This window comes from Schistocerca gregaria, unplaced genomic scaffold (genome assembly GCF_023897955.1).
Source record: "Schistocerca gregaria isolate iqSchGreg1 unplaced genomic scaffold, iqSchGreg1.2 ptg000553l, whole genome shotgun sequence".
Lineage (NCBI taxonomy): Eukaryota > Metazoa > Arthropoda > Insecta > Orthoptera > Acrididae > Schistocerca > Schistocerca gregaria.
The window spans coordinates 3,176,424-3,248,512 of record NW_026061947.1 but is presented as its reverse complement, the minus strand read 5'-3'; positions in this window follow the sequence as shown (position 1 = coordinate 3,248,512).

The window sequence follows — 72,089 nt, the reverse complement described above, 5'->3', positions numbered from 1 at the left end:
TGAATTGTACTACTTCTTACTGGCTATTACTTCAACTTAGAAGCTGATTCTGTGTTCTACTATGGTGCTTTTAGTGTCCCCACATACCGCAGCACGCGACATAGCTTTGCAGACGATAAATGTAACCGTCTCAGAGAGAAAAGCGGCCAATGTGACGATCTGGCTTTAAATCGATTCGATAACAAATGACGAAAACGGACGGGTTTCTCAGGTTTTTACTCCATATGAACACTTTTCACATTCTCCCGTGCAACGCGGCTGCTAGTCCTCCTTTCATGCAAAATCTTAAGGTCCTAGGTCATGTCCAAGCCACCAAAGCCGGCTAAAAGGTGAATAATCAATAACTAAAACTTGAATTGTACTACTTCTTACTGGCTATTACTTCAACTTAGAATCTTCTTCTGTGTTCTACTATGGTGCTTTTAGTGTTCCGCATACCGCAGCACGCGACATAGCTTTGCAGACGATAAATGTAACCGTCTCAGAGAGAAAAGCGGCCTATACAACGATCTGGCTTTAAGTCGATTCGATAACAAATGACGACAATGGACAGATTTCTCAGGTTTTTACTACATATGAACACTTTTCACATTCTCCCATGCAACGCGGCTGCTAGTCTTCCTTTCATGCAAAATCGTAAGGTCCTTGGTCATGTCCAAGCCACCAAAGCCGGCTAAAAGGTGAATAATCGATAACTAAAACTTGAATTGTACTACTTCTTACTGGCTATTACTTCAACTGAGAAGCTTCTTCTGTGTTCTACTATGGTGCTTTTAGTGTTCCCGCATACCGCAGCACGCGACATAGCTTTGCAGACGATAAATGTAACCGTCTCAGAGAGAAAAGCGGCCAATGTGACGATCTGGCTTTAAGTCGATTCGATAACAAATGACGAAAACGGACGGATTTCTCAGGTTTTCACTACATATGAACACTTTTCACATTCTCCCGTGCAACGCGGCTGCTAGTCCTCCTTTCATGCAAAATCTTAAGGTCCTAGGTCATGTCCAAGCCACCAAAGCCGGCTAAAATGTGAATAATCGACAACTAAAACTTGAATTGTACTACTCCTTACTGGCTATTACTTCAACTTAGAAGCTTCTTCTGTGTTCTACTATGGTGCTTTTAGTGTCTCCACATACCGCAGCAAGTGCCATAGCTTTGCAGACGATAAATGTAACCGTCTCAGAGAGAAAAGCGGCCAATGTGACGATCTGCCTTTAAGTCGAATCAATAACAAATGACGAAAATGGACAGATTTCTCAGGTTTTTACTACATATGAACACTTTTCACATTCTCCCGTGCAACGCGGCTGCTGGTCCTCCTTTCATGCAAAATCGTAAGGTCCTAGGTCATGTCCAAGCCACCAAAGCCGGCTAAAAAGTGAATAATCGACAACTAAAACTTGAATTGTACTACTTCTTACTGGCTATTACTTCAACTTAGAAGCTCCTTCTGTGTTCTACTGTGGTGCTTTTAGTGTCGCCACATACCGCAGCACGCGACATAGCTTTGCAGACGATAAATGTAACCGTCTCAGAGAGAAAAGCGGCCAATGTGACGATCTGGCTTTAAGTCGATTCGATAACAAATGACGATAACGGACGGATTTTTCAGGTTTTTACTCCATATGAACACTTTTCACATTCTCCCGCGCAACGCGGCTGCTAGTCCTCCTTTTCATGCAAAATCTTAAGGTCCTAGGTCTTATCCAAGCCACCAAAGCCGGCTAAAAAGTGAATAATCGATAATTAAAACTTGAATTGTACTACTTCTTACTGGCTATTACTTCAACTTAGAAGCTTCTTCTGTGTTCTACTATGGTGCTTTTAGTGTTCCCGCATACCGCAGCACGCGACATAGCTTTGCAGACGATAAATGTAACCGTTTCAGAGAGAAGAGCGGCCAATGTGACGATCTGGTTTTAAATCGATTCGATAACAAATGACGAAAACGGCCGGGTTTCTCAGGTTTTTACTACATATGAACACTTTTCACATTCTCCCGTGCAACGCGGCTGCTAGTCCTCCTATCATGCAAAATCTTAAGGTTCCACCTCATGACCAAGCCACCAAATCCGGCTAAAAAGTGAATAATCAATAACTAAAACTTGAATTGTACTACTTCTTACTGGCTATTACTTCAACTTAGAATCTTCTTCTGTGTTCTACTATGGTGCTTTTAGTGTTCCGCATACCGCAGCACGCGACATAGCTTTGCAGACGATAAATGTAACCGTCTCAGAGAGAAAAGCGGCCAATGTGACGATCTGGCTTCAAGTCGATTCGATAACAAATGACGAAAATGGACAGATTTCTCAGGTTTTTACTACATATGAACACTTTTCACATTCTCCCATGCAACGCGGCTGCTAGTCCTCCTTTCATGCAAAATCGTAAGATCCTTGGTCTAGTCCAAGCCACCAAAGCCGGCTAAAAAGTGAATAATCGATAACTAAAACTTGAATTGTACTACTTCTTACTGCCTATTACTTCAACTTAGAAGCTTCTTCTGTGTTCTACTATGGTGCTTTTAGTGTCTCCGCATACCGCAGCACGCGACATAGCTTCGCAGACGATAAATGTAACCGTTTCAGAGAGAAGAGCGGCCAATGTGATAATCTGGCTTTAAATCGATTCGATAACAAATGACGAAAACGGCCGGGTTTCTCAGTTTTTTACTACATACGAACACTTTTCACATTCTCCCGTGCAACGCGGCTGCTAGTCCTCCTATAATGCAAGATCTTAAGGTTCCACCTCATGTCCAAGCTACCAAATCCGGCTAAAAAGTGAATAATCATTAACTAAAACTTGAATTGTACTACATCTTACTGGCTATTACTTCAACTTAGAATCTTCTTCTGTGTTCTACTATGGTGCTTTTAGTATTCCGCATACCGCAGCACGCGACTTAGCTTTGCAGACGATAAATGTAACCGTTTCAGAGAGAAGAGCGGCCAATATAACGATCTGGCTTTAAGTCGATTCGATAACAAAAAACGAAAACGGACGGATTTCCCAGGTTTTCACTACATATGAACACTTTTCACAGTCTCCCGTGCAACGCGGCTGCTAGTCCTCCTTTCATGCAAAATCTTAAGGTCCTAGGTCATGTCCAAGCCACCAAAGCCGGCTAAAAAGTGAACAATCGACAACTAAAACTTGAATTATACTAGTTCTTACTGGCTATTACTTCAACTTAGAAGCTTCTTCTGTGTTCTACTATGGTGCTTTTAGTGTCTCCACATACCGCATCACGCGACATAGCTTTGCAGACGATAAATGTAACCGTCTCAGACAGAAAAGCGGCCAATGTGACGACCTGGCTTTAAGTCGATTCGATAACAAATGACGAAAATGGACAGATTTCTCAGGTTTTTACTACATATGAACACTTTTCACATTCTCCCATGCCACGCGGCTGCTAATCCTAATTTCATGCAAAATCTAAAGGTCCTAGGTCATGTCCAAGCCACCAAAGCCGGCTAAAAGGTGAATAATCGATAACTAAAACTTTAATTGTACTACTTCTTACTGGCTATTACTTCAACTTAGAAGTTTCTTCTGTGTTCTAATATGGTGCTTTTAGTGTCTCCGCATACCGCAGCACGCGACATAGCTTTGCAGACGATAAATGTAACAGTCTCAGAGAGAAAAGCGGCCAATGTGACGATCTGGCTTTAAGTCGATTCGATAACAAATGACGATAACGGACGGATTTTTCAGGTTTTTACTCCATATGAACACTTTTCACATTCTCCCGCGCAACGCGGCTGCTAGTCCTCCTTTTCATGCAAAATCTTAAGGTCCTAGGTCTTATCCAAGCCACCAAAGCCGGCTAAAAAGTGAATAATCGATAATTAAAACTTGAATTGTACTACTTCTTACTGGCTATTACTTCAACTTAGAAGCTGATTCTGTGTTCTACTATGGTGCTTTTAGTGTCCCCACATACCGCAGCACGCGACATAGCTTTGCAGACGATAAATGTAACCGTCTCAGAGAGAAAAGCGGCCAATGTGACGATCTGGCTTTAAATCGATTCGATAACAAATGACGAAAACGGACGGGTTTCTCAGGTTTTTACTCCATATGAACACTTTTCACATTCTCCCGTGCAACGCGGCTGCTAGTCCTCCTTTCATGCAAAATCTTAAGGTCCTAGGTCATGTCCAAGCCACCAAAGCCGGCTAAAAGGTGAGTAATCAATAACTAAAACTTGAATTGTACTACTTCTTACTGGCTATTACTTCAACTTAGAATCTTCTTCTGTGTTCTACTATGGTGCTTTTAGTGTTCCGCATACCGCAGCACGCGACATAGCTTTGCAGACGATAAATGTAACCGTCTCAGAGAGAAAAGCGGCCAATATAACGATCTGGCTTTAAGTCGATTCGATAACAAATGACGACAATGGACAGATTTCTCAGGTTTTTACTACATATGAACACTTTTCACATTCTCCCATGCAACGCGGCTGCTAGTCTTCCTTTCATGCAAAATCGTAAGGTCCTTGGTCATGTCCAAGCCACCAAAGCCGGCTAAAAGGTGAATAATCGATAACTAAAACTTGAATTGTACTACTTCTTACTGGCTATTACTTCAACTGAGAAGCTTCTTCTGTGTTCTACTATGGTGCTTTTAGTGTTCCCGCATACCGCAGCACGCGACATAGCTTTGCAGACGATAAATGTAACCGTCTCAGAGAGAAAAGCGGCCAATGTGACGATCTGGCTTTAAGTCGATTCGATAACAAATGACGAAAACGGACGGATTTCTCAGGTTTTCACTACATATGAACACTTTTCACATTCTCCCGTGCAACGCGGCTGCTAGTCCTCCTTTCATGCAAAATCTTAAGGTCCTAGGTCATGTCCAAGCCACCAAAGCCGGCTAAAATGTGAATAATCGACAACTAAAACTTGAATTGTACTACTCCTTACTGGCTATTACTTCAACTTAGAAGCTTCTTCTGTGTTCTACTATGGTGCTTTTAGTGTCTCCACATACCGCAGCAAGTGCCATAGCTTTGCAGACGATAAATGTAACCGTCTCAGAGAGAAAAGCGGCCAATGTGTCGATCTGCCTTTAAGTCGAATCAATAACAGATGACGAAAATGGACAGATTTCTCAGGTTTTTACTACATATGAACACTTTTCACATTCTCCCGTGCAACGCGGCTGCTGGTCCTCCTTTCATGCAAAATCGTAAGGTCCTAGGTCATGTCCAAGCCACCAAAGCCGGCTAAAAAGTGAATAATCGACAACTAAAACTTGAATTGTACTACTTCTTACTGGCTATTACTTCAACTTAGAAGCTCCTTCTGTGTTCTACTGTGGTGCTTTTAGTGTCGCCACATACCGCAGCACGCGACATAGCTTTGCAGACGATAAATGTAACCGTCTCAGAGAGAAAAGCGGCCAATGTGACGATCTGGTTTTAAGTCGATTCGATAACAAATGACGAAAATGGACAGATTTCTCAGGTTTTTACTACATATGAACACTTTTCACATTCTCCCATGCCACGCGGCTGCTAATCCTAATTTCATGCAAAATCTAAAGGTCCTAGGTCATGTCCAAGCCACCAAAGCCGGCTAAAAGGTGAATAATCGATAACTAAAACTTTAATTGTACTACTTCTTACTGGCTATTACTTCAACTTAGAAGTTTCTTCTGTGTTCTAATATGGTGCTTTTAGTGTCTCCGCATACCGCAGCACGCGACATAGCTTTGCAGACGATAAATGTAACAGTCTCAGAGAGAAAAGCGGCCAATGTGACGATCTGGCTTTAAGTCGATTCGATAACAAATGACGATAACGGACGGATTTTTCAGGTTTTTACTCCATATGAACACTTTTCACATTCTCCCGCGCAACGCGGCTGCTAGTCCTCCTTTTCATGCAAAATCTTAAGGTCCTAGGTCTTATCCAAGCCACCAAAGCCGGCTAAAAAGTGAATAATCGATAATTAAAACTTGAATTGTACTACTTCTTACTGGCTATTACTTCAACTTAGAAGCTTCTTCTGTGTTCTACTATGGTGCTTTTAGTGTTCCCGCATACCGCAGCACGCGACATAGCTTTGCAGACGATAAATGTAACCGTTTCAGAGAGAAGAGCGGCCAATGTGACGATCTGGTTTTAAATCGATTCGATAACAAATGACGAAAACGGCCGGGTTTCTCAGGTTTTTACTACATATGAACACTTTTCACATTCTCCCGTGCAACGCGGCTGCTAGTCCTCCTATCATGCAAAATCTTAAGGTTCCACCTCATGACCAAGCCACCAAATCCGGCTAAAAAGTGAATAATCAATAACTAAAACTTGAATTGTACTACTTCTTACTGGCTATTACTTCAACTTAGAATCTTCTTCTGTGTTCTACTATGGTGCTTTTAGTGTTCCGCATACCGCAGCACGCGACATAGCTTTGCAGACGATAAATGTAACCGTCTCAGAGAGAAAAGCGGCCAATGTGACGATCTGGCTTCAAGTCGATTCGATAACAAATGACGAAAATGGACAGATTTCTCAGGTTTTTACTACATATGAACACTTTTCACATTCTCCCATGCAACGCGGCTGCTAGTCCTCCTTTCATGCAAAATCGTAAGATCCTTGGTCTAGTCCAAGCCACCAAAGCCGGCTAAAAAGTGAATAATCGATAACTAAAACTTGAATTGTACTACTTCTTACTGCCTATTACTTCAACTTAGAAGCTTCTTCTGTGTTCTACTATGGTGCTTTTAGTGTCTCCGCATACCGCAGCACGCGACATAGCTTCGCAGACGATAAATGTAACCGTTTCAGAGAGAAGAGCGGCCAATGTGATAATCTGGCTTTAAATCGATTCGATAACAAATGACGAAAACGGCCGGGTTTCTCAGTTTTTTACTACATACGAACACTTTTCACATTCTCCCGTGCAACGCGGCTGCTAGTCCTCCTATAATGCAAGATCTTAAGGTTCCACCTCATGTCCAAGCTACCAAATCCGGCTAAAAAGTGAATAATCATTAACTAAAACTTGAATTGTACTACATCTTACTGGCTATTACTTCAACTTAGAATCTTCTTCTGTGTTCTACTATGGTGCTTTTAGTATTCCGCATACCGCAGCACGCGACTTAGCTTTGCAGACGATAAATGTAACCGTTTCAGAGAGAAGAGCGGCCAATATAACGATCTGGCTTTAAGTCGATTCGATAACAAAAAACGAAAACGGACGGATTTCCCAGGTTTTCACTACATATGAACACTTTTCACAGTCTCCCGTGCAACGCGGCTGCTAGTCCTCCTTTCATGCAAAATCTTAAGGTCCTAGGTCATGTCCAAGCCACCAAAGCCGGCTAAAAAGTGAACAATCGACAACTAAAACTTGAATTATACTAGTTCATACTGGCTATTACTTCAACTTAGAAGCTTCTTCTGTGTTCTACTATGGTGCTTTTAGTGTCTCCACATACCGCATCACGCGACATAGCTTTGCAGACGATAAATGTAACCGTCTCAGACAGAAAAGCGGCCAATGTGACGACCTGGCTTTAAGTCGATTCGATAACAAATGACGAAAATCGACAGATTTCTCAGGTTTTTACTACATATGAACACTTTTCACATTCTCCCGTGCAACGCGGCTGCTAGTCCTCCTTTCATGCAAAATCTTAAGGTCCTAGGTCATGTCCAAGCCACCAAAGCCGGCTAAAAAGTGAATAATCGACAACTAAAACTTGAATAGTACTACTTCTTACTGGCTATTACTTCAACTTAGAAGCTGATTCTGTGTTCTACTATGGTGCTTTTAGTGTCCCCACATACCGCAGCACGCGACATAGCTTTGCAGACGATAAATGTAACCGTCTCAGAGAGAAAAGCGGCCAATGTGACGATCTGGCTTTAAATCGATTCGATAACAAATGACGAAAACGGACGGGTTTCTCAGGTTTTTACTCCATATGAACACTTTTCACATTCTCCCGTGCAACGCGGCTGCTAGTCCTCCTTTCATGCAAAATCTTAAGGTCCTAGGTCATGTCCAAGCCACCAAAGCCGGCTAAAAGGTGAGTAATCAATAACTAAAACTTGAATTGTACTACTTCTTACTGGCTATTACTTCAACTTAGAATCTTCTTCTGTGTTCTACTATGGTGCTTTTAGTGTTCCGCATACCGCAGCACGCGACATAGCTTTGCAGACGATAAATGTAACCGTCTCAGAGAGAAAAGCGGCCAATATAACGATCTGGCTTTAAGTCGATTCGATAACAAATGACGACAATGGACAGATTTCTCAGGTTTTTACTACATATGAACACTTTTCACATTCTCCCATGCAACGCGGCTGCTAGTCTTCCTTTCATGCAAAATCGTAAGGTCCTTGGTCATGTCCAAGCCACCAAAGCCGGCTAAAAGGTGAATAATCGATAACTAAAACTTGAATTGTACTACTTCTTACTGGCTATTACTTCAACTGAGAAGCTTCTTCTGTGTTCTACTATGGTGCTTTTAGTGTTCCCGCATACCGCAGCACGCGACATAGCTTTGCAGACGATAAATGTAACCGTCTCAGAGAGAAAAGCGGCCAATGTGACGATCTGGCTTTAAGTCGATTCGATAACAAATGACGAAAACGGACGGATTTCTCAGGTTTTCACTACATATGAACACTTTTCACATTCTCCCGTGCAACGCGGCTGCTAGTCCTCCTTTCATGCAAAATCTTAAGGTCCTAGGTCATGTCCAAGCCACCAAAGCCGGCTAAAATGTGAATAATCGACAACTAAAACTTGAATTGTACTACTCCTTACTGGCTATTACTTCAACTTAGAAGCTTCTTCTGTGTTCTACTATGGTGCTTTTAGTGTCTCCACATACCGCAGCAAGTGCCATAGCTTTGCAGACGATAAATGTAACCGTCTCAGAGAGAAAAGCGGCCAATGTGTCGATCTGCCTTTAAGTCGAATCAATAACAGATGACGAAAATGGACAGATTTCTCAGGTTTTTACTACATATGAACACTTTTCACATTCTCCCGTGCAACGCGGCTGCTGGTCCTCCTTTCATGCAAAATCGTAAGGTCCTAGGTCATGTCCAAGCCACCAAAGCCGGCTAAAAAGTGAATAATCGACAACTAAAACTTGAATTGTACTACTTCTTACTGGCTATTACTTCAACTTAGAAGCTCCTTCTGTGTTCTACTGTGGTGCTTTTAGTGTCGCCACATACCGCAGCACGCGACATAGCTTTGCAGACGATAAATGTAACCGTCTCAGAGAGAAAAGCGGCCAATGTGACGATCTGGTTTTAAGTCGATTCGATAACAAATGACGAAAATGGACAGATTTCTCAGGTTTTTACTACATATGAACACTTTTCACATTCTCCCATGCCACGCGGCTGCTAATCCTAATTTCATGCAAAATCTAAAGGTCCTAGGTCATGTCCAAGCCACCAAAGCCGGCTAAAAGGTGAATAATCGATAACTAAAACTTTAATTGTACTACTTCTTACTGGCTATTACTTCAACTTAGAAGTTTCTTCTGTGTTCTAATATGGTGCTTTTAGTGTCTCCGCATACCGCAGCACGCGACATAGCTTTGCAGACGATAAATGTAACAGTCTCAGAGAGAAAAGCGGCCAATGTGACGATCTGGCTTTAAGTCGATTCGATAACAAATGACGATAACGGACGGATTTTTCAGGTTTCTACTCCATATGAACACTTTTCACATTCTCCCGCGCAACGCGGCTGCTAGTCCTCCTTTTCATGCAAAATCTTAAGGTCCTAGGTCTTATCCAAGCCACCAAAGCCGGCTAAAAAGTGAATAATCGATAATTAAAACTTGAATTGTACTACTTCTTACTGGCTATTACTTCAACTTAGAAGCTTCTTCTGTGTTCTACTATGGTGCTTTTAGTGTTCCCGCATACCGCAGCACGCGACATAGCTTTGCAGACGATAAATGTAACCGTTTCAGAGAGAAGAGCGGCCAATGTGACGATCTGGTTTTAAATCGATTCGATAACAAATGACGAAAACGGCCGGGTTTCTCAGGTTTTTACTACATATGAACACTTTTCACATTCTCCCGTGCAACGCGGCTGCTAGTCCTCCTATCATGCAAAATCTTAAGGTTCCACCTCATGACCAAGCCACCAAATCCGGCTAAAAAGTGAATAATCAATAACTAAAACTTGAATTGTACTACTTCTTACTGGCTATTACTTCAACTTAGAATCTTCTTCTGTGTTCTACTATGGTGCTTTTAGTGTTCCGCATACCGCAGCACGCGACATAGCTTTGCAGACGATAAATGTAACCGTCTCAGAGAGAAAAGCGGCCAATATAACGATCTGGCTTTAAGTCGATTCGATAACAAATGACGACAATGGACAGATTTCTCAGGTTTTTACTACATATGAACACTTTTCACATTCTCCCATGCAACGCGGCTGCTAGTCTTCCTTTCATGCAAAATCTTAAGGTCCTAGGTCTTATTCAAGCCACCAAAGCCGGCTAAAAAGTGAATAATCGATAATTAAAACTTGAATTGTACTACTTCTTACTGGCTATTACTTCAACTTAGAAGCTTCTTCTGTGTTCCACTATGGTGCTTTTAGTGTTCCCGCATACCGCAGCACGCGACATAGCTTTGCAGACGATAAATGTAACCGTTTCAGAGAGAAGAGCGGCCAATGTGACGATCTGGCTTTAAATCGATTCGATAACAAATGACGAAAACGGCCGGGTTTCTCAGGTTTTTACTACATATGAACACTTTTCACATTCTCCCGTGCAACGCGGCTGCTAGTCCTTCTTTCATGCAAAATCTTAAGGTCCTAGGTCATGTCCAAGCCACCAAAGCCGGCTAAAAAGTGAATAATCGACAACTAAAACTTGAATTGTACTACTTCTTACTGGCTATTACTTCGACTTAGAAGCTTCTTCTGTGTTCTACTATGGTGCTTTTAGTGTTCCCGCATACCGCAGCAAGCGACATAGCTTTGCAGACGATAAATGTAACCGTTTCAGAGAGAAGAGCGGCCAACGTGACGATCTGGCTTTGAGTCGATTCGATAACAAATGACGAAAACGGACTGATTTCTCAGGTTTTTATTACATATGAACACTTTTCACAATCTCCCGTGTAACGCGGCTGCTAGTCCTCCTTTCATGCTAAATCTTAAGGTCCTAGGTCATGTCCAAGCCACCAAAGCCGGCTAAAAAGTGAATAATCGGCAACTAAAACTTGAATTGTACTACTTCTTACTGGCTATTACTTCAACTTAGAAGCTCCTTCTGTGTTCTACTATGGTGCTTTTAGTGTCTCCACATACCGCAGCACGCGACATAGCTTTGCAGACGATAAATGTAACCGTCTCAGAGAGAAAAGCGGCCAATGTGACGATCTGGCTTTAAGTCGATTCGATTACAAATGACGAAAATGGACAGATTTCTCAGGTTTTTACTACATATGAACACTTTTCACATTCTCCCATGCAACGCGGCTGCTAGTCCTCCTTTCATCAAAATCTAATGTCCTAGGTCATGTCCAAGCCACCAAAGCCGGCTAAAAAGTGAATGATCGACAACTAAAACTTGAATTGTACTACTTCTTACTGGCTATTACTTCAACTTAGAAGCTTCTTCTGTGTTCTACTATGGTGCTTTTAGTGTCTACGCATACGGCAGCACGCGACATAGCTTTGCAGACGATTAATGTAACCGTTTCAGAGAGAAGAGAGGCCAATGTGACGATCTGGCTTTAAATCGATTCGATAACAAATGACGAAAACGGACGGATTTCTCAGGTTTTTACTCCATATGAACACTTTTCACATTCTCCCGTGCAACGCGGCTGCTAGTCCTCCTATAATGCAAAATCTTAAGGTTCCACCTCATGTCCAAGCCACCAAATCCGGCTAAAAAGTGAATAATCAATAACTAAAACTTAAATTGTACTACTTCTTACTGGCTATTACTTCAACTTAGAATCTTCTTCTGTGTTCTACTATGGTGCTTTTAGTGTTCCGCATACCGCAGCACGCGACATAGCTTTGCAGACGATAAATGTAACCGTCTCAGAGAGAAAAGTGGCCAATATAACGATCTGGCTTTAAGTCGATTCGATAACAAATGACGAAAACGGACGGATTTCTCAGGTTTTCACTACATATGAACACTTTTCACATTCTCCCCGTGCAACGCGGCTGCTAGTCCTCCTTTCATGCAAAATCTTAAGGTCCTAGGTCATGTCCAAGCCACCAAAGCCGGCTAAAAAGTGAATAATCGACAACTAAAACTTGAATTGTACTACTTCTTACTGGCTATTACTTCAACTTAGAAGCTTCTTCTGTGTTCTACTATGGTGCTTTTAGTGTCTCCACATACCGCAGCACGCGACATAGCTTTGCAGACGATAAATGTAACCGTCTCAGAGAGGAAAGCAGCCAATGTTACGATCTGGCTTTAAGTCGATTCAATAACAAATGACGAAAATGGACAGATTTCTCAGGTTTTTACTACATATGAACACTTTTCACATTCTCCCGTGCAACGCGGCTGCTGGTCCTCCTTTCATGCAAAATCTTAAGATCCTAGGTCATGTCCAAGCCACCAAAGCCGGCTAAAAAGTGAATAATCGACAACTAAAACTTGAATTGTACTACTTCTTACTGGCTATTACTTCAACTTAGAAGCTCCTTCTGTGTTCTACTATGGTGCTTTTAGTGTCTCCACATACGGCAGCACGCGACATAGCTTTGCAGACGATAAATGTAACCGTCTCAGAGAGAAAAGCGGCCAATGTGGCGATCTGGCTTCAAGTCGATTCGATAACAAATGACGAAAATGGACAGATTTCTCAGGTTTTTACTACATATGAACACTTTTCACATTCTCCCATGCAACGCGGCTGCTAGTCCTCCTTTCATGCAAAATCGTAAGATCCTTGGTCATGTCGAAGCCACCAAAGCCGGCTAAAAAGTGAATAATCGATAACTAAAACTTGAATTGTACTACTTCTTACTGGCTATTACTTCAACTTAGAATCTTCTTCTGTGTTCTACTATGGTGCTTTTAGTGTTCCGCATACCGCAGCACGCGACATAGCTTTGCAGACGATAAATGTAACCGTCTCAGAGAGAAAAGCGGCCAATATAACGATCTGGCTTTAAGTCGATTCGATAACAAATGACGACAATGGACAGATTTCTCAGGTTTTTACTACATATGAACACTTTTCACATTCTCCCATGCAACGCGGCTGCTAGTCTTCCTTTCATGCAAAATCGTAAGGTTCTTGGTCATGTCCAAGCCACCAAAGCCGGCTAAAAGGTGAATAATCGATAACTAAAACTTGAATTGTACTACTTCTTACTGGCTATTACTTCAACTGAGAAGCTTCTTCTGTGTTCTACTATGGTGCTTTTAGTGTTCCCGCATACCGCAGCACGCGACATAGCTTTGCAGACGATAAATGTAACCGTCTCAGAGAGAAAAGCGGCCAATGTGACGATCTGGCTTTAAGTCGATTCGATAACAAATGACGAAAACGGACGGATTTCTCAGGTTTTCACTACATATGAACACTTTTCACATTCTCCCGTGCAACGCGGCTGCTATTCCTCCTTTCATGCAAAATCTTAAGGTCCTTGGTCATGTCCAAGCCACCAAAGCCGGCTAAAAAGTGAATAATCGACAACTAAAACTTGAATTGTACTACTCCTTACTGGCTATTACTTCAACTTAGAAGCTTCTTTTGTGTTCTACTATGGTGCTTTTAGTGTCTCCACATACCGCAGCAAGTGCCATAGCTTTGCAGACGATAAATGTAACCGTCTCAGAGAGAAAAGCGGCCAATGTGACGATCTGCCTTTAAGTCGAATCAATAACAAATGACGAAAACGGACAGATTTCTCAGGTTTTTACTACATATGAACACTTTTCACATTCTCCCGTGCAACGCGGCTGCTGGTCCTCCTTTCATGCAAAATCGTAAGGTCCTAGGTCATGTCCAAGCCACCAAAGCCGGCTAAAAAGTGAATAATCGACAACTAAAACTTGAATTGTACTACTTCTTACTGGCTATTACTTCAACTTAGAAGCTCCTTCTGTGTTCTACTGTGGTGCTTTTAGTGTCGCCACATACCGCAGCACGCGACATAGCTTTGCAGACGATAAATGTAACCGTCTCAGAGAGAAAAGCGGCCAATGTGGCGATCTGGTTTTAAGTCGATTCGATAACAAATGTCGAAAATGGACAGATTTCTCAGGTTTTTACTACATATGAACACTTTTCACATTCTCCCATGCCACGCGGCTGCTAATCCTCCTTTCATGCAAAATCTAAAGGTCCTAGGTCATGTCCAAGCCACCAAAGCCGGCTAAAAGGTCAATAATCGATAACTAAAACTTTAATTGTACTACTTCTTACTGGCTATTACTTCAACTTAGAAGTTTCTTCTGTGTTCTAATATGGTGCTTTTAGTGTCTCCGCATACCGCAGCACGCGACATAGCTTTGCAGACGATAAATGTAACAGTCTCAGAGAGAAAAGCGGCCAATGTGACGATCTGGCTTTAAGTCGATTCGATAACAAATGACGATAACGGACGGATTTTTCAGGTTTTTACTCCATATGAACACTTTTCACATTCTCCCGCGCAACGCGGCTGCTAGTCCTCCTTTTCATGCAAAATCTTAAGGTCCTAGGTCTTATCCAAGCCACCAAAGCCGGCTAAAAAGTGAATAATCGATAATTAAAACTTGAATTGTACTACTTCTTACTGGCTATTACTTCAACTTAGAAGCTTCTTCTGTGTTCTACTATGGTGCTTTTAGTGTTCCCGCATACCGCAGCACGCGACATAGCTTTGCAGACGATAAATGTAACCGTTTCAGAGAGAAGAGCGGCCAATGTGACGATCTGGTTTTAAATCGATTCGATAACAAATGACGAAAACGGCCGGGTTTCTCAGGTTTTTACTACATATGAACACTTTTCACATTCTCCCGTGCAACGCGGCTGCTAGTCCTCCTATCATGCAAAATCTTAAGGTTCCACCTCATGACCAAGCCACCAAATCCGGCTAAAAAGTGAATAATCAATATCTAAAACTTGAATTGTACTACTTCTTACTGGCTATTACTTCAACTTAGAATCTTCTTCTGTGTTCTACTATGGTGCTTTTAGTGTTCCGCATACCGCAGCACGCGACATAGCTTTGCAGACGATAAATGTAACCGTCTCAGAGAGAAAAGCGGCCAATATATCGATCTGGCTTTAAGTCGATTCGATAACAAATGACGACAATGGACAGATTTCTCAGGTTTTTACTACATATGAACACTTTTCACATTCTCCCATGCAACGCGGCTGCTAGTCTTCCTTTCATGCAAAATCGTAAGGTCCTTGGTGATGTCCAAGCCACCAAAGCCGGCTAAAAGGTGAATAATCGATAACTAAAACTTGAATTGTACTACTTCTTACTGGCTATTACTTCAACTGAGAAGCTTCTTCTGTGTTCTACTATGGTGCTTTTAGTGTTCCCGCATACCGCAGCACGCGACATAGCTTTGCAGACGATAAATGTAACCGTCTCAGAGAGAAAAGCGGCCAATGTGACGATCTGGCTTTAAGTCGATTCGATAACAAATGACGATAACGGACGGATTTCTCAGGTTTTTACTCCATATGAACACTTTTCACATTCTCCCGCGCAACGCGGCTGCTAGTCCTCCTTTCATGCAAAATCTTAAGGTCCTAGGTCTTATTCAAGCCACCAAAGCCGGCTAAAAAGTGAATAATCGATAATTAAAACTTGAATTGTACTACTTCTTACTGGCTATTACTTCAACTTAGAAGCTTCTTCTGTGTTCCACTATGGTGCTTTTAGTGTTCCCGCATACCGCAGCACGCGACATAGCTTTGCAGACGATAAATGTAACCGTTTCAGAGAGAAGAGCGGCCAATGTGACGATCTGGCTTTAAATCGATTCGATAACAAATGACGAAAACGGCCGGGTTTCTCAGGTTTTTACTACATATGAACACTTTTCACATTCTCCCGTGCAACGCGGCTGCTGGTCCTCCTTTCATGCAAAATCTTAAGGTCCTAGGTCATGTCCAAGCCACCAAAGCCGGCTAAAAGGTGAGTAATCAATAACTAAAACTTGAATTGTACTACTTCTTACTGGCTATTACTTCAACTTAGAAGCTTCTTCTGTGTTCTACTATGGTGCTTTTAGTGTTCCCGCATACCGCAGCACGCGACATAGCTTTGCAGACGATAAATGTAACCGTCTCAGAGAGAAAAGCGGCCAATGTGACGATCTGGCTTTAAGTCGATTCGATAACAAATGACGAAAACGGACGGATTTCTCAGGTTTTCACTACATATGAACACTTTTCACATTCTCCCGTGCAACGCGGCTGCTAGTCCTCCTTTCATGCAAAATCTTAAGGTCCTAGGTCATGTCCAAGCCACCAAAGCCGGCTAAAATGTGAATAATCGACAACTAAAACTTGAATTGTACTACTCCTTACTGGCTATTACTTCAACTTAGAAGCTTCTTCTGTGTTCTACTATGGTGCTTTTAGTGTCTCCACATACCGCAGCAAGTGCCATAGCTTTGCAGACGATAAATGTAACCGTCTCAGAGAGAAAAGCGGCCAATGTGACGATCTGCCTTTAAGTCGAAAAAATAACAAATGACGAAAATGGACAGATTTCTCAGGTTTTTACTACATATGAACACTTTTCACATTCTCCCGTGCAACGCGGCTGCTGGTCCTCCTTTCATGCAAAATCGTAAGGTCCTAGGTCATGTCCAAGCCACCAAAGCCGGCTAAAAAGTGAATAATCGACAACTAAAACTTGAATTGTACTACTTCTTACTGGCTATTACTTCAACTTAGAAGCTCCTTCTGTGTTCTACTGTGGTGCTTTTAGTGTCGCCACATACCGCAGCACGCGACATAGCTTTGCAGACGATAAATGTAACCGTCTCAGAGAGAAAAGCGGCCAATGTGACGATCTGGTTTTAAGTCGATTCGATAACAAATGACGAAAATGGACAGATTTCTCAGGTTTTTACTACATATGAACACTTTTCACATTCTCCCATGCCACGCGGCTGCTAATCCTCCTTTCATGCAAAATCTAAAGGTCCTAGGTCATGTCCAAGCCACCAAAGCCGGCTAAAAGGTGAATAATCGATAACTAAAACTTTAATTGTACTACTTCTTACTGGCTATTACTTCAACTTAGAATCTTCTTCTGTGTTCTACTATGGTGCTTTTAGTGTTCCGCATACCGCAGCACGCGACATAGCTTTGCAGACGATAAATGTAACCGTCTCAGAGAGAAAAGCGGCCAATATAACGATCTGGCTTTAAGTCGATTCGATAACAAATGACGACAATGGACAGATTTCTCAGGTTTTTACTACATATGAACACTTTTCACATTCTCCCATGCAACGCGGCTGCTAGTCTTCCTTTCATGCAAAATCTTAAGGTCCTAGGTCTTATTCAAGCCACCAAAGCCGGCTAAAAAGTGAATAATCGATAATTAAAACTTGAATTGTACTACTTCTTACTGGCTATTACTTCAACTTAGAAGCTTCTTCTGTGTTCCACTATGGTGCTTTTAGTGTTCCCGCATACCGCAGCACGCGACATAGCTTTGCAGACGATAAATGTAACCGTTTCAGAGAGAAGAGCGGCCAATGTGACGAACTGGCTTTAAATCGATTCGATAACAAATGACGAAAACGGCCGGGTTTCTCAGGTTTTTACTACATATGAACACTTTTCACATTCTCCCGTGCAACGCGGCTGCTAGTCCTTCTTTCATGCAAAATCTTAAGGTCCTAGGTCATGTCCAAGCCACCAAAGCCGGCTAAAAAGTGAATAATCGACAACTAAAACTTGAATTGTACTACTTCTTACTGGCTATTACTTCGACTTAGAAGCTTCTTCTGTGTTCTACTATGGTGCTTTTAGTGTTCCCGCATACCGCAGCAAGCGACATAGCTTTGCAGACGATAAATGTAACCGTTTCAGAGAGAAGAGCGGCCAACGTGACGATCTGGCTTTGAGTCGATTCGATAACAAATGACGAAAACGGACTGATTTCTCAGGTTTTTATTACATATGAACACTTTTCACAATCTCCCGTGTAACGCGGCTGCTAGTCCTCCTTTCATGCTAAATCTTAAGGTCCTAGGTCATGTCCAAGCCACCAAAGCCGGCTAAAAAGTGAATAATCGGCAACTAAAACTTGAATTGTACTACTTCTTACTGGCTATTACTTCAACTTAGAAGCTCCTTCTGTGTTCTACTATGGTGCTTTTAGTGTCTCCACATACCGCAGCACGCGACATAGCTTTGCAGACGATAAATGTAACCGTCTCAGAGAGAAAAGCGGCCAATGTGACGATCTGGCTTTAAGTCGATTCGATTACAAATGACGAAAATGGACAGATTTCTCAGGTTTTTACTACATATGAACACTTTTCACATTCTCCCATGCAACGCGGCTGCTAGTCCTCCTTTCATCAAAATCTAATGTCCTAGGTCATGTCCAAGCCACCAAAGCCGGCTAAAAAGTGAATGATCGACAACTAAAACTTGAATTGTACTACTTCTTACTGGCTATTACTTCAACTTAGAATCTTCTTCTGTGTTCTACTATGGTGCTTTTAGTGTTCCGCATACCGCAGCACGCGACATAGCTTTGCAGACGATAAATGTAACCGTCTCAGAGAGAAAAGTGGCCAATATAACGATCTGGCTTTAAGTCGATTCGATAACAAATGACGAAAACGGACGGATTTCTCAGGTTTTCACTACATATGAACACTTTTCACATTCTCCCGTGCAACGCGGCTGCTAGTCCTCCTTTCATGCAAAATCTTAAGGTCCTAGGTCATGTCAGAGCCACCAAAGCCGGCTAAAAAGTGAATAATCGACAACTAAAACTTGAATTGTACTACTTCTTACTGGCTATTACTTCAACTTAGAAGCTTCTTCTGTGTTCTACTATGGTGCTTTTAGTGTCTCCACATACCGCAGCACGCGACATAGCTTTGCAGACGATAAATGTAACCGTCTCAGAGAGGAAAGCAGCCAATGTTACGATCTGGCTTTAAGTCGATTCAATAACAAATGACGAAAATGGACAGATTTCTCAGGTTTTTACTACATATGAACACTTTTCACATTCTCCCGTGCAACGCGGCTGCTGGTCCTCCTTTCATGCAAAATCTTAAGATCCTAGGTCATGTCCAAGCCACCAAAGCCGGCTAAAAAGTGAATAATCGACAACTAAAACTTGAATTGTACTACTTCTTACTGGCTATTACTTCAACTTAGAAGCTCCTTCTGTGTTCTACTATGGTGCTTTTAGTGTCTCCACATACGGCAGCACGCGACATAGCTTTGCAGACGATAAATGTAACCGTCTCAGAGAGAAAAGCGGCCAATGTGACGATCTGGCTTCAAGTCGATTCGATAACAAATGACGAAAATGGACAGATTTCTCAGGTTTTTACTACATATGAACACTTTTCACATTCTCCCATGCAACGCGGCTGCTAGTCCTCCTTTCATGCAAAATCGTAAGATCCTTGGTCATGTCGAAGCCACCAAAGCCGGCTAAAAAGTGAATAATCGATAACTAAAACTTGAATTGTACTACTTCTTACTGGCTATTACTTCAACTTAGAATCTTCTTCTGTGTTCTACTATGGTGCTTTTAGTGTTCCGCATACCGCAGCACGCGACATAGCTTTGCAGACGATAAATGTAACCGTCTCAGAGAGAAAAGCGGCCAATATAACGATCTGGCTTTAAGTCGATTCGATAACAAATGACGACAATGGACAGATTTCTCAGGTTTTTACTACATATGAACACTTTTCACATTCTCCCATGCAACGCGGCTGCTAGTCTTCCTTTCATGCAAAATCGTAAGGTCCTTGGTCATGTCCAAGCCACCAAAGCCGGCTAAAAGGTGAATAATCGATAAATAAAACTTGAATTGTACTACTTCTTACTGGCTATTACTTCAACTGAGAAGCTTCTTCTGTGTTCTACTATGGTGCTTTTAGTGTTCCCGCATACCGCAGCACGCGACATAGCTTTGCAGACGATAAATGTAACCGTCTCAGAGAGAAAAGCGGCCAATGTGACGATCTGGCTTTAAGTCGATTCGATAACAAATGACGAAAACGGACGGATTTCTCAGGTTTTCACTACATATGAACACTTTTCACATTCTCCCGTGCAACGCGGCTGCTAGTCCTCCTTTCATGCAAAATCTTAAGGTCCTTGGTCATGTCCAAGCCACCAAAGCCGGCTAAAAAGTGAATAATCGACAACTAAAACTTGAATTGTACTACTCCTTACTGGCTATTACTTCAACTTAGAAGCTTCTTCTGTGTTCTACTGTGGTGCTTTTAGTGTCTCCACATACCGCAGCAAGTGCCATAGCTTTGCAGACGATAAATGTAACCGTCTCAGAGAGAAAAGCGGCCAATGTGACGATCTGCCTTTAAGTCGAATCAATAACAAATGACGAAAACGGACAGATTTCTCAGGTTTTTACTACATATGAACACTTTTCACATTCTCCCGTGCAACGCGGCTGCTGGTCCTCCTTTCATGCAAAATCGTAAGGTCCTGGGTCATGTCCAAGCCACCAAAGCCGGCTAAAAAGTGAATAATCGACAACTAAAACTTGAATTGTACTACTTCTTACTGGCTATTACTTCAACTTAGAAGCTCCTTCTGTGTTCTACTGTGGTGCTTTTAGTGTCGCCACATACCGCAGCACGCGACATAGCTTTGCAGACGATAAATGTAACCGTCTCAGAGAGAAAAGCGGCCAATGTGACGATCTGGTTTTAAGTCGATTCGATAACAAATGACGAAAATGGACAGATTTCTCAGGTTTTTACTACATATGAACACTTTTCACATTCTCCCATGCCACGCGGCTGCTAATCCTCCTTTCATGCAAAATCTAAAGGTCCTAGGTCATGTCCAAGCCACCAAAGCCGGCTAAAAGGTGAATAATCGATAACTAAAACTTTAATTGTACTACTTCTTACTGGCTATTACTTCAACTTAGAAGTTTCTTCTGTGTTCTAATATGGTGCTTTTAGTGTCTCCGCATACCGCAGCACGCGACATAGCTTTGCAGACGATAAATGTAACAGTCTCAGAGAGAAAAGCGGCCAATGTGACGATCTGGCTTTAAGTCGATTCGATAACAAATGACGATAACGGACGGATTTTTCAGGTTTTTACTCCATATGAACACTTTTCACATTCTCCCGAGCAACGCGGCTGCTAGTCCTCCTTTTCATGCAAAATCTTAAGGTCCTAGGTCTTATCCAAGCCACCAAAGCCGGCTAAAAAGTGAATAATCGATAATTAAAACTTGAATTGTACTACTTCTTACTGGCTATTACTTCAACTTAGAAGCTTCTTCTGTGTTCTACTATGGTGCTTTTAGTGTTCCCGCATACCGCAGCACGCGACATAGCTTTGCAGACGATAAATGTAACCGTTTCAGAGAGAAGAGCGGCCAATGTGACGATCTGGTTTTAAATCGATTCGATAACAAATGACGAAAACGGCCGGGTTTCTCAGGTTTTTACTACATATGAACACTTTTCACATTCTCCCGTGCAACGCGGCTGCTAGTCCTCCTATCATGCAAAATCTTAAGGTTCCACCTCATGACCAAGCCACCAAATCCGGCTAAAAAGTGAATAATCAATATCTAAAACTTGAATTGTACTACTTCTTACTGGCTATTACTTCAACTTAGAATCTTCTTCTGTGTTCTACTATGGTGCTTTTAGTGTTCCGCATACCGCAGCACGCGACATAGCTTTGCAGACGATAAATGTAACCGTCTCAGAGAGAAATGCGGCCAATATATCGATCTGGCTTTAAGTCGATTCGATAACAAATGACGACAATGGACAGATTTCTCAGGTTTTTACTACATATGAACACTTTTCACATTCTCCCATGCAACGCGGCTGCTAGTCTTCCTTTCATGCAAAATCGTAAGGTCCTTGGTGATGTCCAAGCCACCAAAGCCGGCTAAAAGGTGAATAATCGATAACTAAAACTTGAATTGTACTACTTCTTACTGGCTATTACTTCAACTGAGAAGCTTCTTCTGTGTTCTACTATGGTGCTTTTAGTGTTCCCGCATACCGCAGCACGCGACATAGCTTTGCAGACGATAAATGTAACCGTCTCAGAGAGAAAAGCGGCCAATGTGACGATCTGGCTTTAAGTCGATTAGATAACAAATGACGATAACGGACGGATTTCTCAGGTTTTTACTCCATATGAACACTTTTCACATTCTCCCGCGCAACGCGGCTGCTAGTCCTCCTTTCATGCAAAATCTTAAGGTCCTAGGTCTTATTCAAGCCACCAAAGCCGGCTAAAAAGTGAATAATCGATAATTAAAACTTGAATTGTACTACTTCTTACTGGCTATTACTTCAACTTAGAAGCTTCTTCTGTGTTCCACTATGGTGCTTTTAGTGTTCCCGCATACCGCAGCACGCGACATAGCTTTGCAGACGATAAATGTAACCGTTTCAGAGAGAAGAGCGGCCAATGTGACGATCTGGCTTTAAATCGATTCGGTAACAAATGACGAAAACGGCCGGGTTTCTCAGGTTTTTACTACATATGAACACTTTTCACATTCTCCCGTGCAACGCGGCTGCTAGTCCTTCTTTCATGCAAAATCTTAAGGTCCTAGGTCATGTCCAAGCCACCAAAGCCGGCTAAAAAGTGAATAATCGACAACTAAAACTTGAATTGTACTACTTCTTACTGGCTATTACTTCGACTTAGAAGCTTCTTCCGTGTTCTACTATGGTGCTTTTAGTGTTCCCGCATACCGCAGCAAGCGACATAGCTTTGCAGACGATAAATGTAACCGTTTCAGAGAGAAGAGCGGCCAACGTGACGATCTGGCTTTGAGTCGATTCGATAACAAATGACGAAAACGAACTGATTTCTCGGGTTTTTATTACATATGAACACTTTTCACAATCTCCCGTGTAACGCGGCTGCTAGTCCTCCTTTCATGCTAAATCTTAAGGTCCTAGGTCATGTCCAAGCCACCAAAGCCGGCTAAAAAGTGAATAATCGGCAACTAAAACTTGAATTGTACTACTTCTTACTGGCTATTACTTCAACTTAGAAGCTCCTTCTGTGTTCTACTATGGTGCTTTTAGTGTCTCCACATACCGCAGCACGCGACATAGCTTTGCAGACGATAAATGTAACCGTCTCAGAGAGAAAAGCGGCCAATGTTACGATCTGGCTTTAAGTCGATTCGATTACAAATGACGAAAATGGACAGATTTCTCAGGTTTTTACTACATATGAACACTTTTCACATTCTCCCATGCAACGCGGCTGCTAGTCCTCCTTTCATCAAAATCTAATGTCCTAGGTCATGTCCAAGCCACCAAAGCCGGCTAAAAAGTGAATAATCGACAACTAAAACTTGAATTGTACTACTTCTTACTGGCTATTACTTCAACTTAGAAGCTTCTTCTGTGTTCTACTATGGTGCTTTTAGTGTTTCCGCATACCCCAGCACGCGACATATCTTTGCAGACGATAAATGTAACCGTCTCAGAGAGAAAAGCGGCCAATGTGACGATCTGGCTTAAAATCGATTCGATAACAAATGACGAAAACGGACGGATTTCTCGGGTTTTTACTCCATATGAACACTTTTCACATTCTCCCGTGCAACGCGGCTGCTACTCCTCCTTTCATGCAAAATCTTAACGTCCTAGGTCATATCCAAGGCACCAAAGCCGGCTAAAAAGTGAATAATCGATAATTAAAAATTGAATTGTACTATTTCTTACTGGCTATTACTTCAACTTAGAAGCTTCTTCTGTGTTCTACTATGGTGCTCTTAGTGTCTACGCATACGGCAGCACGCGACATAGCTTTGCAGACGATTAATGTAACCGTTTCAGAGAGAAGAGAGGCCAATGTGACGATCTGGCTTTAAATCGATTCGATAACAAATGACGAAAACGGACGGATTTCTCAGGTTTTTACTCCATATGAACACTTTTCACATTCTCCCGTGCAACGCGGCTGCTAGACCTCCTATAATGCAAAATCTTAAGGTTCCACCTCATGTCCAAGCCACCAAATCCGGCTAAAAAGTGAATAATCAATAACTAAAACTTAAATTGTACTACTTCTTACTGGCTATTACTTCAACTTAGAATCTTCTTCTGTGTTCTACTATGGTGCTTTTAGTGTTCCGCATACCGCAGCACGCGACATAGCTTTGCAGACGATAAATGTAACCGTCTCAGAGAGAAAAGTGGCCAATATAACGATCTGGCTTTAAGTCGATTCGATAACAAATGACGAAAACGGACGGATTTCTCAGGTTTTCACTACATATGAACACTTTTCACATTCTCCCGTGCAACGCGGCTGCTAGTCCTCCTTTCATGCAAAATCTTAAGGTCCTAGGTCATGTCCAAGCCACCAAAGCCGGCTAAAAAGTGAATAATCGACAACTGAAACTTGAATTGTACTACTTCTTACTGGCTATTACTTCAACTTAGAAGCTTCTTCTGTGTTCTACTATGGTGCTTTTAGTGTCTCCACATACCGCAGCACGCGACATAGCTTTGCAGACGATAAATGTAACCGTCTCAGAGAGAAAAGCAGCCAATGTGACGATCTGGCTTTAAGTCGATTCAATAACAAATGACGAAAATGGACAGATTTCTCAGGTTTTTACTACATATGAACACTTTTCACATTCTCCCGTGCAACGCGGCTGCTGGTCCTCCTTTCATGCAAAATCTTAAGATCCTAGGTCATGTCCAAGCCACCGAAGCCGGCTAAAAAGTGAATAATCGACAACTAAAACTTGAATTGTACTACTTCTTACTGGCTATTACTTCAACTTAGAAGCTCCTTCTGTGTTCTACTATGGTGCTTTTAGTGTCTCCACATACGGCAGCACGCGACATAGCTTTGCAGACGATAAATGTAACCGTCTCAGAGAGAAAAGCGGCCAATGTGACGATCTGGCTTCAAGTCGATTCGATAACAAATGACGACAATGGACAGATTTCTCAGGTTTTTACTACATATGAACACTTTTCACATTCTCCCATGCAACGCGGCTGCTAGTCCTCCTTTCATGCAAAATCGTAAGATCCTTGGTCATGTCGAAGCCACCAAAGCCGGCTAAAAAGTGAATAATCGATAACTAAAACTTGAATTGTACTACTTCTTACTGCCTATTACTTCAACTTAGAAGCTTCTTCTGTGTTCTACTATGGTGCTTTTAGTGTCTCCGCATACCGCAGCACGCGACATAGCTTCGCAGACGATAAATGTAACCGTTTCAGAGAGAAGAGCGGCCAATGTGACAATCTGGCTTTAAATCGATTCGATAACAAATGACGAAAACGGCCGGGTTTCTCAGTTTTTTACTACATACGAACACTTTTCACATTCTCCCGTGCAACGCGGCTGCTAGTCCTCCTATAATGCAAGATCTTAAGGTTCCACCTCATGTCCAAGCCACCAAATCCGGCTAAAAAGTGAATAATCATTAACTAAAACTTGAATTGTACTACTTCTTACTGGCTATTACTTCAACTTAGAATCTTCTTCTGTGTTCTACTATGGTGCTTTTAGTATTCCGCATACCGCAGCACGCGACTTAGCTTTGCAGACGATAAATGTAACCGTTTCAGAGAGAAGAGCGGCCAATATAACGATCTGGCTTTAAGTCGATTCGATAACAAAAAACGAAAACGGACGGATTTCCCAGGTTTTCACTACATATGAACACTTTTCACAGTCTCCCGTGCAACGCGGCTGCTAGTCCTCCTTTCATGCAAAATCTTAACGTCCTAGGTCATGTCCAAGCCACCAAAGCCGGCTAAAAAGTGAACAATCGACAATTAAAACTTGAATTATACTACTTCTTACTGGCTATTACTTCAACTTAGAAGCTTCTTCTGTGTTCTACTATGGTGCTTTTAGTGTCTCCACATACCGCATCACGCGACATAGCTTTGCAGACGATAAATGTAACCGTCTCAGAGAGAAAAGCGGCTAATGTGACGATCTGGCTTTAAGTCGATTCGATAACAAATGACGAAAATGGACAGATTTCTCAGGTTTTTACTACATATGAACACTTTTCACATTCTCCCGTGCAACGCGGCTGCTAGTCCTCCTTTCATGCAAAATCTTAAGGTCCTAGGTCATGTCCAAGCCACAAAAGCCGGCTAAAAAGTGAATAATCGACAACTAAAACTTGAATTGTACTACTTCTTACTGGCTATTACTTCAACTTAGAAGCTGATTCTGTGTTCTAGTATGGTGCTTTTAGTGTCCCCACATACCGCAGCACGCGACATAGCTTTGCAGACGATAAATGTAACCGTCTCAGAGAGAAAAGCGGCCAATGTGACGATCTGGCTTTAAATCGATTCGATAACAAATGACGAAAACGGACGGGTTTCTCAGGTTTTTACTCCATATGAACACTTTTCACATTCTCCCGTGCAACGCGGCTGCTAGTCCTCCTTTCATGCAAAATCTTAAGGTCCTAGGTCATGTCCAAGCCACCAAAGCCGGCTAAAAGGTGAATAATCGATAATTAAAAATTGAATTGTACTACTTCTTACTGGCTATTACTTCAATTTAGAAGCTTCTTCTGTGTTCTACTATGGTGCTTTTAGTGTCAACGCATACGGCAGCACGCGACATAGCTCTGCAGACGATAAATGTAACCGTTTCAGAGTGAAGAGAGGCCAATGTGACGATCTGGCTTTAAATCGATTCGATAACAAATGACGAAAACGGACGGATTTCTCAGGTTTTTACTCCATATGAACACTTTTCACATTCTCCCGTGCAACGCGGCTGCTAGTCCTCCTTTCATCAAAATCTTAAGGTTCCACCTCATGTCCAAGCCACCAAATCCGGCTATAAAGTGAATAATCAATAACTAAAACTTGAATTGTACTACTTCTTACTGGCTATTACTTCAACTTAGAATCTTCTTCTGTGTTCTACTATGGTGCTTTTAGTGTTCCGCATTCCGCAGCACGCGACATAGCTTTGCAGACGATAAATGTAACCATCTCAGAGAGAAAAGCGGCCAATATAACGATCTGTCTTTAAGTCGATTCGATAACAAATGACGAAAACGGACGGATTTCTCAGGTTTTCACTACATATGAACACTTTTCACATTCTCCCGTGCAACGCGGCTGCTAGTCCTCCTTTCATGCAAAATCTTAAGGTCCTAGGTCATGTCCAAGCCACCAAAGCCGGCTAAAAAGTGAATAATCGACAACTAAAACTTGAATTGTACTACTTCTTACTGGCTATTACTTCAACTTAGAAGCTTCTTCTGTGTTCTACTATGGTGCTTTTAGTGTCTCCACATACCGCAGCAAGTGCCATGGCTTTGCAGACGATAAATGTAACCGTCTCAGAGAGAAAAGCGGCTAATGTGACGATCTGCCTTTAAGTCGAATCAATAACAAATGACGAAAATGGACAGATTTCTCAGGTTTTTACTACATATGAACACTTCTCACATTCTCCCGTGCAACGCGGCTGCTAGTCCTCCTTTCATGCAAAATCGTAAGGTCCAAGGTCTTATCCAAGCCACCAAAGCCGGCTAAAAAGTGAATAATCTATAATTAAAACTTGAATTGAACTACTTCTTACTGGCTATTGCTTCAACTTAGAAGCTTCTTCTGTGTTCTACTATGGTGCTTTAAGTGTCTCCGTATACGGCAGCACGCGACATAGCTTTGCAGACGATAAATGTAACCGTCTCAGAGAGGAAAGCGGCCAATGTGACGATCTGGCTTTAAATGGATTCGATAACAAATACGAAACCGGACGGATATTTCAGGGTTTTACTACATATGAATACCTTTCACATTCTCCCGTGCAACGCAGCTGCTAGTCCTCCTTTCATGCAAAATCTTAAGGTCCTAGGTCATGTCCAAGCCACCAAAGCCGGCTAAAAAGTGAATAATCGACAACTAAAACTTGAATTGTACTACTTCTTACTGGCTATTACTTCAACTTAGAAGTTTCTTCTGTGTTCTAATATGGTGATTTTTGTGTCTCCGCATACCGCAGCACGCGACATAGCATTGCAGACGATAAATGTAATCGTCTCAGAGAGAAAAGCGGCCAATGTGACGATCTCGCTTTAAGTCGATTCGATAACAAATGACGAAAACGGACGGATTTCTCAGGTTTTTACTACATATGAACACTTTTCACATTCTCCCGTGCAACGCGGCTGCTAGTCTTCCTTTCATGCAAAATCTTAAGGTCCTAAGTCATGTCCAAGCGACCAAAGCCGGCATAAAAGTGATTAGTCGACAACTAAAACATAAATAGTACTACTTCTTACTGGCTATTACTTCAATTTAGAAGCTTCTTCTGTGTTCTAATATGGTGCTTTTAGTGTCTCCGCATACCGCAGCACGCGACATAGCTTTGCAGGCGATAAATGTAACCGTCTCAGAGAGAAAAGCGGCCAATGTGACGATCTGGCTTTAAGTCGATTCGATAACTAATGACGATAACGGACGGATTTCTCAGGTTTTTACTTCATATGAACACTTTTCACATTCTCCCGTGCAACGCGGCTGTTAGTCCTCCTTTCATGCAAAATCTTAAGGTCCTAGGTCTTATCCAAGCCACCAAAGCCGGCTAAAAAGTGAATAATCGATAATATAAACTTGAATTGTACTACTTCTTACTGGCTATTACTTCAACTTAGAAGCTTCTTCTGTGTTCTACTATGGTGCTTTTAGTGTGCCCGCATACCGCAACACGCGACATAGCTTTGCAGACGATAAATGTAACCGTTTCAGAGAGAAGAGCGGCCAATGTGACGATCTGGCTTTAAATCGATTCGATAACAAATGACGAAAACGGACGGATTTCTCTGGTTTTTACTACATATGAACACTTTTCACATTCTCCCGTGCAACGCGGCTGCTAGTCTTCCTTTCATGCAAAATCTTAAGGTCCTAAGTCATGTCCAAGCGACCAAAGCCGGCATAAAAGTGATTAGTCGACAACTAAAACATAAATAGTACTACTTCTTACTGGCTATTACTTCAATTTAGAAGCTTCTTCTGTGTTCTAATATGGTGCTTTTAGTGTCTCCGCATACCGCAGCACGCGACATAGCTTTGCAGGCGATAAATGTAACCGTCTCAGAGAGAAAAGCGGCCAATGTGACGATCTGGCTTTAAGTCGATTCGATAACAAATGACGATAACGGACGGATTTCTCAGGTTTTTACTTCATATGAACACTTTTCACATTCTCCCGTGCAACGCGGCTGTTAGTCCTCCTTTCATGCAAAATCTTAAGGTCCTAGGTCTTACCCAAGCCACCAAAGCCGGCTAAAAAGTGAATAATCGATAATTAAAACTTGAATTGTACTACTTCTTACTGGCTATTACTTCAACTTAGAAGCTTCTTCTGTGTTCTACTATGGTGCTTTTAGTGTTCCCGCATACCGCTGCACGCGACATAGCTTTGCAGACGATAAATGTAACCGTTTTAGAGAGAAGAGCGGCCAATGTGACGATCTGGCTTTAAATCGATTCGATAACAAATGACGAAAACGGACGGATTTCTCAGGTTTTTACTACATATGAACACTTTTCACATTCTCCCATGCAACGCGGCTGCTAGTCCTCAGTTTCATGCAGAATCTTAAGGTCCTAGGTCATGTTCAAGCCACCAAAGACGGAAAAAAAGTGAATAATCGACAACTAAAACTTGAATTGTACTACTTCTTACTGGCTATTACATCAATTTAATAGCTTCTTCTGTACTCTACTATGGTGCTTTTAGTGTTTCCGCATACCGCAGCATGCGACATAGCTTTGCAGACGATAAATGTAACCGTCTATGAGAGAAAAGCGGCCAATGTGACGATCTATCTTTAAGTCGATTCGATTACAAATGACGAAAAGGGACGGATTTCTCAGGTTTTTACTACATATGAACACTTTTCACATTCTCCCGTGCAACGCGGCTACCAGTCCTCCTTTCATGCAAAATCTTATGGTCCTAGGTCATGTACAAGCCACCAAAGCCGGCTAAAAGGTGAATAATCGATAACTTAAACTTCAATTGTACTACTTCTTACTGGCTATTGCTTCATCTTAGAAGCTTCTTCTGTGTTCTACTATGGTGCTTTTAGTGTTTCCGCATACCGCAGCACGCGACATAGCTTTGCAGACGATAAATGTAACCGTCTCAGAGAGAAAAGCGGCCAATGTGACGATCTGGCTTTAAGTCGATTCGATAACAAATGACGAAAACGGACGGATTTCTCAGGTTTTTACTACAAATGAACACTTTTCACATTCTCCCGTGCAACGCGGCTGCTAGTCCTCCTTTCATGCAAAATCTTAAGGTCCTAGGTCATGTCCAAGCGACCAAAGCCGGCATAAAAGTGATTAGTCGACAACTAAAACATAAATAGTACTACTTCTTACTGGCTATTACTTCAATTTAGAAGCTTCTTCTGTGTTCTAATATGGTGCTTTTAGTGTCTCCGCATACCGCAGCACGCGATATAGCTTTGCAGGCGATAAATGTAACCGTCTCAGAGAGAAAAGCGGCCAATGTGACGATCTGGCTTTAGGTCGATTCGATAACAAATGACGATAACGGACGGATTTATCAGGTTTTTACTTCATATGAACACTTTTCACATTCTCCCGTGCAACGCGGCTGCTAGTCTTCCTTTCATGCAAAATCTTAAGGTCCTAGGTCTTATCCAAGCTACCAAAGCCGGCTAAAAAGTGAATAATCGATAATTAAAACTTGAATTGTACTACTTCTTACTGGCTATTACTTCAACTTAGAAACTTCTTCTGTGTTCTACTATGGTGCTTTTAGTGTTCCCGCATACCGCAGCACGCGACATAGCTTTTCAGACGATAAATGTAACCGTCTCAGAGAGAAAAGCGGCCAATGTGACGATCTCGCTTTAAGTCGATTCGATAACAAATGACGATAACGGACGGATTTCTGAGGTTTTTACTCCGTATGAACACTTTTCACATTCTCCCGTGCAACGCGGCTGCTAGTCCTCCTTTCATGCAAAATCTTAAGGTCCTAGGTCTTATCCAAGCCACCAAAGCCGGCTAAAAAGTGAATAATCGATAATATAAACTTGAATTGTACTACTTCTTACTGGCTATTACTTCAACTTAGAAGCTTCTTCTGTGTTCTACTATGGTGCTTTTAGTGTGCCCGCATACCGCAGCACGCGACATAGCTTTGCAGGCGATAAATGTAACCGTTTCAGAGAGAAGAGCGGCCAATGTGACGATCTGGCTTTAAATCGATTCGATAACAAATGACGAAAACGGACGGATTTCTCAGGTTTTTACTACATATGAACACTTTTCACATTCTCCCGTGCAACGCGGCTGCTAGTCTTCCTTTCATGCAAAATCTTAAGGTCCTAAGTCATGTCCAAGCCACCAAAGCCGGCTAAAAAGTGATTAATCGACAACTAAAACTAAAATAGTACTACTTCTTACTGGCTATTACTTCAATTTAGAAGCTTCTTCTGTGTTCTAATATGGTGCTTCTAGTGTCTCCGCATACCGCAGCACGCGACATAGCTTTGCTGACGATAAATGTAACCGTCTCAGAGAGAAAAGCGGCCAATGTGACGATCTGGCTTTTAGTCGTTTCGATAACAAATGACGAAAACGGACGGATTTCTCAGGTTTTTACTACATATGAACACTTTTCACATTCTCCCATGCAACGCGGCTGCTAGTCCTCCATTCATGCAGAATCTTAAGGTCCTAGGTCATGTTCAAGCCACCAAAGACGGAAAAAAAGTGAATAATCGACAACTAAAACTTGAATTGTACTACTTCTTACTGGCTATTACATCAACTTAATAGCTTCTTCTGTACTCTACTATGGTGCTTTTAGTGTTTCCGCATACCGCAGCATGCGACATAGCTTTGCAGACGATAAATGTAACCGTCTATGAGAGAAAAGCGGCCAATGTGACGATCTATCTTTAAGTCGATTCGATTACAAATGACGAAAAGGGACGGATTTCTCAGGTTTTTACTACATATGAACACTTTTCACATTCTCCCGTGCAACGCGGCTGCTAGTCCTCCTTTCATGCAAAATCTTATGGTCCTAGGTCATGTCCAAGCCACCAAAGCCGGCTAAAAAGTGAATAATCGACAACTAAAACTTGAATTGTACTACTTCTTACTGGCTATTACTTCAACTTAGAAGATCCTTCTGTGTTCTAATATGGTGCTTTTAGTGTCTCCACATACCGCAGCACGCGACATAGCTTTGCAGACGATAAATGTAACCGTCTCAGGGAGAAAAGCGGCCAATGTGACGATCTGGCTTTAAGTCGATTCCATAACAAATGTCGAAAATGGTCAGATTTCTCAGGTTTTTACTACATATGAACACTTTTCACATTCTCCCGTGCAACGCGGCTGCTAGTCTTCCTTTCATGCAAAATCTTAAGGTCCTAAGTCATGTCCAAGCGACCAAAGCCGGCATAAAAGTGATTAGTCGACAACTAAAACATAAATAGTACTACTTCTTACTGGCTATTACTTCAATTTAGAAGCTTCTTCTGTGTTCTAATATGGTGCTTTTAGTGTCTCCGCATACCGCAGCACGCGGCATAGCTTTGCAGGCGATAAATGTAACCGTCTCAGAGAGAAAAGCGGCCAATGTGACGATCTGGCTTTAAGTCGATTCGATAACAAATGACGATAACGGACGGATTTCTCAGGTTTTTACTTCATATGAACACTTTTCACATTCTCCCGTGCAACGCGGCTGTTAGTCCTCCTTTCATGCAAAATCTTAAGGTCCTAGGTCTTACCCAAGCCACCAAAGCCGGCTAAAAAGTGAATAATCGATAATTAAAACTTGAATTGTACTACTTCTTACTGGCTATTACTTCAACTTAGAAGCTTCTTCTGTGTTCTACTATGGTGCTTTTAGTGTTCCCGCATACCGCAGCACGCGACATAGCTTTGCAGACGATAAATGTAACCGTTTTAGAGAGAAGAGCGGCCAATGTGACGATCTGGCTTTAAATCGATTCGATAACAAATGACGAAAACGGACGGATTTCTCAGGTTTTTACTACATATGAACACTTTTCACATTCTCCCGTGCAACGCGGCTGCTAGTCTTCCTTTCATGCAAAATCTTAAGGTCCTAAGTCATGTCCAAGCCACCAAAGCCGGCTAAAAAGTGATTAATCGACAACTAAAACTAAAATAGTACTACTTCTTACTGGCTATTACTTCAATTTAGAAGCTTCTTCTGTGTTCTAATATGGTGCTTCTAGTGTCTCCGCATACCGCAGCACGCGACATAGCTTTGCTGACGATAAATGTAACCGTCTCAGAGAGAAAAGCTGCCAATGTGACGATCTGGCTTTAAGTCGTTTCGATAACAAATGACGAAAACGGACGGATTTCTCAGGTTTTTACTACATATGAACACTTTTCACATTCTCCCATGCAACGCGGCTGCTAGTCCTCAGTTTCATGCAGAATCTTAAGGTCCTAGGTCATGTTCAAGCCACCAAAGACGGAAAAAAAGTGAATAATCGACAACTAAAACTTGAATTGTACTACTTCTTACTGGCTATTACATCAACTTAATAGCTTCTTCTGTACTCTACTATTGTGCTTTTAGTGTTTCCGCATACCGCAGCATGCGACATAGCTTTGCAGACGATAAATGTAACCGTCTATGAGAGAAAAGCGGCCAATGTGACGATCTATCTTTAAGTCGATTCGATTACAAATGACGAAAACGGACGGATTTCTCAGGTTTTTACTACATATGAACACTTTTCACATTCTCCCGTGCAACGCGGCTGCTAGTCCTCCTTTCATGCAAAATCTTATGGTCCTAGGTCATGTCCAAGCCACCAAAGCCGGCTAAAAAGTGAATAATCGACAACTAAAACTTGAATTGTACTACTTCTTACTGGCTATTACTTCAACTTAGAAGATCCTTCTGTGTTCTAATATGGTGCTTTTAGTGTCTCCACATACCGCAGCACGCGACATAGCTTTGCAGACGATAAATGTAACCGTCTCAGGGAGAAAAGCGGCCAATGTGACGATCTGGCTTTAAGTCGATTCCATAACAAATGTCGAAAATGGTCAGATTTCTCAGGTTTTTACTACATATGAACACTTTCACATTCTCACATGCAACGCGGCTGCTAGTCCTCCTTTCATGCAAAATCTTAAGGTCCTAGGTCATGTACAAGCCACCAAAGCCGGCTAAAAGGTGAATAATCGATAACTTAAACTTCAATTGTACTACTTCTTACTGGCTATTGCTTCATCTTAGAAGCTTCTTCTGTGTTCTACTATGGTGCTTTTAGTGTTTCCGCATACCGCAGCACGCGACATAGCTTTGCAGACGATAAATGTAACCGTCTCAGAGAGAAAAGCGGCCAATGTGACGATCTGCCTTTAAGTCGATTCGATAACAAATGACGAAAACGGACGGATTTCTCAGGTTTTTACTACAAATGAACACTTTTCACATTCTCCCGTGCAACGCGGCTGCTAGTCCTCCTTTCATGCAAAATCTTAAGGTCCTAGTCATGTCCAAGCGACCAAAGCCGGCATAAAAGTGATTAGTCGACAACTAAAACATAAATAGTACTACTTCTTACTGGCTATTACTTCAATTTAGAAGCTTCTTCTGTGTTCTAATATGGTGCTTTTAGTGTCTCCGCATACCGCAGCACGCGACATAGCTTTGCAGGCGATAAATGTAACCGTCTCAGAGAGAAAAGCGGCCAATGTGACGATCTGGCTTTAGGTCGATTCGATAACAAATGACGATAACGGACGGATTTATCAGGTTTTTACTTCATATGAACACTTTTCACATTCTCCCGTGCAACGCGGCTGCTAGTCTTCCTTTCATGCAAAATCTTAAGGTCCTAGGTCTTATCCAAGCTACCAAAGCCGGCTAAAAAGTGAATAATCGATAATTAAAACTTGAATTGTACTACTTCTTACTGGCTATTACTTCAACTTAGAAACTTCTTCTGTGTTCTACTATGGTGCTTTTAGTGTTCCCGCATACCGCAGCACGCGACATAGCTTTTCAGACGATAAATGTAACCGTCTCAGAGAGAAAAGCGGCCAATGTGACGATCTCGCTTTAAGTCGATTCGATAACAAATGACGATAACGGACGGATTTCTGAGGTTTTTACTCCGTATGAACACTTTTCACATTCTCCCGTGCAACGCGGCTGCTAGTCCTCCTTTCATGCAAAATCTTAAGGTCCTAGGTCTTATCGAAGCCACCAAAGCCGGCTAAAAAGTGAATAATCGATAATATAAACTTGAATTGTACTACTTCTTACTGGCTATTACTTCAACTTAGAAGCTTCTTCTGTGTTCTACTATGGTGCTTTTAGTGTGCCCGCATACCGCAGCACGCGACATAGCTTTGCAGGCGATAAATGTAACCGTTTCAGAGAGAAGAGCGGCCAATGTGACGATCTGGCTTTAAATCGATTCGATAACAAATGACGAAAACGGACGGATTTCTCAGGTTTTTACTACATATGAACACTTTTCACATTCTCCCGTGCAACGCGGCTGCTAGTCTTCCTTTCATGCAAAATCTTAAGGTCCTAAGTCATGTCCAAGCCACCAAAGCCGGCTAAAAAGTGATTAATCGACAACTAAAACTAAAATAGTACTACTTCTTACTGGCTATTACTTCAATTTAGAAGCTTCTTCTGTGTTCTAATATGGTGCTTCTAGTGTCTCCGCATACCGCAGCACGCGACATAGCTTTGCTGACGATAAATGTAACCGTCTCAGAGAGAAAAGCGGCCAATGTGACGATCTGGCTTTAAGTCGTTTCGATAACAAATGACGAAAACGGACGGATTTCTCAGGTTTTTACTACATATGAACACTTTTCACATTCTCCCATGCAACGCGGCTGCTAGTCCTCCATTCATGCAGAATCTTAAGGTCCTAGGTCATGTTCAAGCCACCAAAGACGGAAAAAAAGTGAATAATCGACAACTAAAACTTGAATTGTACTACTTCTTACTGGCTATTACATCAACTTAATAGCTTCTTCTGTACTCTACTATGGTGCTTTTAGTGTTTCCGCTTACCGCAGCATGCGACATAGCTTTGCAGACGATAAATGTAACCGTCTATGAGAGAAAAGCGGCCAATGTGACGATCTATCTTTAAGTCGATTCGATTACAAATGACGAAAAGGGACGGATTTCTCAGGTTTTTACTACATATGAACACTTTTTACATTCTCCCGTGCAACGCGGCTGCTAGTCCTCCTTTCATGCAAAATCTTATGGTCCTAGGTCATGTCCAAGCGACCAAAGCCGGCTAAAAAGTGAATAATCGACAACTAAAACTTGAATTGTACTACTTCTTACTGGCTATTACTTCAACTTAGACGATCCTTCTGTGTTCTAATATGGTGCTTTTAGTGTCTCCACATACCGCAGCACGCGACATAGCTTTGCAGACGATAAATGTAACCGTCTCAGGGAGAAAAGCGGCCAATGTGACGATCTGGCTTTAAGTCGATTCCATAACAAATGTCGAAAATGGTCAGATTTCTCAGGTTTTTACTACATATGAACACTTTTCACATTCTCCCGTGCAACGCGGCTGCTAGTCTTCCTTTCATGCAAAATCTTAAGGTCCTAAGTCATGTCCAAGCGACCAAAGCCGGCATAAAAGTGATTAGTCGACAACTAAAACATAAATAGTACTACTTCTTACTGGCTATTACTTCAATTTAGAAGCTTCTTCTGTGTTCTAATATGGTGCTTTTAGTGTCTCCGCATACCGCAGCACGCGACATAGCTTTGCAGGCGATAAATGTAACCGTCTCAGAGAGAAAAGCGGCCAATGTGACGATCTGGCTTTAAGTCGTTTCGATAACAAATGACGAAAACGGACGGATTTCTCAGGTTTTTACACCATATGAACACTTTTCACATTCTCCCGTGCAACGCGGCTGCTAGTCCTCCTTTCATGCAAAATCTTAAGGTCCTAGGTCTTATCCAAGCCACCAAAGCCGGCTAAAAAGTGAATAATCGATAATATAAACTTGAATTGTACTACTTCTTACTGGCTATTACTTCAACTTAGAAGCTTCTTCTGTGTTCTACTATGGTGCTTTTAGTGTGCCCGCATACCGCAGCACGCGACATAGCTTTGGAGACGATAAATGTAACCGTTTCAGAGAGAAGAGCGGCCAATGTGACGATCTGGCTTTAAATCGATTCGATTACAAATGACGAAAACGGACGGATTTCTCAGGTTTTTACTACATATGAACACTTTTCACATTCTCCCGTGCAACGCGGCTGCTAGTCTTCCTTTCATGCAAAATCTTAAGGTCCTAAGTCATGTCCAAGCGACCAAAGCCGGCATAAAAGTGATTAGTCGACAACTAAAACATAAATAGTACTACTTCTTACTGGCTATTACTTCAACTTAGAAGCTTCTTCTGTGTTCTACTATGGTGCTTTTAGTGTTCCCGCATACCGCAGCACGCGAGATAGCTTTGCAGACGATAAATGTAACCGTTTCAGAGAGAAGAGCGGCCAATGTGACGATCTGGCTTTAAATCGATTCGATAACAAATGACGAAAACGGAAGGATTTCTCAGGTTTTTACTACATATGAACTCTTTTCACATTCTCCCGTGCAACGCGGCTGCTAGTCTTCCTTTCATGCAAACTCTTAAGGTCCTAAGTCATGTCGAAGCCACCAAAGCCGGCTAAAAAGTGGTTAATCGACAACTAAAACTTAAATAGTACTACTTCTTACTGGCTATTACTTCAATTTAGAAGCTTCTTCTGTGTTCTAATATGGTGCTTTTAGTGTCTCCGCATACCGCAGCACGCGACATAGCTTTGCTGACGATAAATGTAACCGTCTCAGAGAGAAAAGCGGCCAATGTGACGATCTGGCTTTAAGTCGTTTCGATAACAAATGACGAAAACGGACGGATTTCTCAGGTTTTTACTACATATGAACACTTTTCACATTCTCCCATGCAACGCGGCTGCTAGTCCTCCATTCATGCAGAATCTTAAGGTCCTAGGTCATGTTCAAACCACCAAAGCCGGCTAAAAAGTTAATAATCGATAACTAAAACTTGAATTGTACTACTTCTTACTGGCTATTACTTCAACTTAGAAGCTTCTTCTGTATTCTACTATTGTGCTTTTAGTGTTTCCACATACCGCAGCACGCGACATATCTTTGCAGACAATAAATGTAACCGTCTCAGAGAGAAAAGCGGCCAATGTGACGATCTGGCTTTAAGTCGATTCAATAACAAATGACGATAACGGACGGATTTCTCAGGTTTTTACTACATATGAACACTTTTCACATTCTCCCGTGCAACGCGGCTGCTAGTCCTCCTTTCATGCAAAATCTTAAGGTCCTAGGTCTTATCCAAGCCACCAAAGCCGGCTAAAAAGTGAATAATCTATAATTAAAACTTGAATTGAACTACTTCTCACTGGCTATTGCTTCAACTTAGAAGCTTCTTCTGTGTTCTACTATGGTGCTTTAAGTGTCTTCGTATGCGGCAGCACGCGATATAGCTTTGCAGACGATAAATGTAACCGTCTCAGAGAGAAAAGCGACCAATGTGACGATCTGGCTTTAAGTGGATTCGATAACAAATACGAAACCGGACGGATTTCCCAGGTTTTTAGTACATATGAACACTTTTCACATTCTCCCGTGCAACGCGGCTGCTAGTCCTCCTTTCATGCAAAATCTTAAGGTCCTAGGTCATGTCCAAGCCACCAAAGCCGGCTAAAAAGTGAATAATCGACAACTAAAACTTGAATTGTACTACTTCTTACTGGCTATTACTTCAACTTAGAAGTTTCTTCTGTGTTCTAATATGGTGCTTTTTGTGTCTCCGCATATTGCAGCACGCGACATAGCATTGCAGACGATAAATGTAATCGTCTCAGAGAGAAAAGCGGCCAATGTGACGATCTGGCTTTAAATCGATTCGATAACAAATGACGAAAACGGACGGATTTCTCAGGTTTTTACTACATATGAACACTTTTCACATTCTCCCGTGCAACGCGGCTGCTAGTCTTCCTTTCATGCAAAATCTTAAGGTCCTAAGTCATGTCCAAGCCACCAAAGCCGGAGAAAAAGTGATTAGTCGACAACTAAAACTTAAATAGTACTACTTCTTACTGGCTATTACTTCAATTTAGAAGCTTCTTCTGTGTTCTAATATGGTGCTTTTAGTGTCTCCGCAGACCGCAGCACGCGACATAGCTTTGCTGACGATAAATGTAACCGTCTCAGAGAGAAAAGCGGCCAATGTGACGATCTGGCTTTAAGTCGTTTCGATAACAAATGACGAAAACGGACGGATTTCTCAGGTTTTTACACCATATGAACACTTTTCACATTCTCCCGTGCAACGCGGCTGCTAGTCCTCCTTTCATGCAAAATCTTAAGGTCCTAGGTCTTATCCAAGCCACCAAAGCCGGCTAAAAAGTGAATAATCGACAATATAAACTTGAATTGTACTACTTCTTACTGGCTATTACTTCAACTTAGAAGCTTCTTCTGTGTTCTACTATGGTGCTTTTAGTGTGCCCGCATACCGCAGCACGCGACATAGCTTTGGAGACGATAAATGTAACCGTTTCAGAGAGAAGAGCGGCCAATGTGACGATCTGGCTTTAAATCGATTCGATAACAAATGACGAAAACGGACGGATTTCTCAGGTTTTTACTACATATGAACACTTTTCACATTCTCCCGTGCAACGCGGCTGCTAGTCTTCCTTTCATGCAAAATCTTAAGGTCCTAAGTCATGTCCAAGCGACCAAAGCCGGCATAAAAGTGATTAGTCGACAACTAAAACATAAATAGTACTACTTCTTACTGGCTATTACTTCAACTTAGAAGCTTCTTCTGTGTTCTACTATGGTGCTTTTAGTGTTCCCGCATACCGCAGCACGCGACATAGCTTTGCAGACGATAAATGTAACCGTTTCAGAGAGAAGAGCGGCCAATGTGACGATCTGGCTTTAAATCGATTCGATAACAAATGACGAAAACGGAAGGATTTCTCAGGTTTTTACTACATATGAACACTTTTCACATTCTCCCGTGCAACGCGGCTGCTAGTCTTCCTTTCATGCAAACTCTTAAGGTCCTAAGTCATGTCGAAGCCACCAAAGCCGGCTAAAAAGTGGTTAATCGACAACTAAAACTTAAATAGTACTACTTCTTACTGGCTATTACTTCAATTTAGAAGCTTCTTCTGTGTTCTAATATGGTGCTTTTAGTGTCTCCGCATACCGCAGCACGCGACATAGCTTTGCTGACGATAAATGTAACCGTCTCAGAGAGAAAAGCGGCCAATGTGACGATCTGGCTTTAAGTCGTTTCGATAACAAATGACGAAAACGGACGGATTTCTCAGGTTTTTACTACATATGAACACTTTTCACATTCTCCCATGCAACGCGGCTGCTAGTCCTCCATTCATGCAGAATCTTAAGGTCCTAGGTCATGTTCAAACCACCAAAGACGGCTAAAAAGTTAATAATCGATAACTAAAACTAGAATTGTACTACTTCTTACTGGCTATTACTTCAACTTAGAAACTTCTTCTGTATTCTACTATTGTGCTTTTAGTGTTTCCACATACCGCAGCACGCGACATATCTTTGCAGACAATAAATGTAACCGTCTCAGAGAGAAAAGCGGCCAATGTGACGATCTGGCTTTAAGTCGATTCAATAACAAATGACGATAACGGACGGATTTCTCAGGTTTTCACTACATATGAAAACTTTTCACATTCTCCCGTGCAACGCGGCTGCTAGTCCTCCTTTCATGCAAAATCTTAAGGTCCAAGGTCTTATCCAAGCCACCAAAGCCGGCTAAAAAGTGAATAATCTATAATTAAAACTTGAATTGAACTACTTCTTACTGGCTATTGCTTCAACTTAGAAGCTTCTTCTGTGTTCTACTATGGTGCTTTAAGTGTCTCCGTATGCGGCAGCACGCGACATAGCTTTGCAGACGATAAATGTAACCGTCTCAGAGAGAAAAGCGGCCAATGTGACGATCTGGCTTTAAGTGGATTCGATAACAAATACGAAACCGGACGGATTTCCCAGGTTTTTACTACATATGAACACTTTTCACATTCTCCCGTGCAACGCGGCTGCTAGTCCTCCTTTCATGCAAAATCTTAAGGTCCTAGGTCATGTCCAAGCCACCAAAGCCGGCTAAAAAGTGAATAATCGACAACTAAAACTTGAATTGTACTACTTCTTACTGGCTATTACTTCAACTTAGAAGTTTCTTCTGTGTTCTAATATGGTGCTTTTTGTGTCTCCGCATACCGCAGCACGCGACATAGCATTGCAGACGATAAATGTAATCGTCTCAGAGAGAAAAGCGGCCAATGTGACGATCTCGCTTTATGTCGATTCGATAACAAATGACGATAACGGACGGATTTCTCAGGTTTTTACACCATATGAACACTTTTCACATTCTCCCATGCAACGCGGCTGCTAGTCCTCCTTTCATGCAAAATCTTAAGGTCCTAGGTCTTATCCAAGCCACCAAAGCCGGCTAAAAAGTGAATAATCGATAATATAAACTTGAATTGTACTACTTCTTACTGGCTATTACTTCAACTTAGAAGCTTCTTCTGTGTTCTACTATGGTGCTTTTAGTGTGCCCGCATACCGCAGCACGAGACATAGCTTTGCAGACGATAAATGTAACCGTTTCAGAGAGAAGAGCGGCCAATGTGACGATCTGGCTTTAAATCGATTCGATAACAAATGACGAAAACGGACGGATTTCTCAGGTTTTTACTACATATGAACACTTTTCACATTCTCCCGTGCAACGCGGCTGCTAGTCTTCCTTTCATGCAAAATCTTAAGGTCCTAAGTCATGTCCAAGCGACCAAAGCCGGCATAAAAGTGATTAGTCGACAACTAAAACATAAATAGTACTACTTCTTACTAACTATTACTTCAATTTAGAAGCTTCTTCTGTGTTCTAATATGGTGCTTTTAGTGTCTCCGCATACCGCAGCACGCGACATAGCTGTGCAGGCGATAAATGTAACCGTCTCAGAGAGAAAAGCGGCCAATGTGACGATCTGGCTTTAAGTCGATTCGATAACAAATGACGATAACGGACGGATTTATCAGGTTTTTACTTCATATGAACACTTTTCACATTCTCCCGTGCAACGCGGCTGCTAGTCTTCCTTTCATGCAAAATCTTAAGGTCCTAGGTCTTATCCAAGCCACCAAAGCCGGCTAAAAAGTGAATAATCGATAATTAAAACTTGAATTGTACTACTTCTTACTGGCTATTACTTCAACTTAGAAACTTCTTCTGTGTTCTACTATGGTGCTTTTAGTGTTCCCGCATACCGCAGCACGCGACATAGCTTTGCAGACGATAAATGTAACCGTCTCAGAGAGAAAAGCGGCCAATGTGACGATCTCGCTTTAAGTCGATTCGATAACAAATGACGATAACGGACGGATTTCTCAGATTTTTACTCCATATGAACACTTTTCACATTCTCCCGTGCAACGCGGCTGCTAGTCCTCCTTTCATGCAAAATCTTAAGGTCCTAGGTCTTATCCAAGCCACCAAAGCCGGCTAAAAAGTGAATAATCGATAATATAAACTTGAATTGTACTACTTGTTACTGGCTATTACTTCAACTTAGAAGCTTCTTCTGTGTTCTACTATGGTGCTTTTAGTGTGCCCGCATACCGCAGCACGCGACATAGCTTTGCAGGCGATAAATGTAACCGTTTCAGAGAGAAGAGCGGCCAATGTGACGATCTGGCTTTAAATCGATTCGATAACAAATGACGAAAACGGACGGATTTCTCAGGTTTTTACTACATATGAACACTTCTCACATTCTCCCGTGCAACGCGGCTGCTAGTCTTACTTTCATGCAAAATCTTAAGGTCCTAAGTCATGTCCAAGCCACCAAAGCCGGAGAAAAAGTGATTAGTCGACAACTAAAACTTAAATAGTACTACTTCTTACTGGCTATTACTTCAATTTAGAAGCTTCTTCTGTGTTCTAATATGGTGCTTTTAGTGTCTCCGCATACCGCAGCACGCGACATAGCTTTGCAGGCGATAAATGTAACCGTCTCAGAGAGAAAAGCGGCCAATGTGACGATCTGGCTTTAAGTCGATTCGATAACAAATGACGATAACGGACGGATTTCTCAGGTTTTTACTTCATATGAACACTTTTCACATTCTCCCGTGCAACGCGGCTGCTAGTCCTCCTTTCATGCAAAATCCTAAGGTCCTAGGTCTTATCCAAGCCACCTAAGCCGGCTAAAAAGTGAATAATCGATAATTAAAACTTGAATTGTACTACTTCTTACTGGCTATTACTTCAACTTAGAAGCTTCTTCTGTGTTCTACTATGGTGCTTTTAGTGTTCCCGCATACCGCAGCACGCGACATAGCTTTGCAGACGATAAATGTAACCGTTTCAGAGAGAAGGGCGGCCAATGTGACGATCTGGCTTTAAATCGATTCGATAACAAATGACGAAAACGGACGGATTTCTCAGGTTTTTACTACATATGAACACTTTTCACATTCTCCCATGCAACGCGGCTGCTAGTCTTCCTTTCATGCAAAATCTTAAGGTCCTAAGTCATGTCCAAGCCACCAAAGCCGGCTAAAAAGTGATTAATCGAAAACTAAAACTTAAATAGTACTACTTCTTACTGGCTATTACTTCAATTTAGAAGCTTCTTCTGTGTTCTACTATGGTGCTTCTAGTGACTCCGCATACCGCAGCACGCGACATAGCTTTGCTGACGATAAATGTAACCGTCTCAGAGAGAAAAGCGGCCAATGTGACGATCTGGCTTTAAGTCGTTTCGATAACAAATGACGAAAACGGACGGATTTCTCAGGTTTTTACTACATATGAACACTTTTCACATTCTCCCATGCAACGCGGCTGCTAGTCCTCCTTTCATGCAGAATCTTAAGGTCCTAGGTCATGTTCAAGCCACCAAAGACGGCTAAAAAGTGAATAATCGACAACTAAAACTTGAATTGTACTACTTCTTACTGGCTATTACATCAACTTAGAAGCTTCTTCTGTAGTCTACTATGGTGCTTTTAGTGTTTCCGCATACCGCAGCATGCGACATAGCTTTGCAGACGATAAATGTAACCGTCTCAGAGAGAAAAGCGGCCAATATGACGATCTATCTTTAAGTCGATTCGATTACAAATGACGAAAAGGGACGGATTTCTCAGGTTTTTACTACATATGAACACTTTTCACATTCTCCCGTGCAACGCGGCTGCTAGTCCTCCTTTCATGCAAAATCTTATGGTCCTAGGTCATGTCCAAGCCACCAAAGCCGGCTAAAAAGTGAATAATCGACAACTAAAACTTGAATTGTACTACTTCTTACTGGCTATTACTTCAACTTAGAAGATCCTTCTGTGTGCTAATATGGTGCTTTTAGTGTCTCCACATACCGCAGCACGCGACATAGCTTTGCAGACGATAAATGTAACCGTCTCAGGGAGAAAAGCGGCCAATGTGACGATCTGGCTTTAAGTCGATTCCATAACAAATGTCGAAAATGGTCAGATTTCTCAGGTTTTTACTACATATGAACACTTTCACATTCTCACATGCAACGCGGCTGCTAGTCCTCCTTTCATGCAAAATCTTAAGGTCCTAGGTCATGTACAAGCCACCAAAGCCGGCTAAAAGGTGAATAATCGATAACTTAAACTTCTATTGTACTACTTCTTACTGGCTATTGCTTCAACTTAGAAGCTTCTTCTGTGTTCTACTATGGTGCTTTTAGTGTTTCCGCATACCGCAGCACGCGACATAGCTTTGCAGACGATAAATGTAACCGTCTCAGAGAGAAAAGCGGCCAATGTGACGATCTGGCTTTAAGTCGATTCGATAACAAATGACGAAAACGGACGGATTTCTCAGGTTTTTACTACATATGAACACTTTTCACATTCTCCCGTGCAACGCGGCTGCTAGTCCTCCTTTCATGCAAAATCTTAAGGTCCTAGGTCATGTCCAAGCCACCAAAGCCGGCTAAAAGGTGAATAATCGATAACTAAAACTTTAATTGTACTACTTCTTACTGGCTATTACTTCAACTTAGAAGTTCTTCTGTGTTCTACTATGGTGCTTTTAGTGTCTCCGCATACGGCAGCACGCGACATAGCTTTGCAGACGATAAATGTAACAGTCTCAGAGAGAAAATCGGCCAATGTGACGATCTCCATTTAAGTGCATTCGATAACAAAGACGAAACCGGACGGATTTCTCAGGTTTCTACTACATATGAACACTTTTCACATTCTCCCGTGCAACGCGACTGATAGTCCTCCTTTCATGCAAAATCTTAAGGTCCTAGGTCATGTCCAAGCCACCAAAGCCGGCTAAAGAGCGAATAATCGATAACTAAACTTGAATTGTACTACTTCTTACTGGCTATTACTTCAACTTAGAAGCTTCTTCTGTGTTCTACTATTGTGCTTTTAGTGTATCCGCATACCGCAGCACGCGACATAGCTTTGCAGACGATAAATGTAACCGTCTCAGAGAGAAAAGCGGCCAATGTGACGATCTGGCTTTAAGTCGATTCGATAACAAATAATGAAAATGGACAGATTTCTCAGGTTTTTACTACATATGAACACTTTTCACATTCTCCCATGCAACGCGGCTGCTAGTCCTCCTTTCATGCAGAATCTTAAGGTCCTAGGTCATGTTCAAGCCACCAAAGACGGCTAAAAAGTGAATAATCGGTAACTAAAACTTGAATTGTACTACTTCTTACTGGCTATTACTTCAACTTAGAAGCTTCTTCTGTGTTCTACTATTGTGCTTTTAGTGTATCCGCATACTGCAGCACGCTACATAGCTTTGCAGACGATAAATGTAACCGTCTCAGAGAGAAAAGCGGCCAATGTGACGATCTGGCTTTAAGTCGTTTCGATAACAAATGACGAAAACGGACGGATTACTCAGGTTTTTACTACATATGAACACTTTTCACATTCTCCCATGCAACGCGGCTGCTAGTCCTCCTTTCATGCAGAATCTTAAGGTCCTAGGTCATGTTCAAGCCACCAAAGACGGCTAAAAAGTGAATAATCGGTAACTAAAACTTGAATTGTACTACTTCTTACTGGCTATTACTTCAACTTAGAAGCTTCTTCTGTGTTCTACTATGGTGCTTTTAGTGTTCCCGCATACCGCAGCACGCGGCATAGCTTTGCAGACGATAAATGTAACCGTCTCAGACAGAAAAGCGGCCAATGTGACGATCTGGCTTTAAATCGATTCGATAACAAATGACGAAAACGGACGGATTTCTCAGGTTTTTACTACATATGAACACTTTTCACATTCTCCCGTGCAACGCGGCTGCTAGTCTTCGTTTCATGCAAAATCTTAAGGTCCTAAGTCATGTCCAAGCCACCAAAGCCGGCTAAAAAGTGATTAACCGACAACTAAAACTTAAATAGTACTACTTCTTACTGGCTATTACTTCAATTTAGAAGCTTCTTCTGTGTTCTAATATGGTGCTTTTAGTGCCTCCGCATACCGCAGCACGCGACATAGCTTTGCTGACGATAAATGTAACCGTCTCAGAGAGAAAAGCGTCCAATGTGACGATCTGGCTTTAAGTCGATTCGATAACAAATGACGAAAAGGGACGGATTTCTCAGGTTTTTACTACATGTGAACACTTTTCACATTCTCCCGTGCAACGCGGCTGCTAGTCCTCCTTTCATGCAAAATCTTAAGGTCCTAGGTCATGTCCAAACCACCAAAGCGGCTAAAAAGTGAATAATCGACAACTAAAACTTGAATTGTACTACTTCTTACTGGCTATTACTTCAACTTAGAAGTTTCTTCTGTGTTCTAATATGGTGCATTTAGTGTCTCCGCATACCGCAGCACGCGACATTGCTTTGCAGACGATAAATGTAACCGTCTCAGAGAGAAAAGCGGCCAATGTGACGATCTGGCTTTAAGTCGATTCGATAACAAATGACGATAACGGACGGATTTCTCAGGTTTTTACTCCACATGAACACTTTTCACATTCTCCCGTGCAACGCGGCTGCTAGTCCTCCTTTCATGCAAAATCTTAAGGTCCTAGGTCTTATCCAAGCCACCAAAGCCGGCTAAAAAGTGAATAATCGATAATTAAAACTTGAATTGTACTACTTCTTACTGGCTATTACTTCAACTTAGAAGCTTCTTCTGTGTTCTACTATGGTGCTTTTAGTGTTCCCGCATACCGCAGCACGCGACCTAGCTTTGCAGACGATAAATGTAACCGTTTCAGAGAGAAGAGCGGCCAATGTGACGATCTGGCTTTAAATCGTTTCGATAACAAATGACGAAAACGGACGGATTTCTCAGGTTTTTACTACATATGAACACTTTTCACATTCTCCCATGCAACGCGGCTGCTAGTCCTCCTTTCATGCAGAATCTTAAGGTCCTAGGTCATGTTCAAGCCACCAAAGACGGCTAAAAAAGTGAATAATCGATAACTAAAACTTGAATAGTACTACTTTTTACTGGCTATTACTTCAACTTAGAAGCTTCTTCTGTGTTCTACTATTGTGCTTTTAGTGTCTCCGCATACCGCAGCACGCGACATAGCTTTGCAGACGATAAATGTAACCGTCTCAGAGAGAAAAGCGGCCAATGTGACGATCTGGCTTTAAGTCGATTCGATAACAAATGACGAAAATGGTCAGATTTCTCAGGTTTTTACTACATATGAACACTTTTCACATTCTCCCATGCAACGCGGCTGCTACTCCTCCTTTCATGCAAAATCTTAAGGTCCTAGGTCATGTCCAAGCCACCAAAGCCGGCTAAAAGGTGAATAATCGATAATTAAAACTTGAATTGTACTACTTCTTACTGGCTATTGCTTCAACTTAGAAGCTTCTTCTGTATTCTACTATGGTGCTTTTAGTGTTTCCGCATACCGCAGCACGCGACATAGCTTTGCAGACGATAAATGTAACCGTCTCAGAGAGAAAAGCGGCCAATGTGACGATCTGGCGTTAAGTCGATTCGATTACAAATGACGAAAAGGGACGGATTTCTCAGGTTTTTACTACATGTGAACACTTTTCTTATTCTCCCGTGCAACGCGGCTGCTAGTACTCCTTTCATGCAAAATCTTAATGTCCTAGGTCTTATCCAAGCCACCAAAGCCGGCTAAAAAGTGAATAATCGATAATTAAAATTTGAATTGTACTACTTCTTACTGGCTATTACTTCAACTTAGAAGCTTCTTCTGTGTTCTACTATGGTGCTTTTAGTGTTTCCGCATACCGCAGCACGCAACATAGCTTTGCAGACGATAAATTTAACCGTCTCAGAGAGAAAAGCGTCCAATGTGACGATCTGGCTGTAAGTCGATTCGATAACAAATGACGAAAACGGACGGATTTCTCAGGTTTTTACTACATGTGAACACTTTTCACATTCTCCCGTGCAACGCGGCTGCTAGTGCTCCTTTCATGCAAAATCTTATGGTCCTAGGTCATGTCATTGCCACCAAAGCCGGCTAAAAAGTGAATAATCGATAATTAAAACTTGAATTGTACTACTTCTTACTGGCTATTACTTCAACTTAGAAGCTTCTTCTGTGTTCTACTATGGTGCTTTTAGTGATCCCGCATACCGCAGCACGCGACATAGCTTTGCAGACGATAAATGTAACCGTCTCAGAGAGAAGAGCGGCCAATGTGACGATCTGGCTTTAAATCGATTCGATAACAAATGACGAAAACGGACGGATTTCTCAGGTTTTTACTACATATGAACACTTTTCACATTCTCCCGTGCAACGCGGCTGCTAGTCTTCCTTTCATGCAAAATGTTAAGGTCCTAGGTCATATCCAAGCCACCAAAGCCGGCTAAAATGTGAATAATCGATAATTAAAACTTGAATTGTACTACTTCTTACTGACTATTACTTCAACTTAGAAGCTTCTTCTGTGTTCTACTATGGTGCTTTTAGTGTTCCCGCATACCGAAGCACGCGACATAGCATTGCAGACGATAAATGTAACCTTTTCAGAGAGAAGAGCGGCCAATGTGTCGATCTGGCTTTAAATCGTTTCGATAACAAATGAAGAAAACGGACGGATTTCTCAGGTTTTTACTACATATGAACACTTTTCACATTCTCCCATGCAACGCGGCTGCTAGTCCTCCTTTCATGCAGAATCTTAAGGTCCTAGGTCATGTTCAAGCCACCAAAGACGGCTAAAAAGTGAATAATCGACAACTAAAACTTGAATTGTACTACCTCTTACTGGCTATTACATCAACTTAGAAGCTTCTTCTGTACTCTACTATGGTGCTTTTAGTGTTTCCGCATACTGCAGCATGCGACATAGCTTTGCAGACGATAAATGTAACCGTCTCAGAGAGAAAAGCGGCCAATGTGACGATCTATCTTTAAGTCGATTCGATTACAAATGACGAAAAGGGACGGATTTCTCAGGTTTTTACTACATATGAACACTTTTCACATTCTCCCGTGCAACGCGGCTGCTAGTCCTCCTTTCATGCAAAATCTTATGGTCCTAGGTCATGTCCAAGCCACCAAAGCCGGCTAAAAAGTGAATAATCGACAACTAAAACTTGAATTGTACTACTTCTTACTGGCTATTACTTCAACTTAGAAGATCCTTCTGTGTTCTAATATGGTGCTTTTAGTGTCTCCACATACCGCAGCACGCGACATAGCTTTGCAGACGATAAATGTAACCGTCTCAGGGAGAAAAGCGGCCAATGTGACGATCTGGCTTTAAGTCGATTCCATAACAAATGTCGAAAATGGTCAGATTTCTCAGGTTTTTACTACATATGAACACTTTCACATTCTCACATGCAACGCGGCTGCTAGTCCTCCTTTCATGCAAAATCTTAAGGTCCTAGGTCATGTACAAGCCACCAAAGCCGGCTAAAGGTGAATAATCGATAACTCAAACTTCAATTGTACTACTTCTTACTGGCTATTGCTTCAACTTAGAAGCTTCTTCTGTGTTCTACTATGGTGCTTTTAGTGTTTCCGCATACCGCAGCACGCGACATAGCTTTGCAGACGATAAATGTAACCGTCTCAGAGAGAAAAGCGGCCAATGTGACGATCTGGCTTTAAGTCGATTCGATAACAAATGACGAAAACGGACGGATTTCTCAGGTTTTTACTACATATGAACACTTTTCACATTCTCCCGTGCAACGCGGCTGCTAGTCCTCCTTTCATGCAAAATCTTAAGGTCCTAGGTCATGTCCAAGCCACCAAAGCCGGCTAAAAGGTGAATAATCGATAACTAAAACTTTAATTGTACTACTTCTTACTGGCTATTACTTCAACTTAGAAGTTCTTCTGTGTTCTACTATGGTGCTTTTAGTGTCTCCGCATACGGCAGCACGCGACATAGCTTTGCAGACGATAAATGTAACAGTCTCAGAGAGAAAAGCGGCCAATGTGACGATCTGGCTTTAAGTGCATTCGATAACAAAGACGTAACCGGACGGATTTCTCAGGTTTCTACTACATATGAACACTTTTCACATTCTCCCGTGCAACGCGACTGATAGTCCTCCTTTCATGCAAAATCTTAAGGTCCTAGGTCATGTCCAAGCAACCAAAGCCGGCTAAAGAGTGAATAATCCACAACTAAAACTTGAATTGTACTACTTCTTACTGGCTATTACTTCAACTTAGAAGTTTCTTCTGTGTTCTAATATGGTGCTTTCAGTGTTCCCGCATACCGCAGCACGCGACATAGCTTTGCAGACGATAAATGTAACCGTTTCAGAGAGAAGAGCGGCCAATGTGACGATCTGGCTTTAAATCGATTCGATAACAAATGACGAAAACGGACGGATTTCTCAGGTTTTTACTACATATGAACACTTTTCACATTCTCCCGTGCAACGCGGCTGCTAGTCTTCCTTTCATGCAAAATCTTAAGGTCCTAAGTCATGTCCAAGCCACCAAAGCAGGCTAAAAAGTGATTAATCGACAACTAAAACTTCAATTGTACTACTTCTTACTGGCTATTACTTCAATTTAGAAGCTTCTTCTGTGTTCTAATATGGTGCTTTTAGTGCCTCCGCATACTGCAGCACGCGACAAAGCTTTGCTGACGATAAATGTAACCGTCTCAGAGAGAAAAGCGGCCAATGTGACGATCTGGCTTTAAGTCGTTTCGATAACAAATGACGAAAACGGACGGATTTCTCAGGTTTTTACTACATATGAACACTTTTCACATTCTCCCATGCAACGCGGCTGCTAGTCCTGCTTTCATGCAGAATCTTAAGGTCCTAGGTCATGTTCAAGCTACCAAAGACGGCTAAAAAGTGAATAATCGATAACTAAAACTCGAATTGTACTACTTCTTACTGGCTATTACTTCAACTTAGAAGCTTCTTCTGTGTTCTACTATTGTGCTTTTAGTGTATCCGCTTACCGCAGCACGCGACATAGCTTTGCAGACGATAAATGTAACCGTCTCAGAGAGAAAAGCGGCCAATGTGACGATCTGGCTTTAAGTCGATTCGATAACAAATAATGAAAATGGACAGATTTCTCAGGTTTTTACCACATATGAACACTTTTCACATTCTCCCATGCAACGCGGCTGCTAGTCCTCCTTTCATGCAAAATCTTATGGTCCTAGGTCTTGTCATTGCCACCAAAGCCGGCTAAAAAGCGACAATCGACAACTAAAACTTGAATTGTACTACTTCATACTGGCTATTACTTCAACTTAGAAGCTTCTTCAGTGTTCTACTATGGTGCTTTTAGTGTCTCCGCATACCGCAACACGCGACATAGCTTTGCAGACAATAAATGTAACCGTTTCAGAGAGAAAAGCGGCCAATGTGACGATCTGGCTTTAAGACGATTCGATAACAAATGACGAAAACGGACGGATTTCTCAGGTTTTTACTCCATATGAACACTTTTCACATTCTCCCGTGCTACGCGGCTCCTAGTCCTCCTTTCATGCAAAATCTTAAGGTCCTAGGTCTTATCCAAGCCACCAAAGCCGGCTAAAAAGTGTATAATCGATAAATAAAACTTGAATTGTACTACTTTTTACTGGCTATTACTTCAACTTAGAAGCTTCTTCTGTGTTCTATTATGGTGCTTTTAGTGTTCCCGCATACCGCAGCACGCGACATAGCTTTGCAGACGATAAATGTAACCGTTTCAGAGAGAAGAGCGGCCAATGTGACGATCTGGCTTTAATTCGATTCGATAACAAATGACGAAAACGGACGGATTTCTCAGGTTTTTACTACATATGAACACTTTTCACATTCCCCCATGCAACGCGGTTGCTAGTCCTCCTTTCATGCAGAATCTTAAGGTCCTAGGTCATGTTCAAGCCATCAAAGACGGCTAAAAAGTGAATAATCGATAACTAAAACTTGAATTGTACTACTTCTTACTGGCTATTACTTCAACTTAGAAGCTTCTTCTGTGTTCTACTATTGTGCTTTTAGTGTATCCGCTTACCGCAGCACGCGACATAGCTTTGCAGACGATAAATGTAACCGTCTCAGAGAGAAAAGCGGCCAATGTGACGATCTGGCTTTAAGTCGATTCGATTACACATGACGAAAAGGGACGGGTTTCTCAGGTTTTTACTACATGTGAACACTTTTCTTATTCTCCCGTGCAACGCGGCTGCTAGTCCTCCTTTCATGCAAAATCTTAAGGTCCTAGGTCTTATCCAAGCCACCAAAGCCGGCTAAAAAGTGAATAATCGATAATTAAAACTTGAATTGTACTACTTCTTACTGGCTATTACTTCAACTTAGAAGCTTCTTCTGTGTTCTACTATGGTGCTTTTAGTGTCTCCGCATACCGCAACACGCGACATAGCTTTGCAGACGATAAATGTAACCGTCTCAGAGAGAAAAGCGGCCAATGTGACGATCTGGCTTTAAGACGATTCGATAACAAATGACGAAAACGGACGGATTTCTCAGGTTTTTACTCCATATGAACACTTTTGACATTCTCCCGTGCTACGCGGCTCCTAGTCCTCCTTTCATGCAAAATCTTAAGGTCCTAGGTCTTATCCAAGCCACCAAAGCCGGCTAAAAAGTGAATAATCGATAATTAAAACTTGAATTGTACTACTTCTTACTGGCTATTACTTCAACTTAGAAGCTTCTTCTGTGTTCTACTATGGTGCTTTTAGTGTTCCCGCATACCGCAGCACGCGGCATAGCTTTGCAGACGATAAATGTAACCGTTTCAGAGAGAAGAGCGGCCAATGTGACGATCTGGCTTTAAATCGATTCGATAACAAATGACGAAAACGGACGGATTTCTCAGGTTTTTACTACATATGAACACTTTTCACATTCTCCCGTGCAACGCGGCTGCTAGTCTTCGTTTCATGCAAAATCTTAAGGTCCTAAGTCATGTCCAAGCCACCAAAGCCGGCTAAAAAATGATTAACCGACAACTAAAACTTAAATAGTACTACTTCTTACTGGCTATTACTTCAATTTAGAAGCTTCTTCTGTGTTCTAATATGGTGCTTTTAGTGCCTCCGCATACCGCAGCACGCGACATAGCTTTGCTGACGATAAATGTAACCGTCTCAGAGAGAAAAGCGTCCAATGTGACGATCTGGCTTTAAGTCGATTCGATAACAAATGACGAAAAGGGACGGATTTCTCAGGTTTTTACTACATGTGAACACTTTTCACATTCTCCCGTGCAACGCGGCTGCTAGTCCTCCTTTCATGCAAAATCTTAAGGTCCTACGTCATGTCCAAGCCACCAAAGCTGGCTAAAAGGTGAATAATCAATAACTAAAAGTTTAATTGTACTTCTTCTTACTGGCTATTACTTCAACTTAGAAGTTTCTTCTGTGTTCTACTATGGTGCTTTTAGTGTCTCCGCATACGGCAGCACGCGACATAGCTTTGCAGACGATAAATGTAACCGTCTCAGAGAGAAAGGCGGCCAATGTGACGATCTGGCTTTAAGTGCATTCGATAAGAAAGACGAAACCGGACGGATTTCTCAGGTTTCTACTACATATGAACACTTTTCACATTCTCCCGTGCAAGGCGACTGATAGTCCTCCTTTCATGCAAAATCTTAAGGTCCTAGGTCATGTCCAAGCCACCAAAGCGGCTAAAAAGTGAATAATCGACAACTAAAACTTGAATTGTACTACTTCTTACTGGCTATTACTTCAACTTAGAAGTTTCTTCTGTGTTCTAATATGGTGCATTTAGTGTCTCCGCATACCGCAGCACGCGACATTGCTTTGCAGACGATAAATGTAACCGTCTCAGAGAGAAAAGCGGCCAATGTGACGATCTGGCTTTAAGTCGATTCGATAACAAATGACGATAACGGACGGATTTCTCAGGTTTTTACTCCATATGAACACTTTTCACATTCTCCCGTGCAACGCGGCTGCTAGTCCTCCTTTCATGCAAAATCTTAAGGTCCTAGGTCTTATCCAAGCCACCAAAGCCGGCTAAAAAGTGAATAATCGATAATTAAAACTTGAATTGTACTACTTCTTACTGGCTATTACTTCAACTTAGAAGCTTCTTCTGTGTTCTACTATGGTGCTTTTAGTGTTCCCGCATACCGCAGCACGCGACCTAGCTTTGCAGACGATAAATGTAACCGTTTCAGAGAGAAGAGCGGCCAATGTGACGATCTGGCTTTAAATCGTTTCGATAACAAATGACGAAAACGGACGGATTTCTCAGGTTTTTACTACATATGAACACTTTTCACATTCTCCCATGCAACGCGGCTGCTAGTCCTCCTTTCATGCAGAATCTTAAGGTCCTAGGTCATGTTCAAGCCACCAAAGACGGCTAAAAAAGTGAATAATCGATAACTAAAACTTGAATAGTACTACTTCTTACTGGCTATTACTTCAACTTAGAAGCTTCTTCTGTGTTCTACTATTGTGCTTTTAGTGTCTCCGCATACCGCAGCACGCGACATAGCTTTGCAGACGATAAATGTAACCGTCTCAGAGAGAAAAGCGGCCAATGTGACGATCTGGCTTTAAGTCGATTCGATAACAAATGACGAAAATGGTCAGATTTCTCAGGTTTTTACTACATATGAACACTTTCACATTCTCCCATGCAACGCGGCTGCTACTCCTCCTTTCATGCAAAATCTTAAGGTCCTAGGTCATGTCCAAGCCACCAAAGCCGGCTAAAAGGTGAATAATCGATAATTAAAACTTGAATTGTACTACTTCTTACTGGCTATTGCTTCCACTTAGAAGCTTCTTCTGTATTCTACTATGGTGCTTTTAGTGTTTCCGCATACCGCAGCATGCGACATAGCTTTGCAGACGATAAATGTAACCGTCTCAGAGAGAAAAGCGGCCAATGTGACGATCTGGCGTTAAGTCGATTCGATTACAAATGACGAATAGGGACGGATTTCTCAGGTTTTTACTACATGTGAACACTTTTCTTATTCTCCCGTGCAACGCGGCTGCTAGTACTCCTTTCATGCAAAATCTTAAGGTCCTAGGTCTTATCCAAGCCACCAAAGCCGGCTAAAAAGTGAATAATCTATAATTAAAACTTGAATTGTACTACTTCTTACTGGCTATTACTTCAACTTAAAAGCTTCTTCTGTGTTCTACTATGGTGCTTTTAGTGTTTCCGCATACCGCAGCACGCAACATAGCTTTGCAGACGATAAATGTAACCGTCTCAGAGAGAAAAGCGTCCAATGTGACGATCTGGCTGTAAGTCGATTCGATAACAAATGACGAAAACGGACGGATTTCTCAGGTTTTTACTACATGTGAACACTTTTCACATTCTCCCGTGCAACGCGGCTGCTAGTGCTCCTTTCATGCAAAATCTTATGGTCCTAGGTCATGTCATTGCCACGAAAGCCGGCTAAAAAGTGAATAATCGATAATTAAAACTTGAATTGTACTACTTCTTACTGGCTATTACTTCAACTTAGAAGCTTCTTCTGTGTTCTACTATGGTGCTTTTAGTGATCCCGCATACCGCAGCACGCGACATAGCTTTGCAGACGATAAATGTAACCGTTTCAGAGAGAAGAGCGGCCAATGTGACGATCTGGCTTTAAATCGATTCGATAACAAATGACGAAAACGGACGGATTTCTCAGGTTCTTACTACATATGAACACTTTTCACATTCTCCCGTGCAACGCGGCTGCTAGTCTTCCTTTCATGCAAAATGTTAAGGTCCTAGGTCATATCCAAGCCACCAAAGCCGGCTAAAATGTGAATAATCGATAATTAAAACTTGAATTGTACTACTTCGTACTGACTATTACTTCAACTTAGAAGCTTCTTCTGTGTTCTACTATGGTGCTTTTAGTGTTCCCGCATACCGAAGCACGCGACATAGCTTTGAAGACGATAAATGTAACCTTTTCAGAGAGAAGAGCGGCCAATGTGTCGATCTGGCTTTAAATCGTTTCGATAACAAATGACGAAAACGGACGGATTTCTCAGGTTTTTACTACATATGAACACTTTTCACATTCTCCCATGCAACGCGGCTGCTAGTCCTCCTTTGATGCAGAATCTTAAGGTCCTAGGTCATGTTCAAGCCACCAAAGACGGCTAAAAAGTGAATAATCGACAACTAAAACTTGAATTGTACTACTTCTTACTGGCTATTACATCAACTTAGAAGCTTCTTCTGTACTCTACTATGGTGCTTTTAGTGTTTCCGCATACCGCAGCATGCGACACAGCTTTGCAGACGATAAATGTAACCGTCTCAGAGAGAAAAGCCGCCAATGTGACGATCTATCTATAAGTCGATTCGATTACAAATGACGAAAAGGGACGGATTTCTCAGGTTTTTACTACATATGAACACTTTTCTTATTCTCCCGTGCAACGCGGCTGCTAGTACTCCTTTCATGCAAAATCTTAAGGTCCTAGGTCTTATCCAAGCCACCAAAGCCGGCTAAAATGTGAATAATCGATAATTAAAACTTGAATTGTACTACTTCGTACTGACTATTACTTCAACTTAGAAGTTCTTCTGTGTTCTACTATGGTGCTTTTAGTGTCTCCGCATACGGCAGCACGCGACATAGCTTTGCAGACGATAAATGTAACAGTCTCAGAGAGAAAAGCGGCCAATGTGACGATCTGGCTTTAAGTGCATTCGATAACAAAGACGAAACCGGACGGATTTCTCAGGTTTCTACTACATATGAACACTTTTCACATTCTCCCGTGCAACGCGACTGATAGTCCTCCTTTCATGCAAAATATTAAGGTCCTAGGTCATGTCCATGCAACCAAAGCCGGCTAAATAGTGAATAATCGACAACTCAAACTTGAATTGTACTACTTCTTACTGGCTATTACTTCAACTTAGAAGTTCCTTCTGTGTTCTAATATGGTGCTTTTAGTGTTCCCGCATACCGCAGCACGCGACATAGCTTTGCAGACGATAAATGTAACCGTTTCAGAGAGAAGAGCGGCCAATGTGACGATCTGGCTTTAAATCGATTCGATAACAAATGACGAAAACAGACGGATTTCTCAGGTTTTTACTACATATGAACACTTTTCACATTCTCCCGTGCAACGCGGCTGCTAGTCTTCCTTTCATGCAAAATCTTAAGGTCCTAAGTCATGTCCAAGCCACCAAAGCAGGCTAAAAAGTGATTAATCGACAACTAAAACTTCAATTGTACTACTTCTTACTGGCTATTACTTAAATTTAGAAGCTTCTTCTGTGTTCTAATATGGTGCTTTTAGTGCCTCCGCATACCGCAGCACGCGACATAGCTTTGCTGACGATAAATGTAACCGTCTCAGAGAGAAAAGCGGCCAATGTGACGATCTGGCTTTAAGTCGTTTCGATAACAAATGACGAAAACGGACGGATTTCTCAGGTTTTTACTACATATGAACACTTTTCACATTCTCCCATGCAACGCGGCTGCTAGTCCTCCTTTCATGCAGAATCTTAAGGTCCTAGGTCACGTTCAAGCCACCAAAGAAGGCTAAAAAGTGAATAATCGATAACTAAAACTTGAATTGTACTACTTCTTACTGGCTATTACTTCAACTTAGAAGCTTCTTCTGTGTTCTACTATTGTGCTTTTAGTGTATCCGCTTACCGCAGCACGCGACATAGCTTTGCAGACGATAAATGTAACCGTCTCAGAGAGAAAAGCGGCCAATGTGACGATCTGGCTTTAAGTCGATTCGATAACAAATAATGAAAATGGACAGATTTCTCAGGTTTTTACTACATATGAACACTTTTCACATTCTCCCATGCAACGCGGCTGCTACTCCTCCTTTCATGCAAAATCTTATGGTCCTAGGTCTTGTCATTGCCACCAAAGCCGGCTAAAAAGCGACAATCGACAACTAAAACTTGAATTGTACTACTTCATACTGGCTATTACTTCAACTTTGAAGCTTCTTCAGTGTTCTACTATGGTGCTTTTAGTGTCTCCGCGTACCGCAACACGCGACATAGCTTTGCAGACAATAAATGTAACCGTCTCAGAGAGAAAAGCGGCCAATGTGACGATCTGGCTTTAAGACGATTCGATAACAAATGACGAAAACGGACGGATTTCTCAGGTTTTTACTCCATATGAACACTTTTCACATTCTCCCGTGCTACGCGGCTCCTAGTCCTCCTTTCATGCAAAATCTTAAGGTCCTAGGTCTTATCCAAGCCACCAAAGCCGGCTAAAAAGTGTATAATCGATAAATAAAACTTGAATTGTACTACTTCTTACTGGCTATTACTTCAACTTAGAAGCTTCTTCTGTGTTCTATTATGGTGCTTTTAGTGTTCCCGCATACCGCAGCACGCGACATAGCTTTGCAGACGATAAATGTAACCGTTTCAGAGAGAAGAGCGGCCAATGTTACGATCTGGCTTTAATTCGATTCGATAACAAATGACGAAAACGGACGGATTTCTCAGGTTTTTACTACATATGAACACTTTTCACATTCTCCCATGCAACGCGGCTGCTAGTCCTCCTTTCATGCAGAATCCTAAGGTCCTAGGTCATGTTCAAGCCACCAAAGACGGCTAAAAAGTGAATAATCGATAACTAAAACTTGAATTGTACTACTTCTTACTGGCTATTACTTCAACTTAGAAGCTTCTTCTGTGTTCTACTATTGTGCTTTTAGTGTATCCGCATACCGCAGCACGCTACATAGCTTTGCAGACGATAAATGTAACCGTCTCAAAGAGAAAAGCGGCCAATGTGACGATCTGGCTTTAAGTCGATTCGATAACAAATAATGAAAATGGACAGATTTCTCAGGTTTTTACTACATATGAACACTTTTCACATTCTCCCATGCAACGCGGCTGCTAGTCCTCCTTTCATGCAGAATCTTAAGGTCCTAGGTCATGTCCAAGCCACCAAAGTCGGCTAAAAAGTGAATAATCGACAATTAAAACTTGAATTGTACTACTTGTTACTGGCTATTACTTCAACTTAGAAGCTTCTTCTGTGTTCTGCTATGGTGCTTTTAGTGTCTCCGCATACGGCAGCACGCGACATAGCTTTGCAGACGATAAATGTAACCGTCTCAGAGAGAAAAGCGGCCAATGTGACGATCTGGCTTTAAGTGCATTCGATAAGAAAGACGAAACCGGACGGATTTCTCAGGTTTCTACTACATATGAACACTTTTCACATTCTCCCGTGCAAGGCGACTGATAGTCCTCCTTTCATGCAAAATCTTAAGGTCCTAGGTCATGTCCAAGCCACCAAAGCGGCTAAAAAGTGAATAATCGACAACTAAAACTTGAATTGTACTACTTCTTACTGGCTATTACTTCAACTTAGAAGTTTCTTCTGTGTTCTAATATGGTGCATTTAGTGTCTCCGCTTACCGCAGCACGCGACATTGCTTTGCAGACGATAAATGTAACCGTCTCAGAGAGAAAAGCGGCCAATGTGACGATCTGGCTTTAAGTCGATTCGATAACAAATGACGATAACGGACGGATTTCTCAGGTTTTTACTCCATATGAACACTTTTCACATTCTCCCGTGCAACGCGGCTGCTAGTCCTCCTTTCATGCAAAATCTTAAGGTCCTAGGTCTTATCCAAGCCACCAAAGCCGGCTAAAAAGTGAATAATCGATAATTAAAACTTGAATTGTACTACTTCTTACTGGCTATTACTTCAACTTAGAAGCTTCTTCTGTGTTCTACTATGGTGCTTTTAGTGTTCCCGCATACCGCAGCACGCGACCTAGCTTTGCAGACGATAAATGTAACCGTTTCAGAGAGAAGAGCGGCCAATGTGACGATCTGGCTTTAAATCGTTTCGATAACAAATGACGAAAACGGACGGATTTCTCAGGTTTTTACTACATATGAACACTTTTCACATTCTCCCATGCAACGCGGCTGCTAGTCCTCCTTTCATGCAGAATCTTAAGGTCCTAGGTCATGTTCAAGCCACCAAAGACGGCTAAAAAAGTGAATAATCGATAACTAAAACTTGAATAGTACTACTTCTTACTGGCTATTACTTCAACTTAGAAGCTTCTTCTGTGTTCTACTATTGTGCTTTTAGTGTCTCCGCATACCGCAGCACGCGACATAGCTTTGCAGACGATAAATGTAACCGTCTCAGAGAGAAAAGCGGCCAATGTGACGATCTGGCTTTAAGTCGATTCGATAACAAATGACGAAAATGGTCAGATTTCTCAGGTTTTTACTACATATGAACACTTTTCACATTCTCCCATGCAACGCGGCTGCTACTCCTCCTTTCATGCAAAATCTTAAGGTCCTAGGTCATGTCCAAGCCACCAAAGCCGGCTAAAAGGTGAATAATCGATAATTAAAACTTGAATTGTACTACTTCTTACTGGCTATTGCTTCAACTTAGAAGCTTCTTCTGTATTCTACTATGGTGCTTTTAGTGTTTCCGCATACCGCAGCATGCGACATAGCTTTGCAGACGATAAATGTAACCGTCTCAGAGAGAAAAGCGGCCAATGTGACGATCTGGCGTTAAGTCGATTCGATTACAAATGACGAAAAGGGACGGATTTCTCAGGTTTTTACTACATGTGAACACTTTTCTTATTCTCCCGTGCAACGCGGCTGCTAGTACTCCTTTCATGCAAAATCTTAAGGTCCTAGGTCTTATCCAAGCCACCAAAGCCGGCTAAAAAGTGAATAATCGATAATTAAAACTTGAATTGTACTACTTCTTACTGGCTATTACTTCAACTTAAAAGCTTCTTCTGTGTTCTACTATGGTGCTTTTAGTGTTTCCGCATACCGCAGCACGCAACATAGCTTTGCAGACGATAAATGTAACCGTCTCAGAGAGAAAAGCGTCCAATGTGACGATCTGGCTGTAAGTCGATTCGATAACAAATGACGAAAACGGACGGATTTCTCAGGTTTTTACTACATGTGAACACTTTTCACATTCTCCCGTGCAACGCGGCTGCTAGTCCTCCTTTCATGCAAAATCTTAAGGTCCTAGGTCTTATCCAAGCCACCAAAGCCGGCTAAAAAGTGAATAATCGATAATTAAAACTTGAATTGTACTACTTCTTACTGGCTATTACTTCAACTTAGAAGCTTCTTCTGTGTTCTACTATGGTGCTTTTAGTGTTCCCGCATACCGCAGCACGCGACCTAGCTTTGCAGACGATAAATGTAACCGTTTCAGAGAGAAGAGCGGCCAATGTGACGATCTGGCTTTAAATCGTTTCGATAACAAATGACGAAAACGGACGGATTTCTCAGGTTTTTACTACATATGAACACTTTTCACATTCTCCCATGCAACGCGGCTGCTAGTCCTCCTTTCATGCAGAATCTTAAGGTCCTAGGTCATGTTCAAGCCACCAAAGACGGCTAAAAAAGTGAATAATCGATAACTAAAACTTGAATAGTACTACTTCTTACTGGCTATTACTTCAACTTAGAAGCTTCTTCTGTGTTCTACTATTGTGCTTTTAGTGTCTCCGCATACCGCAGCACGCGACATAGCTTTGCAGACGATAAATGTAACCGTCTCAGAGAGAAAAGCGGCCAATGTGACGATCTGGCTTTAAGTCGATTCGATAACAAATGACGAAAATGGTCAGATTTCTCAGGTTTTTACTACATATGAACACTTTTCACATTCTCCCATGCAACGCGGCTGCTACTCCTCCTTTCATGCAAAATCTTAAGGTCCTAGGTCATGTCCAAGCCACCAAAGCCGGCTAAAAGGTGAATAATCGATAATTAAAACTTGAATTGTACTACTTCTTACTGGCTATTGCTTCAACTTAGAAGCTTCTTCTGTATTCTACTATGGTGCTTTTAGTGTTTCCGCATACCGCAGCATGCGACATAGCTTTGCAGACGATAAATGTAACCGTCTCAGAGAGAAAAGCGGCCAATGTGACGATCTGGCGTTAAGTCGATTCGATTACAAATGACGAAAAGGGACGGATTTCTCAGGTTTTTACTACATGTGAACACTTTTCTTATTCTCCCGTGCAACGCGGCTGCTAGTACTCCTTTCATGCAAAATCTTAAGGTCCTAGGTCTTATCCAAGCCACCAAAGCCGGCTAAAAAGTGAATAATCGATAATTAAAACTTGAATTGTACTACTTCTTACTGGCTATTACATCAACTTAAAAGCTTCTTCTGTGTTCTACTATGGTGCTTTTAGTGTTTCCGCATACCGCAGCACGCAACATAGCTTTGCAGACGATAAATGTAACCGTCTCAGAGAGAAAAGCGTCCAATGTGACGATCTGGCTGTAAGTCGATTCGATAACAAATGACGAAAACGGACGGATTTCTCAGGTTTTTACTACATGTGAACACTTTTCACATTCTCCCGTGCAACGCGGCTGCTAGTCTTCCTTTCATGCAAAATGTTAAGGTCCTAGGTCATATCCAAGCCACCAAAGCCGGCTAAAATGTGAATAATCGATAATTAAAACTTAAATTGTACTACTTCGTACTGACTATTACTTCAACTTAGAAGCTTCTTCTGTGTTCTACTATGGTGCTTTTAGTGTTCCCGCATACCGAAGCACGCGACATAGCTTTGCAGACGATAAATGTAACCTTTTCAGAGAGAAGAGCGGCCAATGTGTCGATCTGGCTTTAAATCGTTTCGATAACAAATGACGAAAACGGACGGATTTCTCAGGTTTTTACTACATATGAACACTTTTCACATTCTCCCATGCAACGCGGCTGCTAGTCCTCCTTTGATGCAGAATCTTAAGGTCCTAGGTCATGTTCAAGCCACCAAAGACGGCTAAAAAGTGAATAATCGACAACTAAAACTTGAATTGTACTACTTCTTACTGGCTATTACATCAACTTAGAAGCTTCTTCTGTACTCTACTATGGTGCTTTTAGTGTTTCCGCATACCGCAGCATGCGACACAGCTTTGCAGACGATAAATGTAACCGTCTCAGAGAGAAAAGCCGCCAATGTGACGATCTATCTATAAGTCGATTCGATTACAAATGACGAAAAGGGACGGATTTCTCAGGTTTTTACTACATATGAACACTTTTCCCATTCTCCCGTGCAACGCGGCTGCTAGTCCTCCTTTCATGCAAAATCTTATGGTCCTAGGTCATGTCCAAGCCACCAAAGCCGGCTAAAAAGTGAATAATCGACAACTAAAACTTGAATTGTACTACTTCTTACTGGCTATTACTTCAACTTAGAAGATCCTTCTGTGTTCTAATATGGTGCTTTTAGTGTCTCCACATACCGCAGCATGCGACACAGCTTTGCAGACGATAAATGTAACCGTCTCAGGGAGAAAAGCGGCCAATGTGACGATCTGGCTTTAAGTCGATTCGATAACAAATGACGAAAACGGACGGATTTCTCAGGTTTTTACTACATATGAACACTTTTCACATTCTCCCGTGCAACGCGGCTGCTAGTCCTCCTTTCATGCAAAATCTTAAGGTCCTAGGTCATGTCCAAGCCATCAAAGCCGGCTAAAAGGTGAATAATCGATAACTAAAACTTTAATTGTACTACTTCTTACTGGCTATTACTTCAACTTAGAAGTTCTTCTGTGTTCTACTATGGTGCTTTTAGTGTCTCCGCATACGGCAGCACGCGACATAGCTTTGCAGACGATAAATGTAACAGTCTCAGAGAGAAAAGCGGCCAATGTGACGATCTGGCTTTAAGTGCATTCGATAACAAAGACGAAACCGGACGGATTTCTCAGGTTTCTACTACATATGAACACTTTTCACATTCTCCCGAGCAACGCGACTGATAGTCCTCCTTTCATGCAAAATATTAAGGTCCTAGGTCATGTCCAAGCTACCAAAGCCGGCTAAATAGTGAATAATCGACAACTCAAACTTGAATTGTACTACTTCTTACTGGCTATTACTTCAACTTAGAAGTTTCTTCTGTGTTCTAATATGGTGCTTTTAGTGTTCCCGCATACCGCAGCACGCGACATAGCTTTGCAGACGATAAATGTAACCGTTTCAGAGAGAAGAGCGGCCAATGTGACGATCTGGCTTTAAATCGATTCGATAACAAATGACGAAAACAGACGGATTTCTCAGGTTTTTACTACATATGAACACTTTTCACATTCTCCCGTGCAACGCGGCTGCTAGTCTTCCTTTCATGCAAAATCTTAAGGTCCTAAGTCATGTCCAAGCCACCAAAGCAGGCTAAAAAGTGATTAATCGACAACTAAAACTTCAATTGTACTACTTCTTACTGGCTATTACTTAAATTTAGAAGCTTCTTCTGTGTTCTAATATGGTGCTTTTAGTGCCTCCGCATACCGCAGCACGCGACATAGCTTTGCTGACGATAAATGTAACCGTCTCAGAGAGAAAAGCGGCCAATGTGACGATCTGGCTTTAAGTCGTTTCGATAACAAATGACGAAAACGGACGGATTTCTCAGGTTTTTACTACATATGAACACTTTTCACATTCTCCCATGCAACGCGGCTGCTAGTCCTCCTTTCATGCAGAATCTTAAGGTCCTAGGTCATGTTCAAGCCACCAAAGAAGGCTAAAAAGTGAATAATCGATAACTAAAACTTGAATTGTACTACTTCATACTGGCTATTACTTCAACTTTGAAGCTTCTTCAGTGTTCTACTATGGTGCTTTTAGTGTCTCCGCGTACCGCAACACGCGACATAGCTTTGCAGACAATAAATGTAACCGTCTCAGAGAGAAAAGCGGCCAATGTGACGATTTGGCTTTAAGACGATTCGATAACAAATGACGAAAACGGACGGATTTCTCAGGTTTTTACTCCATATGAACACTTTTCACATTCTCCCGTGCTACGCGGCTCCTAGTCCTCCTTTCATGCAAAATCTTAAGGTCCTAGGTCTTATCCAAGCCACCAAAGCCGGCTAAAAAGTGTATAATCGATAAATAAAACTTGAATTGTACTACTTCTTACTGGCTATTACTTCAACTTAGAAGCTTCTTCTGTGTTCTATTATGGTGCTTTTAGTGTTCCCGCATACCGCAGCACGCGACATAGCTTTGCAGACGATAAATGTAACCGTTTCAGAGAGAAGAGCGGCCAATGTTACGATCTGGCTTTAATTCGATTCGATAACAAATGACGAAAACGGACGGATTTCTCAGGTTTTTACTACATATGAACACTTTTCACATTCTCCCATGCAACGCGGCTGCTAGTCCTCCTTTCATGCAGAATCTTAAGGTCCTAGGTCATGTTCAAGCCACCAAAGACGGCTAAAAAGTGAATAATCGATAACTAAAACTTGAATTGTACTACTTCTTACTGGCTATTACTTCAACTTAGAAGCTTCTTCTGTGTTCTACTATTGTGCTTTTAGTGTATCCGCATACCGCAGCACGCTACATAGCTTTGCAGACGATAAATGTAACCGTCTCAGAGAGAAAAGCGGCCAATGTGACGATCTGGCTTTAAGTCGATTCGATAACAAATAATGAAAATGGACAGATTTCTCAGGTTTTTACTACATATGAACACTTTTCACATTCTCCCATGCAACGCGGCTGCTAGTCCTCCTTTCATGCAGAATCTTAAGGTCCTAGGTCATGACCAAGCCACCAAAGCCGGCTAAAAGGTGAATAATCGATAACTAAAACTTGAATTGTACTACTTCTTACCGGCTATTGCTTCAACTTAGAAGCTTCTTCTGTATTCTACTATGGTGCTTTTAGTGTTTCCTCATACCTCAGCATGCGACATAGCTTTGCAGACGATAAATGTAACCGTCTCAGAGAGAAAAGCGGCCAATGTGACGATCTGGCTTTAAGACGATTCGATAACAAATGACGAAAACGGACGGATTTCTCAGGATTTTACTCCATATGAACACTTTTCACATTCTCCCGTGCTACGCGGCTCCTAGTCCTCCTTTTATGCAAAATCTTAAGGTCCTAGGTCTTATCCAAGCCACCAAAGCCGGCTAAAAAGTGAATAATCGATAATTAAAACTTGAATTGTACTACTTCTTACTGGCTATTACTTCAACTTAGAAGCTTCTTCTGTGTTCTACTATGGTGCTTTTAGTGTTCCCGCATACCGCAGCACGCGGCATAGCTTTGCAGACGATAAATGTAACCGTTTCAGAGAGAAGAGCGGCCAATGTGACGATCTGGCTTTAAATCGATTCGATAACAAATGACGAAAACGGACGGATTTCTCAGGTTTTTACTACATATGAACACTTTTCACATTCTCCCGTGCAACGCGGCTGCTAGTCTTGGTTTCATGCAAAATCTTAAGGTCCTAAGTCATGTCCAAGCCACCAAAGCCGGCTAAAAAGTGATTAACCGACAACTAAAACTTAAATAGTACTACTTCTTACTGGCTATTACTTCAATTTAGAAGCTTCTTCTGTGTTCTAATATGGTGCTTTTAGCTCCTCCGCATACCGCAGCACGCGACATAGCTTTGCTGACGATAAATGTAACCGTCTCAGAGAGAAAAGCGGCCAATGTGACGATCTGGCTTTAAGTCGTTTCGATAACAAATGACGAAAACGGACGGATTTCTCAGGTTTTTACTACATATGAACACTTTTCACATTCTCCCATGCAACGCGGCTGCTAGTCCTCCTTTCATGCAGAATCTTAAGGTCCTAGGTCATGTCCAAGCCACCAAAGCCGGCTAAAAAGTGAATAATCGACAACTAGAACTTGAATTTTACTACTTCTTACTGGCTACTACTTCAACTTAGAAGCTTCTTCTGTGTTCTACTATGGTGCTTTTAGTGTTTCCGCATACCGCAGCACGCAACATAGCTTTGCAGACGATAAATGTAACCGTCTCAGAGAGAAAAGCGTCCAATGTGACGATCTGGCTTTAAGTCGATTCGATAACAAATGACGAAAAGGGACGGATTTCTCAGGTTTTTACTACATGTGAACACTTTTCACATTCTCCCGTGCAACGCGGCTGCTAGTCCTCCTTTCATGCAAAATCTTAAGGTCCTACGTCATGTCCAAGCCACCAAAGCTGGCTAAAAGGTGAATAAACAATAACTAAAAGTTTAATTGTACTACTTCTTACTGGCTATTACTTTAACTTAGAAGTTTCTTCTGTGTTCTACTATGGTGCTTTTAGTGTCTCCGCATACGGCAGCACGCGACATAGCTTTGCAGACGATAAATGTAACCGTCTCAGAGAGAAAAGCGGCCAATGTGACGATCTGGCTTTAAGTGCATTCGATAAGAAAGACGAAACCGGACGGATTTCTCAGGTTTCTACTACATATGAACACTTTTCACATTCTCCCGTGCAAGGCGACTGATAGTCCTCCTTTCATGCAAAATCTTAAGGTCCTAGGTCATGTCCAAGCCACCAAAGCGGCTAAAAAGTGAATAATCGACAACTAAAACTTGAATTGTACTACTTCTTACTGGCTATTACTTCAACTTAGAAGTTTCTTCTGTGTTCTAATATGGTGCATTTAGTGTCTCCGCATACCGCAGCACGCGACATTGCTTTGCAGACGATAAATGTAACCGTCTCAGATAGAAAAGCGGCCAATGTGACGATCTGGCTTTAAGTCGATTCAATAACAAATGACGATAACGGACGGATTTCTCAGGTTTTTACTCCATATTAACACTTTTCACATTCTCCCGTGCAACGCGGCTGCTAGACCTCCTTTCATGCAAAATCTTAAGGTCCTAGGTCTTATCCAAGCCACCAAAGCCGGCTAAAAAGTGAATAATCGATAATTAAAACTTGAATTGTACTACTTCTTACTGGCTATTACTTCAACTTAGAAGCTTCTTCTGTGTTCTACTATGGTGCTTGTAGTGTTCCCGCATACCGCAGCACGCGACCTAGCTTTGCAGACGATAAATGTAACCGTTTCAGAGAGAAGAGCGGCCAATGTGACGATCTGGCTTTAAATCGTTTCGATAACAAATGACGAAAACGGACGGATTTATCAGGTTTTTACTACATATGAACACTTTTCACATTCTCCCATGCAACGCGGCTGCTAGTCCTCCTTTCATGCAGAATCTTAATGTCCTAGGTCATGTTCAAGCCACCAAAGACGGCTAAAAAAGTGAATAATCGATAACTAAAACTTGAATACTACTACTTCTTACTGGCTATTACTTCAACTTAGAAGCTTCTTCTGTGTTCTACTATTGTGCTTTTAGTGTCTCCGCATACTGCAGCACGTGACATAGCTTTGCAGACGACAAATGTAACCGTCTCAGAGAGAAAAGCGGCCAATGTGACGATCTGGCTTTAAGTCGATTCGATAACAAATGACGAAAATGGTCAGATTTCTCAGGTTTTTACTACATATGAACACTTTTCACATTCTCCCATGCAACGCGGCTGCTACTCCTCCTTTCATGCAAAATCTTAAGGTCCTAGGTCATGTCCAAGCCACCAAAGCCGGCTAAAAGGTGAATAATCGATAATTAAAACTTGAATTGTACTACTTCTTACTGGCTATTGCTTCAACTTAGAAGCTTCTTCTGTATTCTACTATGGTGCTTTTAGTGTTTCCGCATACCGCAGCATGCGACATAGCTTTGCAGACGATAAATGTAACCGTCTCAGAGAGAAAAGCGGCCAATGTGACGATCTGGCGTTAAGTCGATTCGATTACAAATGACGAAAAGGGACGGATTTCTCAGGTTTTTACTACATGTGAACACTTTTCTTATTCTCCCGTGCAACGCGGCTGCTAGTACTCCTTTCATGCAAAATCTTAAGGTCCTAGGTCTTATCCAAGCCACCAAAGCCGGCTAAAAAGTGAATAATCGATAATTAAAACTTGAATTGTACTACTTCTTACTGGCTATTACTTCAACTTAAAAGCTTCTTCTGTGTTCTACTATGGTGCTTTTAGTGTTTCCGCATACCGCAGCACGCAACATAGCTTTGCAGACGATAAATGTAACCGTCTCAGAGAGAAAAGCGTCCAATGTGACGATCTGGCTGTAAGTCGATTCGATAACAAATGACGAAAACGGACGGATTTCTCAGGTTTTTACTACATGTGAACACTTTTCACATTCTCCCGTGCAACGCGGCTGCTAGTCTTCCTTTCATGCAAAATGTTAAGGTCCTAGGTCATATCCAAGCCACCAAAGCCGGCTAAAATGTGAATAATCGATAATTAAAACTTAAATTGTACTACTTCGTACTGACTATTACTTCAACTTAGAAGCTTCTTCTGTGTTCTACTATGGTGCTTTTAGTGTTCCCGCATACCGAAGCACGCGACATAGCTTTGCAGACGATAAATGTAACCTTTTCAGAGAGAAGAGCGGCCAATGTGTCGATCTGGCTTTAAATCGTTTCGATAACAAATGACGAAAACGGACGGATTTCTCAGGTTTTTACTACATATGAACACTTTTCACATTCTCCCATGCAACGCGGCTGCTAGTCCTCCTTTGATGCAGAATCTTAAAGTCCTAGGTCATGTTCAAGCCACCAAAGACGGCTAAAAAGTGAATAATCGACAACTAAAACTTGAATTGTACTACTTCTTACTGGCTATTACATCAACTTAGAAGCTTCTTCTGTACTCTACTATGGTGCTTTTAGTGTTTCCGCATACCGCAGCATGCGACACAGCTTTGCAGACGATAAATGTAACCGTCTCAGAGAGAAAAGCCGCCAATGTGACGATCTATCTATAAGTCGATTCGATTACAAATGACGAAAAGGGACGGATTTCTCAGGTTTTTACTACATATGAACACTTTTCCCATTCTCCCGTGCAACGCGGCTGCTAGTCCTCCTTTCATGCAAAATCTTATGGTCCTAGGTCATGTCCAAGCCACCAAAGCCGGCTAAAAAGTGAATAATCGACAACTAAAACTTGAATTGTACTACTTCTTACTGGCTATTACTTCAACTTAGAAGATCCTTCTGTGTTCTAATATGGTGCTTTTAGTGTCTCCACATACCGCAGCATGCGACACAGCTTTGCAGACGATAAATGTAACCGTCTCAGGGAGAAAAGCGGCCAATGTGACGATCTGGCTTTAAGTCGATTCGATAACAAATGACGAAAACGGACGGATTTCTCAGGTTTTTACTACATATGAACACTTTTCACATTCTCCCGTGCAACGCGGCTGCTAGTCCTCCTTTCATGCAAAATCTTAAGGTCCTAGGTCATGTCCAAGCCATCAAAGCCGGCTAAAAGGTGAATAATCGATAACTAAAACTTTAATTGTACTACTTCTTACTGGCTATTACTTCAACTTAGAAGTTCTTCTGTGTTCTACTATGGTGCTTTTAGTGTCTCCGCATACGGCAGCACGCGACATAGCTTTGCAGACGATAAATGTAACAGTCTCAGAGAGAAAAGCGGCCAATGTGACGATCTGGCTTTAAGTGCATTCGATAACAAAGACGAAACCGGACGGATTTCTCAGGTTTCTACTACATATGAACACTTTTCACATTCTCCCGAGCAACGCGACTGATAGTCCTCCTTTCATGCAAAATATTAAGGTCCTAGGTCATGTCCAAGCTACCAAAGCCGGCTAAATAGTGAATAATCGACAACTCAAACTTGAATTGTACTACTTCTTACTGGCTATTACTTCAACTTAGAAGTTTCTTCTGTGTTCTAATATGGTGCTTTTAGTGTTCCCGCATACCGCAGCACGCGACATAGCTTTGCAGACGATAAATGTAACCGTTTCAGAGAGAAGAGCGGCCAATGTGACGATCTGGCTTTAAATCGATTCGATAACAAATGACGAAAACAGACGGATTTCTCAGGTTTTTACTACATATGAACACTTTTCACATTCTCCCGTGCAACGCGGCTGCTAGTCTTCCTTTCATGCAAAATCTTAAGGTCCTAAGTCATGTCCAAGCCACCAAAGCAGGCTAAAAAGTGATTAATCGACAACTAAAACTTCAATTGTACTACTTCTTACTGGCTATTACTTAAATTTAGAAGCTTCTTCTGTGTTCTAATATGGTGCTTTTAGTGCCTCCGCATACCGCAGCACGCGACATAGCTTTGCTGACGATAAATGTAACCGTCTCAGAGAGAAAAGCGGCCAATGTGACGATCTGGCTTTAAGTCGTTTCGATAACAAATGACGAAAACGGACGGATTTCTCAGGTTTTTACTACATATGAACACTTTTCACATTCTCCCATGCAACGCGGCTGCTAGTCCTCCTTTCATGCAGAATCTTAAGGTCCTAGGTCATGTTCAAGCCACCAAAGAAG